The sequence below is a fragment of the Tachysurus fulvidraco genome, chromosome 11, assembly GCF_022655615.1.
Source record: "Tachysurus fulvidraco isolate hzauxx_2018 chromosome 11, HZAU_PFXX_2.0, whole genome shotgun sequence".
NCBI lineage: Eukaryota > Metazoa > Chordata > Actinopteri > Siluriformes > Bagridae > Tachysurus > Tachysurus fulvidraco.
In genome coordinates this window covers 15672216-15740588 of record NC_062528.1, presented here as the reverse complement: position 1 = coordinate 15740588, position 68373 = coordinate 15672216, and the positions used below count along the sequence as shown (strand labels likewise).

The window sequence follows — 68373 nt, the reverse complement described above, 5'->3', positions numbered from 1 at the left end:
GTGTCAAGACAAAGAACAGCAACAAGCAAAGAGGCCTTGACAGAAATGAAAATAATAATTATTAATACTTTTAAGTTTATTAAATCTATGCTGTTGTTAGTGTGGTCTTTAAACTTATGAACTGTGTATGGACTGTGAAAGGTGGTACACGAGGAAGCAATTTGACAACAATGCAGCAAATAATTTAGGTGCATCAAAAAGCGTGCTCGTTAAGATACCAGCAGACAAGCTAATCCAGCACAAATTAGTGCATAAAAGGTCACCAAAATGAAGTATTGAACCTCATAATTAAATACAAAAGGAGGAGGAAAAACTGCAAAAAGGTCCACTTTTTGAAAAAAGAACCCCACCCCCCACCCCTTCAATAGGTTGGCTACGGCCCTGGAATATTTTGTGACAAGGTTAAGAGTCTTTTTTTTTATTTGTGTGAGAGTAAGAGTCATATTTTTTTTTAATTTTCAACCTGTTTTACAAGTCTGAGATTTTCTTTATAATTAAATAATATGAGACTAGTTTATTGTCTTGTCATTATGCAGCTATAATTTACTTTGTTATATCACACTACACACAAAATACGTAAAAAGTATCGGTATCGGCAATACCAGCCTGGGTATTACTTGGTATCGGATCGAATAGGAATGAAGTGGTATCGCACATCACTATTGCGAGATCATGCGGAGCGATTTTTTTTCCCTCACTGCTGCACGAATCTGCGTGAGAAAACCACCCAATTTGGGTTATTTTTATTTTTATATATATATATATATATATATATATATATATATATATATATATATATATATATATTGTTGTGTACTTGGAGACTATATGATTTATATATATATATATATATATATATAAAAATAAAAATAACCCAAATTGGGTGGTTTTCTCACGCAGATTCGTGCAGCAGTGAGGGAAAAAAAATCGCTCCGCATGATCTCGCAATAGTGATGTATATATATATATATATTGTTGTGTACTTGGAGACTATATGATTTATATATATATATATATATATATATATATATATATATATATATATATATATATATATATATATATATATATATATATATATATATATATATATATATATATATATATATATATATACGTGAACATTGAGTCTTTATTGTTGAGTCATGTTATACAATAACATGAGGGTAGACTAGACCAGACCCTAGCTTACCCTTAGGGGATTATTCTGCCCCAAAGCAATAAGGGTAGCCCCTAACTAAGTGTAATCCGCTAAATGCCGAGGTGGACGCCGCTCCCTTACTGGATACCGATGGCCTATTTGGGTTCCATTTTCTGCCGAGGGAGATAATGGTTCGTTAGCAAAAGAATCATTTGAGGTCATCGTAGGCTCCTTTGTGGAGACTAATGAAGTTGGAGAATTTACATCTGTGGCATCTGTGACCTCAGGAACATCTATAACGGTGCTGGCTCCACCAAGCAACTGATCAGTATGTCTCCTCCAGGAAAGATTGTCAGCAGTCTTAACCTTGTATGACACTGGACCTGTCTGGGCCTCCACAGTAACTGGAATCCATTTTGGACCACTACCATAGTTCCGAGCAAGCACTGATGAGCCTGTTGCAAAGAGTCTGTCTTTGGCTCGCAGATTCCGTCGCTGTACTTGATGCTCTTGTTGCCGTTGAACAGTTTCTTTGAGTGTTGCTGGTTTAATCAGCTCAAAGCTTGTCCTGAGCTCTCTGTTGAACAGCAAATGTGCTGGCGACACTTTGGTGGTTGTATGCGGAGTACTACGATAGAAGAGCAAGAAGCTGTGCAAACGCTGATGGAATGTGCCCTGCCCGAGCGACGCTTTCAAAGCATGTTTCATGGTTTGGACAAACCTTTCTGCTAACCTGTTAGTTGCAGGATGGTACGGTGATGACGTGATATGTTGTACACCATTTGCCCGTAGAAATGTGGCCATCTAGTGAGATGTGAATTGAGGGCCGTTATCTGAGACAAGTTGCACTGGTGATCCAAATCTACTGAAAATTTCTCCCAGTTTCTCAATTGTCTTTTCGGCTGAAGTAGATTTCATAATGGCCACCTCAGGCCACTTGCTGTGTGCATCCATGACTACCAACAGCATTTTGTCCTCGACTGGCCTGCAAAATCAATATGAATGCGATGCCATGGTTTTTCAGGATATTCCCACGAGTGCAACGGTGCAAGTTGTGGTGTGTTACGTATGCACTGGCATGAGGTACAGGTCCTGGCTTTTTCCTCAATTTGGCCATCTACTCCTGGCCACCAGAAGTAGTTCCTGGCAATCTCCTTCATGCGGACCATTCCACAGTGTCCTACGTGCAGCTGTTTTAGCACTGGATTGCATAAAGCCGGGGGAATAACCACTCTCCTTCCCCACAATAAACATCCTGACTGCACTGAAAGTTCAGGACGTCGAGAGATGTAAGGTTTCAGCTCCAGGTCATCGCTCTTTCGGTACTTTCGGTACTTGATGTCATAGGTGTGAGCTGATAACAACAAAGCCCAACTTTGCATCCTACTTGCAGCAAGAGCAGGAATGCCATGGTGTGGACAAAATATTGCAGTGAGTGGACGATGATCCATCAGCAGCGTGAATTTCCTTCCAAAAATATACTGGAAAAACTTACGTACTCCAAACACAATGCTCAATGCTTCTCGTTCAATCTGAGCATAGTTTGCTTCTGCTTTGCTCAGACTTCTGGAAGCAAATGCGATTGGCCTCTCTTGACCATTGGGCATGATGTGGGACAAGACAGTTCCCACACCATATGGGGAAGCATCGCAGGCCAGCTGAATAGGAAGAGCAGGGTCAAAATGAGTGAGTGCATTTGACCTTAGAAGCGTCTCCTTTGCTTTCTTGAATGACTCCTGGCATTCAGAGTTCCACTTCCAATCATTTTCATGGCATAACAATTTGTGCAGAGGTTTCAACAGTGTACAAATATTTGGAATGAAACGGCCATAATAGTTCAGTAAGCCGAGGAAAGACCGTAACTGGCTGACGTTTTTGGGTACTGGAGCATGCACAATAGCCTTAACCTTGGATGGGGATGTATGCAGACCAGAGGCATCAATGACATGGCCTAAGTATTCAACTGCAACTTGGAAAAATTCACATTTATCCTTACGCACTCTTAATCCGTATTCTTTCAGCCTCACAAGGGTAGCATCCAGGTGTTGTAAGTGCGACTCTTCATCCGTGCCAGTCACTAGAATGTCATCTAGATAACACACAACTTCTGGAAGCCCCACTAAAATCTGATCCATCGCTCGCTGAAAAATGGACGGAGCTGACGTAATTCCGAATGGCAAACGTTTATACCGAAATAGCCCTTTGTGGGTATTAATGGTGAGAAGTTCCCTGGACTGTTCCTCAACATGCATCTGTAGGTATGCTTGGTTGAGGTTGATTTTGCTGAATCTCTGTCCTCCTGTCAACTCCGCAAAAAGATCATTAATGTGAGGCAAGGGATATTGTTCAGCTGACAACACTGGATTTACCGTAACTTTAAAATCCCCACAGATCCTTATGCTTCCATCCTTCTTTATAACTGGAACAATAGGCGTTGCACACTTACTTACACTGACTGGTTCCAGCACTCCATTCCTCACAAGTTCATTTAAGCTCGCCTCTACTTTAGGTCTGAGTGCGTATGGCAGGGGCCGGGACTTTAAAAACTTTGGCTGGCTTCCCTGTTCCACTGTCAATTTCACTGTAATTCCTTCCATGCTGCCTAACTCCTGTTTGAAAATTTCACTGTGTTTTTCAAGGACACCTTTGAGGTCCAGGGTTTTAGGTGTCATCTTATGTATGGTCTGCCAGTCCACCTTTAGTTGTTCCAGCCAGGAACGTCCCATCAACGAGGGGTAATCACCTGCAACCACATACAATGGCAGTTTTTTTGTTTGTCCATTCAACTCAATTGTAACTTGGGTGAGCCCTTTCATGGTCACTGATTCTCCAGTATAAGTTTTAAGGACAACATCAGGTGGTTTGAGTAGCAGGTGGCTGAGTATTTCACTGTATACCGCATCTGACACCAGCGATACAGCAGCACCAGTGTCGATTTCCATTTTCACTGGCTGTCCTTCCAGCAGTGCAGTGACTTTATAAGCCTTAGTTCCACCTGCTACAGTGAGCACATGCAAAGGAAATTCCTCATCAGATGTGTCGGTACACTCTTTATTTTCCTGTCCAACTGTAAATACGCGCTTCTTTTGTTTCCTTCTGAAAACTGGTTTCTGATGTATTTTTTTCTTTTCCGTTTTATTTTTACATGCCCGCTCAATGTGTCCCTTTATCTTACAGCTGCGACACTCCATATCCTTAAACCAGCATGAAACAGGTGAATGTCCAGTCTTACCACAACGAAAACATGGGCTTTTAATTTCAGTTTGTTTTTCTGTCTCCATCTTGTACACTTTACTGTTTGAGCTCAATTGCTGGGCTTCTTTAGCAGCCAATTCCATAGATATACTTAGCTCAATTGCTCTTTGTAGTGTCAGGTTGCTCTCAGTTAACAGTCTTTTCTGTATGCCCTCACAGCGTAGTCCACATACTAATCTGTCCCGAAGTGTATCATTGAGCACATCACCAAATTCACAGTGTTCAGCTAATTTTTTTAGCACTGCCACAAACACTGCTACAGATTCCCCTTCTAGCTGCTGTCGTCTGTGAAAACGAAATCGCTCTGCAATTACTAAGGGCTTTGGAGAGAAATGTGCTTTAAGAGTGTTCACTATTTGCTCATACATTTTCTCTCCGGGTTTCTCTGGATGCAGGAGGTTGCGCAGTAGTGTATATGTCTTTGGACCTATTACACTCAAAAATGTGGGTACAACTTTCTCTTCAGTAATAGCATTAGCTGCTACAAAGTACTCAAATCTTTCTGTATAAGAGCACCACTGTTCACTGCTTTCCTCAAAAGGACCCAAATTTCCAAATACTGATGCCATTTTATCCGTTCTCTGTTGTTTAACAAGCAATTCAGTCGCTTATCTGAATCGTTGTCTTCCCTCCCCGCTTAGCAGCCAAGGCGCGAATTTGCTGAAGGTCGTAATCCGCGGCTTTCCGTCCACATTTCCGCCTATTTAAAACACACACGGGATAACGAGATCCTTGTCGCCACTTTTGTTGTGTACTTGGAGACTATATGACGCATTTATTAAAGGATGACACACATACACATGGATTAAACGAGAATGTTCTTCTCTCACATGTCAGAGAGAGACAAAACCGGAAAAACATCAACAACCGGAAACAGACGCAAAAGTGCATTCTGGGAAATGTAGTTAATTAACAGCATTAACAACATTATATATATATATATATATATATATATATATATATATATATATATATATATATATATATATATATATAATGTCAATATACGGAGCTGATTTCGTCATAACATGTAAAACACTCGCATTCTATGAAAATGTATATCACAGTAAATACATCAACGACTTCAAAAAAAAAATTTACTTCCCAATAAATGTGAAATATGAAAACATTACATGTAACAGTGTACAAGTTAAAGAACACGGAATATAATGAAGCTGTCAGGTCACAGTGTTAATAATAATAAAAGTTTATTAACTATACACAGTTTAATTCATAATAATAATAAAAATAAGTTACAGTTTGTCTGCAAAAATGAATGCTGGCAGAACTCTTACTGCTGGTGTCTCCTCCCCAGGAAGTCCATACACCAAACTGCCACACCAGGGAACACTGCTTGCTGCCATCAACTAATTACATAGAAAATATTAATGCCAGTCAAAAGGCATTTTATCCAAGAATTGCTCCTAAATTATCCTAATGATCCTGGGTGTGTCACGAATAAAATGGCGGTCGAACATGTTTACTTTCAAACCTTAACTTTATTTAACCTGAGCTGACCTCAGACATTCCCGCTGGTTTCAACCTCACAGCGAAGTTAAACAAAATGTAGAAGCAGAGCGGGAAATTGGAGGTCCTAACAAAATACGTTACGTAAACTCCGCCGTCTCAAACCCGTATCTAACACAGACATCATTTATAATAAAGTAGATTTAACATGTACAAAAGTAATATATAAAAAGCATTTACCTTATTCCTTCCAAGCTCTAATGAAGATGCCACGCGCGCTCACCTGTTCACTGACCTGGGATCTGTCGTGAGTCGGAGCACGGCTCCGTTTGGTAATCTCAGTTTAACTGAAGGAAAACCTAAATTGCGCATATAACAGTAGTATACAGTAAAGCAGATTTTTTTATGGCTATGAACATCGTTAAATACATATTGAATAACTTACGTTTCAGACAGTATTTCACTCGCTTTCATCTGAAGACGCAAAGATGGCAGCTTCTCGCACAGGTGTCGTCTGATTTTCACGTTGACGTGCATGCTCTCTTTAACGTCCATGTTCCCAGGGTTTATACTGTATATACTGTATACTTATTGACTATGTATTTGATAGAATATATAAAATTAAGTGAAGAAAGTGTTATTGACTATGTTTTCTTTTTTTTTTCTTTACAGATTTTTATATAATAATTTCAATTTTAAAATGTATTAATTGATGAAAATATTAATTGATTAACATTTTTAGTAATCTCTCTTATAATTGTACTTTGTGGCTTGATGTCAAGCATACAGTACATACTCCCACTGCTGTCTAACGTATAGTATTAAACTAATACTGTAGGTGCTACCGGCACTAACAGAAATTATGTATTTGTGGCTATTAAATTTCATTCATTCATTCATTCATTCATTCATTCATTCCAGTAAGAAATATTGTATTTTAAATGTGCTGTAAATGTAAATGTAAGTTTGCCTAACACTTTTGTTTTGACTGCTTGTATTTTAAGTAAAACCTCCAGTACCTCCAATATAATATCATGTTTAATGCATGAATAATTGTGAATAGAAATCATTTGTGCTTTTTCATTTTCATGTTTAATTTGTTGCTTTGAAGAATGTTCTTAAACCTTCTGGTGGATTGTAGATATTTTGTTAATGTTTTTTTTTTTTTTTTTTTTTTTTTTTTTTTTGGAAATGAGACACTGCTTAGGTCATTTGTTCTTTGGACATAAACTAACTGAACTTCTCAAAGTTCTCGGAACTCTTAAATTAGAAGACTCCAAGTTCTCTCTTCCATGATTTCAACTTCTCTATTGGTTCTCGGTTTTCTTGAATGTCTTGTTCTTATTATTGTTGTAAAAAAAATCATCCCCCAACACAGCCTTACTGAAACTGGACACTGAAGGGATCATCAGAGTTACAGCAACTGTCCCAAATTTGCACACAGATGCACTATTTAATTTTTTATATGATTTGTAATATTTCTTGAAAAATCATGATTTTTTAAAAAAAAAAAAATAGGGAGATGTTGTTAACCTAAACAACTTCCCTGAAACCTCTCAGTATCATACCTGCAGACGCAGTTCAGTAAAACATTTTAATAATATGTGGACATATACTGGTCACTTTAATAGGAACCCATCCAATTTGCCTGTGTGTGTGTGTGTGTGTGTGTGTGTGTGTGTGTGTGTGTGTGTGTGTGTGTGTGTGTGTGTGTGTGTGTGTGTGTGTGTGTGTGTGTGTGTGTGTGTGTGTGTGTGTGTGTGTGATCTTAAAAACCTTGATCTTAAACCGTGATCTTAAATATAATTGATTGCTCAGTTTTGAGCCTGTCTTGAGCCTGTGAGGTGATTACGCACAGCTACATGCAATCAATATATATTTATACATTACAGCTGCTTTAGGAATCAGTTGTAATTTGTCTAAATTGCTTCTTATATGTTCCAGTTTTGTGTATTTAGGGGATTTACACACAGTGAGTATGAAGTTAATGACATTGTTTGCTTAACAGAGAAAGAGTAATGGGGTTGTGCTCCAAGAGACTGAGTGTATGCTGTGGCTCAGGCATTTATCTCAACATGCTAGACTTCCTGAGACTTTGAACAAGAATAAGTTCACTTATTCACTTATAGTGAATAAGTTTAAAACAGTAGCAAATCAATGGAATAAATATACAAGAGCTAACGCTTCAATTTTACTCATTCAAGGGATGCCCCATTAGTTTGCCAATCTCTGACTTTCTGCACCTGGATTTACAGCTGCACATCACTTTTGCAAATCATTTCACAGAGATGGGTGATGTAAAAATGAATGCGAAAAAACATTTGATATTTGTAGCTGCAGATTTAAGAAACTGTAGTTATTGACTTGGGTTTGTGCTAGAATTATCCAAGAAAAATGCATTTGTGAGAAAATATTCTACAGACATGAAAACCTCATTGTACATTTCTTAAACACTGTGGTTGCTTATACAACCTCCCTCTTTTTATAACCACATTGCCTGTCATGTGAGTGGGTGGGATGCAATGCTTTGTTATTAGCAGCAAAAATGGTCTTGTATTTTGTGTTTAAGCTTCTGAGCAGCAGAAGAGTTCATGTGCATTACGACTGCTATATGTGAGCTGATTGGTGTGGAATAGATTTCTAAGGAGGAACACAAGATATCCATTTGTAAGTATGTATGTATGTATGAAGGTATGTATGTTTGTATGTATGAAGGTATTAATAACTAAATTATTAAAGGATTGTAAAAATTGAAGTGTTGTTTAACATATTATGGCACATTTTAAAGTTAAACAGTGTTTTATAATGCAAAATTGTTTTAGGTTTACAAACTGTTACAGTAGCTTCCATGTATAATGATGCTTCTAGGCTTCTGTACAATTTTTTCTGTTGCTTTATCAGTACTTCATTATAAAATGCCCATCTCGATTAAAGAGGAAGTAAGGACTAAAGAGTAATATATAGTTTTACAAAACTACACGTAGGGGTTGTGCATGCATACATAATAATCAGCTGTGCTACTCTGTATGATTATACTGTTTATACTATTTTATTTCTCCTGATTATAGAATGACTCCATACTTGTTTGTTACAATTACCTTTATCTGCTCAATGAGCAGTCAGTGTTAAATTGTAAATTGAAAAAGTTTCACCCAACAGATATCTGCCTGAAAACTTAATAATATGATCCATATCAATTATAAATTTATATCTTAAAATAATTTCTTTGATGTTTAGAAGCCTAATATACTCTCACTTCTGCTTTTTTTTACTGCTAAAATAGAATCATAAATGCGTGTGAAGAGATGGTGGGGATCTTTCTTTAGTAGAATATTCATATCTGGAACATTCTCTAATGCCAGTAATTGAATAATTATATTTATTTTTAAGTTACTATGCATTGAATTTGCTACTGTATACATATTAGATTTTGCTACATTGTTTTCTTTTATGAATCCTCTCATTTTAAATACTCTATTCTCTAGTAGTGTCAGTGAAAGGACAAGAATCACATATTTTCCAGAATAATTAAATTAGCTACAAAACAAACCTAGAATTTGCTAGTTATGTACTGTATGTAACAACCAATTCAGAAAATTCTAAATAAGCACCAGAGTGTAAAGAATCACGAAGATACCCTCTTACTGTATGTACATGCATTCTGAGACCTTCCAACGTGTTGAGGTGACGTAATGTACTGTATAGCCATATTTCCCTGGAACCTAGAAACATGGTCAATAACATGGAAAATAGCATCATAACGGGGCGAGAATACAGAATTAAGAAATGGAAATATAGTTGAGTGATGGCAGTCATGCTTATATCCTTGGAAGGAAATGTTGGCATTGTCGAAATGGAGAACTTGCACAGGGAGGTCTAGGTAGCAGAATAACAGAGTTCTTAGAGTGGAACTTCTAAGGAATGGCCATGAGAAAAGACCCAAAATAGAAGTTTCATGTCATGGTAGCAGCTGCATGTTCAATCTGTTTACTGACATGAAAGTGACTAAAATTTGACTTTGTTTATCGTGTTTATCAGCTTAGCATGCCTTATAGTCTGTGCAGTCAGCACAGCTATTGTTACTGTGAGATACAAGACATTGGCTGCATACAGCAGGGCTTAAACACTTGCTACATCAGGAATAAGTTGTCTAGTAATGGAGGTAAAACCAGTTCCAGCCTCAAAGCTGTGTCTTAAATGCAATGAACTAATTTGAAAGCAGTGTGTGGTGACAATGACACACCACGCAAATTCATTAGCAGCAAATAGTCACAAGCCCACTGGTTGGTTATACAGTGCAAGATGTACAACACTGAGGCAGAACCTACAAAATGTTATCAGCTCATAATATTAGCAGCTCAGTAAAATTATTGTTTTTTATTTACAATAAAGTCTACTTTTGGCATCAAAACTCCGAGCTTCTCTGGCAGATGATTTTTCTATGAAAAACCCAAACTATCAGAGGAGGTAGAAGTGATTTCTGCATATTGAGCTACATGGATCAAGTTTACAGAGATACTGAATATCACACTGTGTGATAGCTATTAAGGCAGTGTTAAAGACTGAACTTGATAGTAAGCACCATGCAGTGTGCTAGTAGTTTTCTAGTAAAGGTTTCATGCTGGATGAAATCTACACTCATTGTGGCAGAAGAAATGAGTGGAAGCTTTACACGACACACAAACTGCTAAGCACAATGCTCCAAATGGTGTATATGTGGACTGACATTTGGTTTTAAGAAAAAAATCCATTTTTTTTTATTCTGTTAGTAAATACTGACACCCCCCACACCCACACACCCACACACACACATCTAATTAAGCTTTCACAGAACAAATGTTGTATTCCCAGATAATTGTCTTATAATCTTATTAACTTTATATCATGTCTATTCTAGATTTGCCATTTCCGTTTATCTGCATCATTTTGGCCTGAGATCATGAAACGGTTGCTGTTTCTGGATATAATACTTTACGGTATGGTGTGTTTTAAACTTGTTTATGTATGGAACAATAATAGTGAGTTATGAACATGGAAATGAACTAATATACCATATTTTGGCACACAGGCATCTTGTTCAGCAAAACCTGGGCCTGGAGTGTTAAAATGCCTTCAGTCATTCATGGCCTACACAAATCCTGCCTCGTTATACCATGTAGATTCACCTATAATTGGAGTCCTCCTAACAACCCAAATCGGATAGTGTGGTATCAGTATGTTAACCGTGGATATCCTCTAGTGTTTGATGCCTGGTACCCTACTTCAGTGATTGATAAGTACAGAGGAAAAACCAGATTATATTCGGAACAACATGGGAACTGCAGTCTAGTGATTCAGCACCTTAGTCCTTCCCATCATGGAGACAGAATATATACTTGGGTAGACCCTGAACATATTGGATGGACAACCTTCAAATTCTATCATTTTAGTACTTTAATCCATATTGATTGTAAGTGTTACATTTACTTACTTTTTTGTCCTTTTCAATCAAATTGACAGTTAAAAATTTATTTTTTGTGTCTGTGAAAATGTAACTTTGTAACATAAAATTTATCAGATGAATATAATTGTGTTTTCTGTTCATTTTGAATGAGGCAGCATATCCACAAAACCCCATTGTTGACATTTCTGGAGGTCAGAAAATTGGGAACAACATTACAGTTCAGTGCAGAACGTATCACACGTGTCCTTACAGACGACCCTCTATGAGTCTGAGTGGGATAGAGAATAAATCCAGAACAGACGAATTGAAAGATATAGACATTGGTGATGGCAAATGGGAAATCACACTGACACGTGTAGGGGTTGTTTTGGCTGAAAGTAACAACATTCAATGTTCTGTTACACACCATGGGGGTTTGTCTGCGGTCACCACAACAACACATAATGCCACATGTAAGTAATATTTTTATACTGTATATTTTTGAATAGATCATTTTGTTCATAAAACTGTCTGCATTGCTATGTGTATTCTCATACATCTGTAGGGTTCCTAGACTGATCCTGAGTGGAATCTGTGTCCTTTTTTTAAATTTCCTTGTCTTGAAGTCATTTATGAAAGACCTTACATACTTGGTGGAACTGTTAACAATTTCTGTCCTAAAATATTTTTTCCACATGATGTTTCAACATATGTATTTGTGAATGATCATCACTACAATATGCAGCAATACTTCTATGTGATCTTCAAACAGCTATATCCTCCCACTTAATAAAACATGTGCTTTCACAAAGGTTTCTAATTTTATTTTCAGGTACATATAAGGATATAACCATTAACCCTGATGTGGCTGATGTTGTAGAGGGTGTTGGAAAGAATTTCACTTGCACAGTTTTCCATTCTTGTAAGGGTCATCCTCCAGTTTTCACCTGGAACTACAAAGATTTACCAGAGACTGTGGAGACTAAAAAAGGCCTTTCATTACCCTGGGCCACCTACTCCAATATATTATATATAGCTTCACTGGAGGATGATGGCAAGAAATTGACATGTACTGCAACATTTCCGGGTGGAAAGATTACATCTTCTATTGTTTTACAGGTTCAAAGTGAGTGACTCAATGTTAATAACTGCATGATTAAAGCCGTTTACTGTTTAATTTATATAACTTCTTGTTCTTATTAAAGGTCTACAATATGTGCCCAAAGTGGTGGATCCCTTTGAGAATGACAGTATGTGTTTATTTCTATTTTATACTTTGTCAGTATAAAGATTAAAGTGTTCTTATAATCATATATTTCTTAGCAACCTTTGGCTTGCTTTATTTCAGCTCTTCACATTTTTGAGGCAAACGTGGTACCCAAGATCAGTGCTCTGACCCGCTCTTGTGTGGTGATACCCTGTACTTTCCAGACTGGTGACATGCCTATTATGCGCCTTCGAGGTTTGTGGTACACCAGTAATGGTGAATATGTTTACCACACCGGACAGTTTGATGTTATGGACAACTTTAAGGGCCGCACGCAGCTTCTGGGAAATCCGGATGAACAGAACTGCACTTTAGAGATTGATAATGTCCAAGCCCATGATAATGGGCCATTCTGTTTCCATGCAGAAAAAGGCAATGATAAGTACAGATTCAACCACAGCTGTGTGTTCATCATTATGAAAGGTGAATCAGAGGTTTAATCATGTTAAGTGCATGTTTTTAATCCATCAGCCATGAACTTGGTTGTATTCTAGCACTTCTATGACCATTAAATGATGGTTATGAACATATAGTACAAAAACATAAACCATCTTCATCTCTCTTTGAATGCAGCATCTCCAGACAAACCTGTGATATCAGCTCTTCCAGAGGAGATGGAGCCAGGCAAGCGATTCACAATAAAGTGTACTGTTACGCATACGTGTTCCTCACATCCCCCAAAAATCACATGGAATGTTCAGGCTGCCCGAGAAGTGGTGAGCCATGTGGAGAAAAGTGCAGGTAAATGGGAAACAACCTCCACAATTACTTTCATCCCAACTGGCTATGAAAAAGAAGATAATCTCATTTGTCAAGCTACTTTCTGGAGAGGAAAGAAAGAAGAAAGCTCAACATTTTTAAGTGTGAAACGTGAGTATGGCAACATCCTTCATCATATTTGTTTATTTGTTAAAATACTGCCATGATGTATTGTGACTTGTGTGTATTTTTTTAGGATATGAAGGACTGGGTATGGAGACTGTGGGACTTTATATAATTCTGCCATTGTTTTCATTTTTCCTTCTTTCTATTGTTGCTGGAATTATCATTTATAGGAGAAAAGTCCAGAAGTAAGTTTTTACATTTACACTTTCATGTTCGTTCTAAATTGTTTTTTTTTTTCTTCAAATATTTGTAATATTGAAATATTGACTCTACAATGACAGGAAAACTAGTGATGAACCAACTGAAAGAAGGCAAGAATATTTTATTTAAAATTTGTTTATATTATTATATATTATATGCAGAAATGTTTTTCACAGTAAAATAAATCTATTTTCATTTTCTTTTTAAATAGAAGATCAATTTGGACTCAAATTTCAAGGTAAGAACAAACTCTAATTCTCTTGTCTTCAGACTCAGTCTAGACACAGTGTTAACCAAAGTGTGAGAGAGACAACTATAAGAAAATGTTATATAGCTGTGTGAGAATGTTAATATTGCAGAGCTACACAGTGCAGTCTGATATAAGCAAAATAGAAAAAATAACAATTGTATTTTTATGGTGACCAAAAAGAGATCAGTTTAGACATTATTTATATTATAATTGCCTGTCAAAATTATTGGCAATCAATATTTTCTCCTTTCCAAAAAATAATCTCTTCATTTTAACTTTCATTTTAAAGGAGACATGATGGTGCTGCAAGTTGGTTAAACTCTTCTGTGGAAACCTGGTATTTACTGAAGACATTTGCTCAAATTTGTGTCTTTTTGCATTTGTTATTGACAAATATCTTGAATAGTTAAACATATAACCTTATTTATATGACCAACAGCAAACCTCCAAGGCCTCCAAAACCAGAGAAAAGGTAACCTTTGTTATAAAATAACATACTAAATAACTGAAACTGAACTGTTGTTTCTGTAACTTAAATAATATACTACAGTACTTAATGTTCAATGTACAATGTTTAATATTCATTAAACCTTATACCAACATTTTCTTAGGCGTAGCATCTGGAGCAGGTTTTCTAGGTGAGGTTTTATATAAACATATGTTTTACAAATTTCCCATAATTATCATCATTATATTTTTTTTTATTGTTTTTTTACAGGAGGGGTCCAATGGCCAGTACAGATCTGACAGTGCAGTACCATGGTGACAGGTGATACTTTTATGTAAAAAAAAAAAAAAGAAAGAAAGAAAATGAGCTACATATGATATTGTTGAGATTGAAATATTGTGAAATGATGTTACTTACCTCCCACATCTGTCCATTACTTACAGCTTACCTAAATTTTTGTCTTGTAAAAGTTTTCACTGACACATGAAAGTAAAATTGATGTGTCGCTTCAAACAGCAGCCAAAGATGCTGTATAATGGCAACAGATTCCATTACATTTAAATTTACATTTACAGCATTTGGCAGACACCCTTATCCAGAGCGACATACGGATGTGCTTAAGTCTCTATCATTGGATACATTAACTCTGGTTCACTAGGTTACATGCTTACAGTTTTTTTCAGTCGCTAACAAGTGTTTGTCCAAACAGTTGTCACATTTTCAAAACTCTAAACACAATTAGCACAGCATCAGTCTTTTGTGGCCATACCATTCACACATTTCATGTCGTTTTCACACAATATGCACAACATCCCACAATAGCAAAAACAATATTCCAAACCTTAGATACAGTATTAAAACCTCTGCTCCTGCAATGATATCAGTTCAAAAACAATGTATCTCAGCTGATAATAAACAAACAATTGAATAATTGACACACAGCTGCTTGGGTTGGGTGAATTGGGTGAATGTTGGGTGAATTGGGCCAACCACGCTGATTCCAGTCTGGCTTAGACTCAGTGGCAAGGGTTATTTTTTCTATTACTATAAAATGAGGACTTCAGAAAACAGAAACAGAAAAAGACAAACACTGTAATTTCTGGACGTGGAAGAGGAAGAGCAAGTGGCCCAGGGAGAAGACCAGCTCCAGTGAAAGATGCAGGGCCAGGGAGAGGTGCAGTGAGAGGTGCAGTGAGAGGTGCAGTAAGAGGTGCAGTAAGAGGTGCAGTGAGAGATGCAGTGAGAGGTGCAGTGAGAGGTGCAGTAAGAGGTGCAGTGAGAGGTGCAGTGAGAGGTGCAGTGAGAGGTGCAGTGAGAGGTGCAGTAGGAGGTGCAGTGAGAGGTGCAGTGAGAGGTGCAGTAGGAGGTGCAGTTAGAGGTGCAGTGAGAGGTGCAGTGAGAGGTGCAGTGAGAGGTGCAGTGAGAGGTGCAGTGAGAGGTGCAGTAGGAGGTGCAGTGAGAGGTGCAGTGAGAGGTGCAGTAGGAGGTGCAGTTAGAGGTGCAGTGAGAGGTGCAGTAGGAGGTGCAGGTGCAGTGAGAGGTGCAGGTGCAGGAAGAGGAGCAGGCCCAAGGAGAGGGCAAGGTAGAGGTGTAAGAATGCGTGGTGGTGGCATTCCAAGGGCTGCAAGAACAGTAGTCAGTGATGAAATTCGTGCCACTATCATTGACCATGTAATCAACCACGGTCTCTCACTAAGAGACAGTTCAAGATTGCCAAGGGTGCATCCGACATACTGTACCAAGAGGTTTTAACCCAGGTGCATCGCCTTGGATGATATCAGATGTGATGTTGATGAAAACATGTGGCCTAAGCCTGAAGATTGCAGGGATTAGATACATTAATTTTGTGCTGTTTATAGTTCCCCCCCTTCTTATCTGGGCTTTTTGCTGTTTTGTTTTTTGTTTTTCAGAATGCTCTTATATATGATATTTTGTTCACTGTAAGCAATACAGTAAAACTTTTTCTGATCTATTATATTGTGTTTCTACTGTACCTCCTTTAGTAAACAGTAAAGAAAAAAATAACTGATTTGCTTTTTACTGGAATGCATTTGAATGTGAACATTACTGTACATGTGGACATACTGTTCCCAACCCAGACATTTTGTGTAAAAGGTGGATTGCATGTTACCTGAAACATAAAAGTCTATGCAGTTTTTCTAATGTCAACAATAGCCAGTATTTTGAAACCTGGTGTACTTTGATTGACTGCATATACCTTGTGAAGTGAAAACAAGTGTTATTCTTTGACAGAATAATTTCATTTTGAGTCAGATTTCCAGTGTTTTGGTAAAGTTAGTGTGTGCAGAGAAAGATGTGTTCTGTTTTGAAATGGAGAGTTAGTATATATTTAACAAAATGTGTTTTTGAGAGAAACACAAAATGTGTTTTTGATTATCAATTTGGCCAATTGTGTTTTGTAGGTGTAAGTCTGTGTTAAGAGTTTAGAAAAAATATCTTAATTATAGGTAAGCGCTCGTTAGCGATTAAAAAAAACTGTAAGATACCATGAGTCTAAAACATTGTTCAAGTTTTTTTATGTACAGTGCAATCACGCAGTACACATCTTTCAAGTGTTGATTGCTGAATCCTTTCTGTTTCCTCATCAGGAGGTGAAATGCACGGTCCATTCGTTTACAGTCTGGCAATCAAAATATTTTGTGATTCTACAATCAAAAGATTTTTTGGTTCTTACATTCTAATACTTTTGGATGAGATTGTGTTTGAACTTGACCAATAAGATCAGATCAGATTTGTCAATTTACTCTAAATACAATAAATGTTAAATGTATTTAACTTATCAACATATATATATATATAGTAAATTAGTTTGCATAATATATGGAAAAAATAATGCAGGGTATTATGCAAGATGTGTTTTTGTACAAATGCAATTTTTTTAAAAAAAATCCTAAATAGAAAATGAAACTCTAATTCACAGAACAAACATTGGCAGTGCAGCAGCCACATCTGCAGGATTCTCTAAACCCCACTTTCCATCACCAAAGAGGTACAGTACTGTACAGTACATTATCTGTTATAGGCCTAAATTGAAATGCTTCCTTTCTATAATCACATAAGTCCTACAGAACATAAAAATAGACAATGCTTATTACATTTAAATAATATTAGTGTAATATTGTGATTATAATTTTAGTTGAAATATTTATAAAGCAAAGGGCTTAATAAATAACACAACTGTAGCAGTTAAAAATACATTCAACATTCTACATACAGTATCTCACTCTGCCTTCTTCTCTGTCCATATCTACTGTATGTCTTTATTTCTCTCCATTTCTAAACTATGCATTACAGTGCACCAAAATACTAAAAATATCAGGAGCTGACCACTTAGCAGTAAGTATATAATAATATATTTTTGATAGGACCAATTTTATTTAGCATTTTATAACAGCTACCACAAATATTATAATTAGTCCATTAGTAAACTGCACTCTGGTTCAGTTCAGGGTATTTTTAATGCTGTGCTTTTTCTTAATTTGTCTTTTTCCTGAAATTCTTTATAGCATTATGATAAGGATGATTACACCAACACTGGAGATTTCAAAATGCATCGAAAAATGTAATGATGACAGAAGACAGAGTCTTCTACTTCTACTATGCAAAAGTGCTGTTACTGCTGTTTAGTTTTTTTAGTTTTTGTTTTTTTTTTCCAATAAGGCTTGGCTAATTTGAATCTTATGCAGTTTTTACTTATGCTGCTTGTGTAGAATAGTCAAAAAACAGAAGTAGTTACCATAACACATAACAGGTGTTTTGTAATGCCACATAAAATAGTGATATAAGGAAAAGCAACTTGGATACTGAGAATACTGTAAACATTTTTGTTCTTCAACATTAAAAATGTCATTTCATTTTCAGATATATGTATATATGTATATGCTGGCAATATGATTCATAGACACCATGTTATAACATATTGTCTCTGACAAATTCTTTATGTATTATGTTATGGGCATGTGGAATGAGAATAAAGACTGGAACATTTGTTGGTGGCTAATATAATCCTTCACTCATTGCAAAAAAAAAAAAAAAATACATAGTATTATGATAAACTAGATATAGATATATATTTGTTTTATGATAATATTGCAACAGTTCTAACAATGCACAAATTACCACCACATCCATGTCAAACATTTAGATACTTGCAGTGCATATACAAGAGTCATGGTAATAGTTCATCCCGGAAGATTAATCAAAAACAGGAAGGGGGGGGGGGGGTTGTTAGTAAAGTAGTACATACACACAAAGAAATATTATTTTCTTTTATTAGAAAATTTGCAGACAAATGTCTGCACAAATATAAACAAAAACAGCTTATAAAATACTCATTACAACATCCAAAATGTAAAAATCTAAATGTAAATGGATGGGGTATAAGAAAATTTATCTTTCTTTAATTCTATGATTGTTTTCCACTGTCTAAATAATATGTGATCCCCCCTGTCTTCTATATAAACAAAACAATATACTTAGATGACTACAAAAACAATATATTTCAGTATGTAGTCATTTTATACAATCCAAAAGATTTAGAAAAAATAAGTACACCTTTCCTACTACCAACACTTTGGCCATGTCAAAGTCCAGACCTTAAACTTCTGTGGAAAGCTGTTAAGAGAGCTTTGCATAAATGTATGCTTTTAAACATCAAAGTTCTGAAGCAATGTGTGGGCCAAAAATCCTCAAACCAATCACAAAGAATACTTCAAATTATTGCTTCTAAAGGTCGTTCTACATACTAGTAATAATCTTTACAAATATTTTTGTCAACATTATAAAAATGAAAAAAAAAAATAGAATTTTAGGAGGGTGTACTTTCCTTTTCCCAAAAAAATCTTGAACCTTATTTGCACACATTTTGATAAGAAACTAAATTAAATGACATTAAAAACTTTCACACATTTATAACATACAATAATGTACACAGTTTGAGCAAAAAAATGTCATCACTTTAATTATCAGCAAAAATCACCAATGTAAATGTTCTCAAATATTTAATTGTCATTATTTAATTTCAAACTGAACATTCACTGTGAGTGGAAATCACAATTAGTAAGCAAGGTTTTAAACATCTTTACGTAGACTGTTTTTACCCCCACATTTGAGAAACTAGCACTTAACATTCAGTTAAATTAGAATCAGATATGGAATATTTAGCCACAGATAAATGAAAAGACTTACTCCCATAGAAGCACACAATGGTGCTCTGTATAGAATACTGGATACTTATTGCTTTATATAAACACATTCATAAATATTCTTTTAGCCTTAAATTTTGACCTCAGAGTATTCGGTTTTGTCTTCCTCATCTGAAAAGTGTTTATCCTTCTGTGGATTATGGTGTGATGTTGCAGTGAATGACACTTTTGTATAATTCACCTCATCTTCTGATTCACTGGTGTCCGAGTCCCAGTTTATGTTTGGAAATGGCTGCTTCTTAGTGCACCCACCAGACACGTTTTCATAATCTTCATGACCACCTTGTTGTTCCTGCAAGACAGACAGAATGAAGTGAAGTTCTTTTCTTTATACTTATCATGCTTTGTCTTACCAAATCCAAAAATCCATTATGTAAGTGATAGTGAAGGGTTTTTAGCTTCTGCTTTTTAAATCTACATGTCACCTGGAAAAGAAGAGTTTTTGTAAATCAATACAATCTTCAGAATGATCAACTTTCTATCCTATTAGAAAGGTTCTCTTCAAAGATGATGAAGAGAAGATGATCCTCCAATGATCTTCTACTGCCCTCACTAACCTTGACATGCCAGGTTTTCTCTCTCCCATCTGTTACCTGTCTATATATACAGACTGTTACTGTGACTCACCACACACCAGATTTAAACCCAAACTGAGCCACAAACAATACTCAAGACCAAGTGCAAAGCAAACAAAGAGGATGAACAGAAACCTCTGAGAGGAAATTAATATATAATACTAATTCTCTCACCTCAAATTATAAATGGTACACTGAAATTTCATTCTGATGGATAATTTATTCGAAAACTCAGACATTCTAAATCAATTATTTGGAGGTGACATTGTGTTTTTTAAGAAAAATAAAATAGCGTAAGTATTCAACCCAGAAAAAACAGAAAATAAAGAATCAACCTAAAGACTCAAGAGGGTGGTTAGGTTAACAAGGTAAGGCAAACAAGCCCAACAAAGTGGAAAGACAGCAGAGGAGTACTGCTCTAATTTTCAAAATATCAATACTAGCTTAGTCCTGACTTTACAGAGTGTTTGAGCAGCCTGCAAGCAGGACTTTCATAAGCCATTCACAGGTCTAACTAGTTACCTCACATTGCAGAGCAGCAGCTCTGTGTCTCACTCTGGTAGTGGAACAAGCCTAGGGCACCTGCCCCTTACAATTATAGGATTCGGATATGTTGAGACTAAATTATTCATTAGGTTCCTAAAAGAAATTGACTTTCTGAAGAAATTCTGTATGGAACATAAGCATTCTTGCCAATATTATGATCCCTTGCATGAAAATTATCTTTATGTAATTTATACAAACACAAGATCTATGATTAATATGACTTACTTTTGCTATATGTTTCTGTTTTGAAACTTGAGCATAGTCTGGCTCACCACTTTCATGGCTTGGTACACTTGGGCAACAACACAACAAAAACAACATTAGTACATTTTACTTATAATTCAATATTATTATCTTTTATAGATGTGTAACAAATTGTATTTCACATTTTTGTACCTTTTATTTGGATTGTTGTTCATGAACTGTAGCATAGCATAGTTCACAGTGGTTAAATCCTCTTCTGTATGACGATGTTTCTATAAAGCCAATGCCAAATTACTGGATACCACATTTTCCTTTTGTTTATTGGATACATTAGATTATGACTTGATTGTTTTACATATAAAGACAAACTGACTATATAGAAAATCCCTTCTACACTTGGTGGTAAGCAATAAAAGAAAAAAGAAATACTGTAATTCCTTACCAGCTTAGTTGGTGGCAACTTCAAAACATCGTAGGTTGTTTGAATGTCATAATTTGGCCTGGACAAGCAGAAACATAATGCATAAAATGCAATATAGTAATTTTTTTTTTAATCTTATTTTATACAATATATGCAAGTATAATGAGTGGTTAACCTTCCTGCTGCTGTGTTCCTGTTGGCTTGGGGATTTGAGTGAACAGCAGTGCTTGAATGATTGTCTCTGATCCCAAAGATCTCTGAAGATCCCTCCATCACCAGGTTCTCCCTAATGTTGTTACGTGAGCCCTATACAACATATAGTTTATTAACTGAAATTTATCCTTATTATTATTATTATTATTATTTAAATTTTACAATAATGCAAGAAAAAAAAAAACTAACAGATGAGCGCAAGTTTGACCATAATGGAGCTGCTGAGAAGAAAAATGACCGTTGAGGTGCCTCATTTGTTCCTTTACATCTTTTTGTCAGGACAATTCTGTAAAGTGAGAGACGTGCACAAACAAATACACACACATACACACATACAGTAATGTATTAAATTATGTAAAGTAATAAAGATTTAATGAGAGACTTCTGAACGAGTACAACACTGAATGATCACTAATAAATGCAGCTAATTACTGTAATAATCAAATAATAAAAGCTAAAAAAGTTAAAATAATTCATATTCAAAATTGGGAAATAATTGCAAAAAAAATACATGAACATGAACTACAGTAGCTTTTTTCTCTTTTTTCTGCAATGTGAATTACAATTAAAATCAAAAACTTTAAGAGAAAATCTACACCCCCTACCATTTTAAATTAATTTACACCTGCACACTTTTGCAGTTATCCAGTCATCCAGTCACAGCAGAACCATTCATGAAAACATACAGATACAGGTCGAGAGCTTTGCTTAATATTCACATCAAACACTAGAATGGGGACAATGTGATCTCTGGCATGGCTGTTGGTGCTAGATTGTCTGGTTTGATTATTTCAGAAACTGCAAATCTTCACACAACAATCTCTAGAGTTTACAAAGAATGGTACAATAAAAGTCACATTGAGAAAGCGACAGTTGGGTGGAAGGATCTTGCCCCCATTGCAGGTTTTTCGCCTACATGACCTACCCAACAAAAAGTGGTACAGCTCCCACATACTTTGACACACAGGGGTGAGCCTGGTCTCATTGGAAAGAAGAGATTCTTTAGGTTCAGATTGATTCTAGGCCCTAATGGCACAAAGTTACAGAGGCTAGAATGGAAGGTTTTCATTTCCACCTGAGCTGTTTACCTGATAAACTGATTAATCTTATTTTTCTGGAACATGTTAGGGACCAAATAACAACTGAGGGTCATAGCCACATGTCTTGGCTTTCACCAAAAAAAATTTCAAGTCAAAAGTGGCTTCAATAAAAATATTTTTCTACGGACATGGTCGTGAAAAAAGGCCTGTAACTTGACACCCTGAGCTGTGAGAGTGACAAAAGGTCAAGGATTACGCAAGAATTCTTCTGCGCAGCTTTTTCACGCAGATCCAGGCAGAGGAGGCGTGGCATGTTGCATATCGTTGGAATCGTCTGCTTATTGGCTAAAGAGCTGTAGATGTCCCGGACGATTTCATTTCTATTGGAAGGAGTAATTGTCAGTCAAAGGCGGGTTCCCAAAAATGATATGACGTCATTGGCTTCTCAGCCGTCTATCTCTGCAATACAAGCACCGATTGGCTCAAGTGAGGGCTTGTTTGATTCGTTAGGCCCTGGGCTATAAATATGACGTAAATTTAGAATTTTTGAATACCCCAATGAGAAGTTAGGGCGGAAAAACAAGATGGTGGCGCACTACTGTTTCCAGTTTTCGGAACACAAACGGAATATTTGCGGGGCGACCAAAGCGTTTTTAAAACCAAAGCGTGGATTAAAAGGCTTACAGATTCCAGTTCCTTGGACCTGTGGGGATTTTTGTGGAATATTTGTTTTGGAATATATTACCCCAGTGAAGAAAGGGAAGCGTCTAAAGGTAAGGGAAAAACTGGTCTAGCGCCACCTAGGTCAGTTTTCTCCAAAAAGAAATTTCTAATAGTATGACGGCTATGAATCATATTATGCTTTGTGTGTGGGCTTAAATATTGAGAGTATAAACTTTACTAGGTAAATAGTTTTTTTTCGTGTTTTTAGAGGATTTAATGCTTTAAATCTGAAATGAAGCTTGTTTCTGGGTCATCCCCTAGTGGTCACTTTGTCTTCCGTGACGTGCAGGGCACGGCGATCCGTAAGAGGTCAGAGAAAAAAAGCAGATTAGTTTAAGCTGACACAAATATCAACTCAAATAATCACTCTCTAACCATGTTATGCAGCAAAGCATCAACCTTGAGGCCTACATGTTATAACAGCAGAAGTCCACATTAGATTCCACTCATGTCAGGCAAGAATCTGAGGCTTTCCTAAACGCAGATTCACTGAAATTGGATAGCTGGATAAATGGGAAAAAAAATCATTTCCCCCTAAAATTTAACAGTCCTGTTTGGGTGAGCCTACTGTATATGACACTGGCTCATGTATGATGGGAATGAAAGATGTCAATCTCGTCTGCTCTATCTCACACATTTTCTTCATTCAGATGTTGTGAACATTAATTAAAGCTCTTGACCTGAATCCTTATACATGCATAAATGAGTGTGTTCCTATTAAAGTGGACAGTGAGTGTATGCCACTATGAGAGACTGGGATGAATTGTTCAAAACCCATATGGACACAAAGATTACAAGATTACAAACTGCACCATTAACATCCTGTAATGACGCATTTCTTGTAACATAGAATATAGCAGAGATGTTTCTACCTCAGAAGCAGGAACAGGACACCGATCAGAAAGAGGATGGCCAACAAGGAGATGATGATCTTAATGGCCAGTTTAATGTATTCTAAGAGAGAGGAAATTTGAGTTAGATTTGGTAATATCTCAGAGCAACACAATCATTTTATCATTTAGTGTATATTACAAATAAAAATGAAAATCCAACAATAAAAATACTACAGTAAATGTTAATAATGCAAAGTTGTTGTTTGGGGTTGCCACAGCAGATCACGTGGTCTGCATATTTGATTTGGCACAGGTTTTACACCGGATGCCCTTACTTATACAACCCTTCCATTTTATCTGCACTTGAGAACAGCACTGAGAGCTAACTCATGTGGCTGGACTTGCTCCCTAACCAGGAATCAAACCCCAGGTAATGTAATGTATCCATTATTAGATTATTTTTTCTGCTTATACATTATACTTTACATATTTCCATTGATTACTTATACAAAGTGTCAATAAAGAATAGCTTAGTAAATTGTAGTAAATTTAATTTACAGAAAAAAAACTTTAAAATTGTACATACGGTTATGATTTATTTCGAATGGGACAGATCTTGATTTCCCGATTTCATTGCTTGCTTCACAGTAGTACATTCCTGGGTTTTGTGGCTGTACTGTGTAATTCTGGTTATTTGACAAGACAGTGTCTTTTTCCTCCAGCCTGTACCATGCAAAGAAAGTGGCTGGTGGATCACACTGAACACTACAAGTTAGGTGGACTGGAACCGCCTCATCCAATAGACCCAGTGATGTCATATTATGGGTAATGGTTATGTGTGGCTGATCTAAACAAGGAAAAATGGCTCATTGAGGTATAAAAGGTAACACTATTTCTGACTTACTGGTTACAGATCTTATTCATCATCATCATCATCATCATCATCATCATCCATCAGTCCTAAACTTCTGTAATGCTTCTTTTTGAGTCTTTCACCATTTACATTTTTTCACTGTTCAGATTTAAACCTAATCTTTCTTTCTTTCTTTCTTTCTTTCTGAATAAATGAATGAATAAAGTAATGTTACTAGTAGCCAAATGTAAGCCACTGTAATCCTAACCAGGCAATTACTAAGGAAAGAATAAACACTGTAATTGCCATATTCATATTACTGTAAATTCATAGGTTTACTGTAAATGTGCTTTCTTTGGCACATGACCTTCGTCTGATTACTCGCTTCCATTTACAAGTAAAACCCACCCACCAAACACATTATTTTTAATTACATTTCATGAAAATTTGATTTAATACTCTCATTAGTTGGTCTCTTTCACACTGTGCATTTTAGCAGTTTATCTATTATGCTTCCATAGGCATTATAGAATACGCACATTTGACTCTGATATATATTGGTGGGGACTCAGCGCTTCCGATTTCATTGCTGGTGATACAAAAGTAATGGTCCGAGTCCGAGCTCTTCACTAAAGTGAGTGTTAATGTCTGTCCATTTCCTACTGTCACTGAGTGTGCTCTTGAGGATTTCTTCCATGTGTAAGCAGTCACTTGGGGCACAGAATCAGCTTTGCAGGTAAGTTTAAGTTCAGATCCTTCCTTTAGCTCGTTACCAGGAGATGCTGATGCTATAACATTTTTAGGGGCATCTGCAAAGACAACAGGGAGTAGCAGTAAACAAACTAGCTTTTTGACAATAGCTTATTTCATGGCAATATTATAAGATCTTACTGCACTAAATAGAGAAGATAGTTTTACTTACACAAAACCTCCAGGTATTGATTTGCTGAGTTTTGTCCCTCTGAGTTTTTCGCTGAGCAATTGTACACACCTGCATGTTCCATTAATGCTTTGGAAGTAAAATTGAGAAAGTTGATCTCAACTGTTTTTATTATTCTGCCATTTTCAGGGTTTGTCAGAGAGGATCTGCTAAGCATGAGTTTTGCCTGGGGTGAGCTTTCTACAGAACATGTGATAGAATAAAATTCATTTTCCTTTACAACTTGTTTCATGGTCAGATTTGGTTTTTTGGGTGGATCTGTGAATAAAAGTGAGGTCAACATATTAGAAGGAAATTATTATATGGACAAAGGTATTGAGACACACCTCCTAATTACTGACTTCATGTGTTTAAATCAGTCCCATATCAAATGGGTGTAAAGGAAAAGCAACTAGCCATGCAGGAAGTGGATTGTTTGTTCTTATGATCTTTTCGGATTAAATAAAAACTTTTACATTAACATGAATATTAACCTTCAAAGTAACATAAGCAGCTGTTGTTTGCATATATATCTGCATAAGTGGAAAAACACCTATAGCAAGCAGTCTTCTAGCTAATGTAGCAGAATTAGTATGCTGTGATATAATGCTAAACATGATATTTCACATGCTTTATACATAACACCATAAAGGTAAAAGTCACACAAAAATATACTTACAGAGCACCAGAACATTCACTTCAGAAGAGTTTCCTCCTGTACCTATAACATTCTCTGCACTACACACATACACTCCAGCATTACTAACAGCCACATTCTCAATCCGGTACACTTCGTACTTGTGTGAAAGCATGAGAAACCGTTCTTCACGTTCTGGTTTAAAATACCAGTAATATCTGTTAGGAAGAGGATTCGCCAATACAACGCATTTAAGGTTAAGGCTGAAACCCAACTTTATTTTGCTTACGCCCTGAATTGATGCATTTTGTGGAACATCTGTAGAGGCAGAAAAAGAAACCACAAAGATCATTATTAACTTTAGCATTATTTAACATATACAGAAAGCACATTTACACAAAATTTGAATTTGGACATATAGGGTGTGTGTGTGTGTGTGTGTGTGTGTGTGTGTTTTTATTTATTCTCACTCACTCACTCACTCATTTTCTACCGCTTTATCCGAACTACCGATTTGTGTAATTTTAATTTTACATTTTTTCAGATGTACTTATATTTAAATTGAAATATTTGTCTAAAAATATACTTACGAAACACAGATACTTTGGTAATGTCGACAGATTTGGTCTCTCCTACTGAATTTTTGGCCTTACATTGGTAGTCTCCTTGATCAGTTTGTTTTACACCTAACACAGTAAGTGTATCTGTTTGATAATTAATCTCTTGACCATCTTTGTACCATTTATAGGAATGCCTTTCGACTGCTGGATTGCTGTCTTGCACCAAGCATGTGAGAGTAAGCTGCTCTCCTTCGGTGAGGTTCTTGAATGCAGGACTGATATTGACACCTTTTGGTGCATCTGTGAAACAGGAAACACATTATGTGTTATGTGTTCAAATGCCTTTTTTCATGTACTTTCTTCATTCTGTTCTTATTGATGATAATTTGTTGAACAATATGCTTATTCTGAGTATAAGCCTTAAAAAATCTGGTTCATGACTTCCAAATGTGGTGAACATTTTGATTTAAAACTACACATATACTTACAAATGACATTGATTAGTATGTTCGTTGAATTGTCACGTCCATGTTCATTTTTAGCCTGACAGTAGAATCTGCCTCCATCGGCTGGTGCCTTAACATATAAACTAAGATTTTCTCCAGTCTGGGAAAAAGAGTTTTGATGTTTAAACCATGTGAAGTTAGGCTTAGGTTGGGCCTTGCTGGAGCATGATATTTTCACTTGTTCTCCTTCTTTCACATCCTTAGAAGTCTCAGACACTTTTGTTTCTTTGGGTGCATCTAGAGAAATATATACAATAAACAAATTAGCATAATAAAATAAATTAACTTGGAGATTTCATATGTTCTAGTGCTTAATTTTAAAAAATCTAGTCCTTCTTAAAGTGGAACACTGCAGACAGTCAATAACCCACTTAAATCCCATATCCAAGAATAGACAAAAACATTTTTTTCTTTTTTCTTCTTGTATATTCTTGAGATTTTCTTGAGAATTCTCAATACTGATTGTTCATAAGGTGTTGATTTATTTTTATAATCATATATATGATTTATATAGTATAGTCAGTTGCATGGCGAAGCACAGGTTTTTAATTAAGCACTTATTCTAATACATGATCATGTCTAACAGTTAGTGGCCCAGAAACACGTGAAGTTTTTGTAATTGTTGATATTGTGATTTCTGTGAGAACAGTTAAACAAAGTAAAATGGTTATCACTTTAATTGAATTCAGAGGGCTTTAAAGTTCTTCTGTCATATGACTTGCCAAGTTTTAAGAGAGATAAAAACAAGAGGTTGATGACATTGTAGATGACATACTTTGAAGTCAAGAGGAAACGTTCTACATAATTTAAGATTATTATTCTATAAATCTTCAAAACATTATCAATAAATTCAATAAATGTATATGCTGTGTTTTGTTTATCTGTACCTACATTCCACTTTAAGTGTAAAACTCCTATCCAGGCAGTCCACATAAGTGCTATCAGAAGGTTGACATATCAAAGTTCTCCCATCATCTTTCCAGTTTAAGGTCAATTTCAGCTCACTGTATTTTTCTTCAACATTACCATCCATTTTCACATCAAAATCACTTGGAACAGACGACTGCCATTGAGGATATGACTCACATTTTGCTGATGTTGCACAGTATAAACTCACAGTGTCACCTTCTTTAAGTGACCTATTCAAATGTGGTGGCTTAATGTGGACCTTGCAGGGATTTTCTACAATATAAATTGACAAATAGATGGATTATAATCTAATACATTTAACATTTAGAAAGAATTAAGAACTAGTTAATGACAGGTAGAACTTACCCATGACTGTGAGAGTAAATGCACTACTCAAATATTTGTCACTTCCTTTTATGTACCTAAACGTATAGTTTCCACTGTCGTTCACTTTAAGATCATTAATTTTTAATGAGCATGTGGCCCAATTAATGGGTTCGTGAAAAAATTTCACTCTGTTAGAGTACTCAAGGTCCTGTGGCCGCTCCTTTGTATTGCTATATACAACCGTTCCATCAAATGCATGTTTCGTTGCATTCCACTTAGGATCTTTAAGCCACAAAAGTGTCATACTTTCTTGAAACTGATAACTGCAGCTAATTGTGACACATGATCCCTCTCCTTTTGTTGCTCTCTCCTTATGGATATTTATAGGTTTTGGTTTCATTGGATTTGTCGTTGCTATTGAGCTGAACAAACACCAAAATACTGAGAAAAAAAACAGAATCATTAACACACAATTCATCATCACTTCAATAACATCTTATAAAAGCTGCTGTATTTGATTTATTAATGTAAAGGTTAATTCTTAAATAAAAAACTAATAAAATATGTTACAGTAACATGTTGAGAGGGTATAAGAAGAATACAAAACTTTGGGAAATGCTGTTGAAGGAAAATAATGAACTACGGGGTGGTTATTTTAACTCCATGTCACCTCAAGCTGCATCAAACCACTCCATTGTTGATTATTTGTCTACAGCAGCATCCAAGAGGCTTTTATTACAATGTAAAAAAGCTGTACTTTCTTTTATCTAGATTTTTAATAAACAAAAAATACACACCCCAGGGAAGGACAGAAGTCCACACTGAAGACATCTTTTTATAGGTTACAGTGTTATCTGGTTGCTTTTAAAAATCTGGTCCTTAGAAACTCTAAGACACACATTAACACAACACATGTTTATTTGTGAATGCTCTACCAACTTTGGCCTATTGCAGCTGCAAATGACTCATTGTCGAGGTGTAAGGTCAGAGATAAAAAAGTTGATGTGGAACTGAGAAATCTTCCAGAAAGTGATATTTTCTGTAACTTTATAGCATGTATTTACATTCAACATTGTAAACTAAAATCAATAAGCTGTTTCTCCTAAACAAATGATGTCTAAATTTAGCTTTTAACTATTGCTTTGAATGTAATATAGTATAAAATTAATACAGCATGGCTTTAAATCACAATATCTGCTGTTACTTGAAAATACACATCCAAATACCTGATTTATGTATATTCCACATTGTAGTGCGCCATCGTTTAAAAAATCAGAAAGCCTTACTAATACACGGTGTCATTTTCCAGAGCATTAGTTCAAATGAATGTTCAAAGTAGTACACAATTTGCTAGCTGATTAGAAAAGGAACTGTGGACTGACAAATCAATTACACTTCATGAAAACCAAATTACCTTACAATCAAATCCAGCGATCTTGGCTAAATGGCTCCAGGTACTCCGAATTAGTTTACATGAATTCTTCCAAGTAAAATAGGTCCAAATCAGATTTCACGGAAACAAAAGGAGAACTTCACAATATGCTAAATTTGCATGATCAACCATACAGAAAACAAAAAGAAAAAAAATCTTATTCTGTTTAGAGATTCAGAAAAAAAAGAAGAAGCTATTATTTACTCACCCCGTTGATCATGTGCAAACCAGGCTACTTCCTGTAGCAAAGATTTTCTCTGTGACTGTATAGTCAGACAAAATTCAGTACACTCCTTGCAACAGTGATCAGTAATTGTCAGTACTGCATCTACTGTGTGAAAACAAGAATCTTTTGTTGGAGTTACGTGTTAGAAAGTGCTTATTTTTTTGTCCTGCATATCTGCTTCCTGATAAGAAAGGCATCTGTAAAATCTGTGCCAAAAGAAATATGCATACTATCCGCTGTGGTGACCCCGAACAGGGAGCAGCTGAAACACCAACAACATATAAATTTACAGAAAGCTATCAGTTTCATTATTACAAAAAAATTCAGCAGTTTATTTAGGTAGACAACAATACTATTGTAAGGTTAAGACAGGTTGTTTACATGAGATATTTCAGTTACTATATTTCTGTTATTATGACTCACGTTTGTGCATGTATATTTATAGCTTTATATAGCAGACATGATTTCATAACATCTCAGTTTTTTCACTTTTATCTATGTGCAGGTGTATGTAGAGCTCTTTTGAGAGTTGAGCTAATACTGTATTTTCATGATGCATGGGGACAGGAAATGTTCGCATTGTTGAAGTTTATCATTCACCCACTGGAGTGCTGTGGTATTTCAGGTGGCTGATAGGGTGATGTTAACTGGTTGCTATAGTGTTCCAGATGGCTGGTGGTGGGGAAAAACACATTTCTTATCTTCAGTGTATGTCGGTTGACAAATGGTTCAAATGTACAGGAATTAGAAAGCCAGGCCTACTAAAAATAAAATAAAATGTAATACAAATGGCCATTTTTATGTGCAGTGTGCCGTCACTACTAAAACTTAATAAAAGTAATAATTTGACAATTTGTCACTTTACAGTGTTTTATTTCACTGTGTAAAACATCTACTTAATGCAAATGCAACAAAAGTGAAAATGAAAATGGCGAAGAAAGAAAATAAATGTCTGTACGACAAGACTACCGCCAAGGATAAATTCAATTATTTCATTAAATTCTGTTTAATCTTTTTTTTTAAATAAATATCTTTTATTTTGCAAAAACTCAGACTCTATTCTTGAATCCAATTTTTAGATTTACACATATTCACACCTTACAATGCCTGTTTTTTATTCACATTATCTATAAAAGATTATTTGAAATATGCTTGCCACTGTGTTTTTTATTTGTTTTGTTTTATTATAATGGTGGGGTTTTTGGGGCTTTAGATATGAGAAAACAATTGTAGAGCACTTTAATACAAAGTACATACAATGCATATAATTTATTCACATGTATTCCCACATGCATCAATTTCTAAAAGAATGAGAGAGTGAAAATTAAATGTGTACTGTATAATTATATCAGGCTGCAAATAACATGGGGGTAGTTTCCTGTAAAACCCACCCAGTTGGGCAGGAAACTATGAAAAAAAGGTGGGTTTAATTTCAATTCTGACTGCAGCCAGCATGCAAGAAAAGCAAGTCAGTCTTCAGTGTCTGAAACCTGTCTGCTTCTTTCATCAAATGCATTAAAATTATAATATGCAAGTTACTGGGACTCCCCTATTGCTAAAAGTATAATCTTCTCAGAATCAGTACTCATGTCATCAATGGCAGAGTTGATGGTTTTCAGCATGACAGTAAAGGAGTGACTCACAGCTCTGACCTGCCGTGGCATGGCCAGTTCTACCAGCCTCTTAGTGGTTGTGGTGGTGTCCTTCTCTGCTGCTGCAAGCCGCTTCTTCACTTCACTTTTGCTGACCTCCTCTGACAGGATGCACGTTCGCATTGCCTTGAGCTTGGCAGGGTCAATGCCTCGCTGCCGTGCAAGCCTTTCCACAGACTCATTGTCCAGACAAAGAGACATTTGGGCCTTTGTTAAGATCCGTTCAGCAACACTGGCATCCACCATGGATGCTAGCATGGGTACAGGAATAGCAGAAACCCCACCAGAAAGTGAGGCTGCAGCCCACCCTATAGCCTTGAATGCATCCTTTTTCTGGGCCACTATGGTAGTGGAGAAGATAGGCAAAGCCAGCAAAAGGGCATAGGCCCTTACTTCTGGAAGGTCACACAACATTACCTCTAAGAGCTTTATGAAGTCTAGCTTTTCCAAAGCAGAAGGATGTACAAGGAAGACTTTTGGCAAAGCCACTCCTTCAGCTTTCAGTGCCTCCAGACTAGCTTGTCTTTTGGCCTCCAGATTTTTCTCAGTGTCATTCTCAGATGCCAATAAAACAAAGTACATGGCTTCTTTCTGTAGTGAACGTGCCTCGCTCCAGACATCCACAGTGTTTGGACTTGGATTTTGAGTAAAGGTCATGATCACAATGTTATACCTTGGGATTTTATAACGCTCAATATAGTTCTTAGGATCAAAAGAGTCATCACTGGAGATCATTGGCAAATCCCACAGACGGAAATCTGGATGATTGGGATTAGGGAAAACAGCCAGTTCTTCTGGGGCTGCTCTGGATGGACAGACAGCTGCTCCTTCATCACCAACATTCAGCCCTCTGAGGGAGTTAATAAAAGCTGCTTTCTCTGGCCCTCTGTCCCCAGTGATTGCAATATTGATACGACTTATCAACAGATCTTCAACAGTATCTTTAATGTTTGCAATGTTGTTCTTCTCAAAAGACTCTTTCAGGGTCTCCAGTAGATTGAGACACTTCAACACATCTGCCATGTCTCCTGTTCTTGTGATCTGTCATGACATTTTTCAGTATTATTTTTAGTTTATACTCTCAGAAAAAAACTGTTCTGAATTGTTCAGGGTAAAACCTAATAACACAGGTTATGCCTTACAGATAGATATTCCAAAAAGCATTCATTCTTAAAGATACCAAAGTTTAGCTATACAAGTAAACTTCAGAAAACCTTTCATTAACAGTTAAGTATATTTAATAGCTACACGTTGGATACTCATTCAAAAAGTTCTCTCAGGAGTCTACTGGAGACCTCATACAAGTTTTCACCTGAGGGACTATTTAAGGTGCTCAATAAAACATTTGTTTCCAGAAAGCTGATATTATAAGCTTATAAGCGTATTATATTACAAACTATATATTAAGTGTGCATCATTTTAACATACAGTACTAATGCATGAATTCTGTCGGCTTTTTGCTAAAACAAACACATTGCACATTGTATATAGATCCATAATGATTCAGGTCTCACCTGGAGTTTTCCAAAAAGACATCCAAGTAACTGTGGGCAGGTTTTTGATAGAAAGATTTCAAGGTAACATACATAGATGGCTGTCACGATAGAGACAGACCTGACATTTTGTCCTACTGTACTTATTTAAATATGCTCTTCAGTATGTGGAACATTCTAATCCTATTAACAAAGATTTAATCTGCTTACCAACCTTCAGAAACACAGCAGTTTTCAATACACAGGTCAATATGAGGAGTACACATTTGGAAAAGCAAACTATAGAAGATTTAAGAAAGGTAGTATTTTTTTAGGTATCTACATGTTTGTAACAAGTGTTAATACTTGTATTTAATAGCACTTAGACAGAAAATAATCAAATCATCAAGTGTCAGCCAGTTGCATTGATTAAACATGAAAATGTTTAAGAATTTGTCATTTGCAATTTGTAATATAACACACTTTCCCTCTTATAGTTTCCACTGGTGCTTTTCCTTGTATTAAAAAGACATATTTAATTGGTGTATTGTATATAGTCACATGACCTACATTCACAGTGTATACTTATTCTAGTTTATACTCTTTTATGTTTAATAAAGGTATTTAGGTATATCTCTTCAACACATCTGCCATGACTCCTGTTCTTGTGATCTGTCATGACATTTTTCAGTATAATTTTTAGTTTATACTCTCAGAAAAAACTTCTGAATTGTTCAGGGTAAAACCTATTAACACAGGTTATGCCTTACAGATAGATATTCCAAAAAGCATTCATTCTTAAAGATACAACAGTTTAACTATACAAGTAAACAAGTTTCCACCTGAGGGACTATTTAAGGTGCTCAATAAAACATTTGTTTCCAGAAAGCTGATATTATAAACTTATAAGCATATTATATTGCAAACTATATATTAATTGTGCATCATTTTAACACACTAATGCATGAATGCTGTCGGCTTTTAGCTGAAACAGACAGTGCACATTGTATATAGATCCATAACGATAAGCCATATTTAATTGGTGTATTGTATATAGTCACATGACCTACATTCACAGTGTATACTTATTTTAGTTTATACTCTTTTATGTTTAATAAAGGTATTTAGCAGTCTATGCCTGAAGTGGGCAGTATTACATTGTGTAGCCGCAGAGAACACTTTATTAGGTGCATCTGCCTTATGCACAATCAGACACTCACAAACACAAAAATGTTTCATTCCTTACATAAAAACTCAGTTTATGAGACAAAATGTTTCTTTATTTCATCATCAGTGAATCCTTCATAAAAAGAAGAGTACTTATTTACAGTGTATGATTTTATTCAAAGCCTGCTATAGACTCGCAATGATTATATATATTTTTTAAAAATTGTGTATTCATGAGATTTTTTTTCAGGAATAAAGCGCGTCTCTCCTGGAGTTCTTAGTCGAGCCTGACACTTATCAGCCAATCAAAAAATAGGCTACACAATAGCCAATCAGAAAACTATTGTATACGGGTAGGATTTAACGCAACCAATGAAAAAAATTCATTCGAGAGGGTATTTTCGATGGTCAGTTTGAACAAAACCTCAACACGAAACAGCTTGTCTTACTGTATAATCTCTCTCTCTCTCTCTCTCTCTCTCTCTCTCTCTCTCTCTCTCTCACACACACACACACACGCACACAAATTAATAAATGGAAATTGAATAAAAATACTTTGTATTTGATTAAAATGTGGTCAGTGATCCTGATGAAAAACAGTTTTTGTTTGTTTGTTTTGTTTTGTTTTGTTTTTGGAGGAGGGGGTCGATGAGGGGTTGGAAATGTCACTCTTGCCTGTCTTCAAAACTTGAGAGCCCTGTTTTTGAAAAGAAAAAAATTATTTTGTGCTCTTTGCTATTTTTACAACAAGCTCTTGTGCTCTTTACTATGTTAGCAATCGACAAACTGTCTGTACTGTACATACGTAGCTTCAAAATAGGGGAAGTGTTTTTTTCAGTGTTCAGAAAAAGAAGAATAGAAACAAACAAACTAAAAAACATAGATGGGTTTACAAGCTAGTAATGCAAATATTTTGTACTGTTTTAGGTAAATTAAACTTGACATGCTAAGAACATAAATAGCAACAATTTCACAGAATTACTCATAGTTAAAATGCCAGAGCCATTCTTCACTGTCCTTCTTAACGATAAACCATACTGTACTGATAAACTATCCCGGTTAAACTTGGACTTCCTCTAACTCCACTTGCTTTTCACTTTCCATCCCATTTTCTAGGCCTTGATCCCCTCCATCTTGCTTTGCTCCTTCTTGAGCCACTTCATCTTTCTCCAGTTCATGCTGCACGGTCTGAACTTCCTCTCCTTCATTTGGCTTTTTTATCTGAATCTCTGCATAATCACTCTCTGCTTGTTTTGGATTTAAGTCTGTGTCTTTCTTCTTCTGTAAAAGTGAGTAGTTGATGGTGGCGTAGTCAACTTCAGACACTGCTCCTGCTCCTTCTGTATGTTCCTTTTCTAAGAGCTTCCTCTCTTCTTCAGTTCCAGATGTCTTTGTGGAGACCTCAGCTGGAGTCTGTACTTGAAGAGGGTCCTTGTCATCTACCTTGTCTTCTTCAGACTGTATCACCAGCTGGGAAAATATATTAAGTTTCAACTTTTCAGTTAGGGGCATTTAAAGTTCAAGTGTAATCAACTGACATGACTGTCACTGAGAAGCTGCATGAATCAACACTCTGGGTTAGAAATATATCAGCCCAGTCTCAATTTCAGACTATTGTGTGAAGTTGAACAATAGCAATTGGTTAAAATTAGTTGAATATTTGTCGGAAAGTGATAACATTTTACATTATATATTATTTTCATTCTTTTTCCTTGCATGACAAGGAAGATGTTTGCTCTTAGTCATTTTAGAGGTTTGCACAGGATGAAATGTCGAATGATAATGTCTTACTAGTTCATTTTCACGTTTAACATCCTTTAAGGCAATACTTTCTTCGTCTTTGTTTGCATCTGTTGCTCTGAATCTGCACAGAAAATGTGTGAAAAAACTTTGGTTCTTGCATTCCATCTATGCATGTCAACATGAAGAGAAACCCATGCACAGTCACATATGCACAATACACAAAAACAACTTTGTACATATTAGTGTTACTATCACCAGTAGGAGCATTAGATACTACAGTCTAGGCTCAAAGATTACACAACTATAAGCCACTAATAAGTGATATGTGCTACAAATGACATGGTTTCATAGTTTGAATTTAAAATGTAATGGAAATGTTCCCCCATCCCAGCATTCGGCACAAAAAAAATATCTGATACAATCTGACACCTCACAATCTCACAAAAAAAAACATCTGAAATCAGAATCTAGAATTGTAAATTAAATCTTACTGTACCTTTTGCAGATGGCTACAAAGCACAACACAGTAGAGAAAACAAGTGCTGAACAAATCACTCCCGACAAAAATGTGAGAATTGTCTTTAGGTCCAGAAACCTACATTGACTGTCTTCAGATAAAGAAAATACTGTAATGAAATGATGAAAATGATGTAAATAATAAATATTGTATAAAAATGTGCATCACAAGCTACATACAGAAAAAAAGTGAACACTTGTCACAGTAATAACAAATATTAAACAATTTTTAAACAACCTTTTAAACAACAAGTGAACAACACATATTTTTTTTCTATCTTCCTTTTTATGAAGAATGGTGAAAAGCAGAGAAGGCCTTTGTCTCCTGATCACAGATGTGTAAGAATTCACAAGCCAAATTGAAGGAAAAGTTACAGAGCATTAGCGTTAGTGTAGGTGCATTCCGTTTATTGATTCATGCAGTACTGTACAGTCTCAGTCATTTTAACTCGTAGAACGTTTGTTTTAGATTGTGTGCTCTTTGTTTTCTGTTGGGGTTTTTTTTTTTTAGCTTTTCTTAGTTCTGCTTTTTCTGGTACTTGTTTTTTCACATGTGGAATGAGGAACCTATCTCATTCTCATTTTGAGGCTAGTATGCTCTGACTATTTTAGTTCTGAATGTGGCCTCTGTTACTATGTTAAACTCTCTAAGCTTTGCTAAATCTAACCCAGTTATATGCAATCTTTAAAAGACCTACGTTTACAGTAGTAATGATGTTGCCATATGTAAATAATAAAACTTGTGAGAGCAGGCAATGAAAGTGAAGGCTTTTCTTAGTAATTGCCACTGTATATGTATATTCCCCTGTATACTTTATGTTCTAAGCAGCTTTAGTGCTATAATGAGAAGTTTATTAATACCAGAATAAATGTAGCAGAAGTCCTGGCACTAATGATATGCTGAGACTTTGATTTGAATAACATTTTGCAAATAAGACATCTTGTGCTAACTTAGCTAGATTGAAAATAGTTCTATGCATTTATTATATTTAAAAATTGATTTTAAACAAGTGCCATATCTCTAGTATTCTGCCCAGTGCTCAAGTTTCTAATCTCAGTATCATTCACATTTAACATTATTTACAACTCTGTCCCCTCTATAAATTGCTTACACTAGAGTCACTTTCCTAGAACTTGAAGGTACAAAAGATAACATGAAGTGAGAGCTTTTGAACTTGCATTCTCTAAAGGTATGAAATTTGCATTATACAGGGAAAACGGTTTGTTTATTTAGAAGAGGACAAAAAAAATCAACATCTATGAATAAATGATAATGGTTGCACATTATGCATTACGCATGCATTAAGAAGCTACATCTGTCTTCATTTACGATTTAGCTTCAGCACAGCACATTTCCTCAGTCACTCAATATGTTACTTATTTTCACTGAGATTATTTTTACTCCATTACATTTTCTCTGTATCTCTTTCTAGAACACTGAAACCTCTGTGTGTGTTTTATTGTGGGGTGACTGGAGCTTCAGGCTCACCCTCAGGTTACAGATCAGCTGATACTTGGTACAGTTAAAAACCTAAAGGTTGTTATCTGATTGCTTTTCAGAGTAGTGTATATTCCCCTTTTTCAGAATTTTTTTTTTTAATGTTTGTTTCTAAGCAGTGACTTGACAAAATAATGCAGAACACAACCAGACCTTTGAAAATGACCTCCATGGTCTACAAAAACCAAAGAGACCTCTGCATTCATGTTCACCAGCTTCCTGCTCATCAACACATGAACGTAATAACGTTATAATATCCACACAGTATATATGAACTCTCATGTCAATAGTTCAATAAGAACTATAAGCTCTGTGTTGCTTACCAGTTGATGCCACACCTTTCTAGTATCAGAGTCTTTCTGGCTTTTATCATCTAAACATTACCTTGTTAATAACATTTTTATCTAATGATTTAGATTCTTTACCTGAGCTGAAAAGTCCATTTCCACAATTTTTCTTGGCCTCAGTAGTTTCTTAATCGAACAAAGTCACATGAAAATATCAAAATAGTAAACACCAGAGATTACCACACAAAATCTAACACATGCTTGGCCTACATGACACTTATTAGTCTGTAGCCCATGTTATCATAAGGATTAATCCTTGACTGGGTGTGCGGTTAATAAATATTATTAATCAATGAAGTGGTGTTATGTCGATTCTAAATCCCCCTCCAACTCCCCACACAAACACTATACAACACCACCAACAAATCAGATTTGCTGTGGTATAAGAACAAATTAATACTTAACTCATTAGGAAATAAAGAAAAAACATATATATTAAAGCTAACTGTGCCATAAATGAGTAGATATTAAGAAAGGTAACAGTAAATATAGAACAAAGTGTTATGAATTACTTATTTGAATTCAGAAAGAAATATCAAACTCACTTTGTGATTGCACGGTACAGGCTGGGATAATGGGAGTACCATTAGTTTTTTGGAAGGAAGCGTTGGTAGAAGGTGAGATTGTGGTTTTGCTATATTGGTCATTTGTATTGCCTGTGAGAAACATCAATAGTACTGCTTAGCAACTCGATCAATGTGGTTAAAAAATAGAGAAGATATTTACCAAACATCGGAAGTTATCATCTACGCAACAGTGAATGATTAAAATATTTCCATTTAACACATCTCTAAACCTCTTTTTAACTGTGAAGCATTGCACAAAGCCACAACAACAAACAGTTTGCAGACTTTTGCACGTAACACGTGAGTTCTAATCTATTATCAGAACTATTGGTGTTTACATTTTACATTTTAATGTTGAAAAAGAATATAATTAAGAAATAAAATGGCAAGTTCAGAGTGTTTCATTTCTCTCTGATTTGCCGGCAGTTATGTTTTTTCTTTTTTTGATTAATTAAAAAAACTATTATTATTATTATTATTCCAGCTTTAATTCATTCTACATACATATTTGCAATATGAGGGAACATCATTTTGGGGAAAACACAAGAAAAAAAGCTTTTGTTAAATAATGATGCAGCATTATTTGACAAATTTAACAGTGATACCTTGAGATGTTGTTGCAATACTTTCAGTAGTCCCTTGGAAAAATATATATATAAAAAAAGAATAGAATTGTGTTACTGTCTGAAGGAAAGGGGTTTGCATGCACACAAATGAGTCATATTGTATTACTAGACAAATTAATAATTATGTAGAGTAGTATACATGCTATGGTAGAGAGCAGAACCTACCGTTACTGGCAGTTATTGTGAATGGGAAGAGCAATACAATGATTATTAGTGCATTCATGTCTCAGAATTCCTCAAACCCAAAGCCAGATCTGCACATAATTAAAAACATGCTTACACACAGCTCTCATTATATAATAACAACAAACAAGAAATCAAATTAGAAGTATATTAAAAAATAAGCTTAAACTGAAGTTTTGTCAAACCAACATAATTATGTTGTGTATCCTTGGATAGGCTGCGAGCAATTCCAGCACCACTGAAAAATTACTTTGACGCCACCATGGAAGATTCATGTGCTCTGTCCTGATATCGATAGCATTTAAACTATTTACCTTAGTGCTTGTAGAACAGAAGTAAGAGCTAAACAGCCACAGTATGCTACTGATTACTATATTAGTATATAATAGTAGTGATTACTATCTACTATCATGATTATTATATTCTTGCATTTAAAAATCAATCTAACTCACCTTTGTCTTTCCGTCACGTCGTCCTTTCTCCAGCACTTGTTAAATTTTGACCGATGAAAGAATTTGTGTGGTGTTGAAGGCTGTTCTAACCGATTTCACATCCTTCCTCAAGCTTTAAAAAGCACTTCTACTTTTTACATGCCCCTAAACATTTATTTGTACACGTCTTCTAACCACAAGTACGTTCAATCATGCATGACTGCATGACTAAAACACTTTCAAGCACTCTAGGTCTCTTCTATTGTATAATAGTTAATGGCTAATCCAAGCTTCTTCTAGAACACATGAACAATGTGTCATGCAGCAAATATATAACATCTTTAGAGACACCATCCTCCAGAGAGCAGGGTCAAATATACACTTTTAGGCTATTATCATGACCATCATGAATTCGGTATCAGAACTGAAATTCTTTTGAAGTTCACACATTGATAGAAAATATTTCAAAAATATGTGGAATTACTTCTAAAAAAAAAATTAAATAAATAAAAAATAAAAAAAAGGAACACTGCCGGTGATCTTTAACCACATAACACATTCAGACTCACTTTTCTTCCTCAAATCCAGTGGATGATGTTAAACAAAACATGAAATGATACATTTGCATTAATGCATAGCATTTTGTTTGTTTTTGTTAGTTTTATTTTTAATGTTTACATTTCAATAAAAACAAAATATACAGTCTGTGTTTTTATCCCCATCTCGTTTAATTTATTTGTTTGTTTTAAAGATGGCATTGAAGGTGAACATTTTTTTAACAGAACAAAAGAAAAAATTAGCTCTGAACAGTGTTGTTTTATTCAAGGGTTGCAAAGTCCCTGTATAAATTATTATATAACTAAAACAAAAATTCATCATTGTTATCATCTCATCACACAGTCAAACGCTTACAAATACTCTTTACAATACACAATATAGTGAATAATTAGACTGGACTACCAAAATGCTCTCCTAAATATATGCCTTTTTATAAATAAATCTGTTATTAATTGCCTGTTTTATATTTCTGTGCTGAAAATCCAATAAAAACCTTCTCCTAGGGTTTAAAGGATTGACAACATAGAATAGATGCATATTTACATATTTCATATGCCTTCATATTGGTGCTTTTTATGAAATCTTTACAAATTCAAAGTAAGTGCTTTTATGTGTTAAATATTTAGTAAACATCGAGTTGTATAGGTTAAGGTTTGATATATGTACATATATTGTACATCATGATGAATTTGATATAACCTCAATAGAGGATGTTTTAAGGATAATAAATAATACATTTCATTAAAGCACCCCTGGGTAAAGTGATAGTTTTGAATATGACACTTTTGTGTATTCATTTTAACAGACCTAACGTGACTTCCACTGTGCTTTGAATATGTATTTAGTTGTGTTGGATTGCATTTTGTTGTCTTCATGGCTGGTTCGTCGATATTCTGAATTTACCCTTAGAGTAGAGACTTTGTAAAAAAAAATATAATAATAATAATAATAATAATAATAATAATAATAATAATAATAATAATAATAATAATAATATAAAAATAAAATAAAATAGTCTGGAGATGTGTCTCCAGCCTTGAAATAAAATAAAATATAATTATATATTGGCAAGAAATGGACTTCAAGAAAGAGGGGTGTAAAGTCCACTCCATTTGCCATGTGTCTTAAATATGTGGAAAAGTAAGGTCATTGACCACTGACACACTTTCCTCTTAAAAAAAGTACTTCACTTAGCAATAGCACTGAAATTGCATCTCTATTATTTTTAATAGTCCAAAATACTGCACTTTAAAGTTTTCCAAGGCAAATAAGTGCAATAATTATCTTTTAATCACCTCTTAAGTATGTAACATTTGAAAAGGAATAAATAACTGCAAAAGTTTCTGTTTGATCTAAACATCATCATCATCATCATCATCATCATATTCATCATATTCATCATCATCATCATCACTCTGCACTATACAGATAAAATGACCAATAATTAGTCAGCCATTCCTTTAACCCTTCCTTAACACTTTAAAGAAATTCACCAGGTAAACAATATCCTTTTCCTTACTTTGTGGAGTCACACAAACTTAAAGACAATCTAACAATCACTTTAGGGCATATCATTAGAAATACAGAATGCAAACTTCACTGAGCACTTATCATGGTACACTTAGAAAGTGGCTGAGAAATCATTCTGAGATTTGAGATTTTGAGATTTGAGAAAACATTCTACTGGAGATAGTGCTAGAACTTCGAGACATGCTGCATGTCTCGTTCCCTGACGCTTCGACTTGCTGCGGACACAGTGTGAATGACCACTAGAGAAAGAGATCCTGGATACAACCAAGGCAACAACAAGTACTTAACATAGTAACATTAATATAATCCTGCAAATGGTGTAGAACACCCCTTGCCAGCTTGTTTGGACCCTACACAGCATAAATGCAGAAATGAGATTTAGAGGTATTCTATATGGTTGTACATAGGGACTGATTTTGTTTCAGAAACATTACAGTAAAATACATAAACAAAGTGCAAGCCAATAGAATTATAGATTTGTTCAATTTTGGCAAGTTAACAGGTATAGACTAAAGCAAATTGTATTTGTATTTGGAACTAGAGGCCACTGTATCCCTTTCAGTCGAAGCTTCAGGGAAGGATCGCGGTTCATTTGGCTTTGATCTCTGTGTAGTCAGTGGTATCATCCCCCCTCCCCAACCCTCCCTCTCGGCGTCGCCCGAGAAAGTTCAGCTCTTGCCTCTCCATGCCTGCAGTTGAGCCAACATGCTGGTAATCGCTGTCTTCTCCCTGCAAAATTAAAACAAGGAATTACTGCATTCAGAGTCAATTTCAGGACTTACTATCATTTATTTTTTCCCCATTGAGTATCCTGATAAAATAATGACATGAGTTGGCAATCAAAAGCAGGTTGTTAGGTTAAACGTAGCAAAGCCAAAGAAGCCAAGCATTTGCATCATGTTAGGCAATAACTAATGTAATGAATGTTTAAAGAAAATATAGTCTCAGTGTACTATGGTGATTGTTTTCTACATAGGAGTACTTGTACTCCAGCTGTTAATTTGTTAGCCTTACCGTGCTTTCTTCTAGGATGGAATTAAACCTAGAGCCCAGCAGCTCAGTCTTAAGCTGTTAAGTTAGGGAAAAGACAAAAAGACAAAGAATGCAGAAAAGCAATGAAGGAGGAAAGAATAATCAGGAAATGCTTTGAAGCAAATGCCATCATCAGGCTTGCAACTATCCACACCTAAACTCCTAAAATTACACCACTTTGTAATACTGGGAAACAACTTATTTATAGATAAATAAAACCCAGGCTGTTTCCTGTACAATATCTTTTTCCTTTTTAACATATCTTGCATATTTTACATTGCTGGCCATATGACAAAAATGAGAAGTGGCTTTTTTTTTTTTTCGTAAACATGACTAAAGCTTACAGCATGTGCATATTACTTGCATCATCTTTCAGTGTCAAGATTCTGACAAAACAACAATGGAGTGACTATATTCAGTGAAGGATGAATAAATTGGTGATTTACTTGAAATTTAGGCAAATTATTTGATTCAAGCTAAACCGAAAGGAAGCTACTGAAACTGAGTAGATCACTCAAGAAATGGCAAAGTGTGGGCACAAACAAACATAACTAAAGTGCTAAAGTGCTTCAAGGGAAAGTTCAAAATAGACAAACACTTGAATCGACATAGAGGGCATGGTTGCTTAATGTGCTTTGAACAACCTCTTTGTCTTCTGTGGAAATACGCAACAGCTCTGAGGTCAAAAAGGAACACAACCTTGAACACAACTATTACTGCATTTATTTGTTCCTTCTTCTAGGACGAAATGTCTCACCTATCTCATTTGTTTTTTTTTTTGTAGCACATTACGTGTCCATTCAGGATGTTTTGGGGGGAAATATGAAATGTCAAGAGAGACCGATCAAATTTGAGCATGCAATCAGTATTGGGCAGTGAAGCTTGTAATGTGAGCATAGCTTACGGCATCCAACAAGAGTATGAAGGAAGTGTCCTTTGATATTTTATTGAGGATGCTAAATTTATTTGTGTTAAATTTAAGCAGAATCCTACAGTCCACAATGGACTACAAAGACATAAACTATTACACATTGATGTTGAGTGTACAGAATTGAATAAATTAGATTTAATCCTATTTTTTGGTGCCATTGCAAAGCATGTAACAACCCCAAGACATCAGCAATACACCACTATAAACAACTGTACATGTAAAAATAGTGTTATAATCATAATTCATCGGCATAATATCTCACCACTTTTTTCCTGAGACTTTGTTTGTCCTTCTTGACTGCGCTGTAGTACATGGAGGGATTCTCCACTCTAGAGCCCACGTCCTGCCCAGGGTTGCCATTCTCTCTGGAGGTTGGAGTCAGAGGATCAGACTCTGTCTCACATGGAACGACGCTATTGACTAGCTCAGGGCAACACTATAGCCTGGGCATCCATTTTGAGAAAGGCAGATTACTTTTGCCCCCCTAACCAAGAGACTCTTGTGAATGGCTTTTTTTTTTGGTTTCATTGTCAAAATAGGTGGAACTGTTTATTTTTTTTACTGTTGGTTGGAGCATAATAGTGGTTGTATATTAGCTGAAACACTGAGGTTAAGTGCCTTTGCTTTGTTTAGCTTAGCTTAGTGTTTGAGTCTAGAAAGCAATGGAAGGCAAATCAAAGTCTTGTTAGTCTGGTCATCTGGAGTCCACATCATGGCCAACGCTGTCATTTTGTTTGCCAACTCGTTGCATGTACCATCTTACCATTTGATCAAATTGTTTCAGCTCTGAATGGGTCACGTATATACCAAGATCCAAAAGAAACACATTTAAGAATGGATGACTAGGCTTTGGTGTTTCCTTGCTTTGCCCCTTTTCCCAGATCTGTCCAACGGGTATGGTAAATTACTTACTTTTTATTGTTTTGTCCCACATATCTTACAGCTGCAATGATAAAAGCAATAACTGCCACTCCTCCAATGGTTCCCACTATCACAGCCATCAGGTATTTTTCTGAAACATGATACAAATGTGTTCATTGATATTCATGGAAAAAATAATATAAATGGTTGCAATCAAGCACCATAATCATAGTTATTATCATCAAAAAAGCATAACAAATTTGAACATGGCACACTTAATTTATTTTATCAAAAGTAAGGTAAAGGTCTATTTAAAGTATAGTTAATCCCTGATTAAGAAAAAATCCCACCATGGAATTAAATGGGCAAACCGCACTAAAAATGCTGCATATAACATCAAAATATTTAAAGTCAATAAATCACCTGGATTAGGTTTATTAACCTCCTAAGACCGGAGCTTTAGTTTGGACTTGCATTTTAGATGCAGTGATGTCCACGTATGTGGACACCAGGTCATAGGAGGTTAAGATTTCATTACATCTTAAGGCTGAACTCACTTTCTTGCTGTAGCTCCAGCCGAATAGACTGAGAGCCATACATGTTAGAAATGCCGCATTGTACATGAACAGCTATGTCTTCGTTGTTCTCCCGGTCACCCTTCTCCCTCAGTTTGATCATGCCAGTTGATGTATAGCCATCTGAATGCGTGTAGAAGTTGAAACGGCCATTTGTATCATTAATGGTGATGTTGCGGTCAGGCAGGTAGAATACAATGGATGGCTCAGGATTCCCTGTGGCTATGCAGACACACTGCACCCCCTCTCGCACTATGGTGCACTTGGACTCGTCCAGTAAAATAGGTGCAACTATGGGGACAGAAAGAAGGGTCAGGAACTTCTGAATTTAATTTAACTTCATTTTGTCTTATGTAAAGAAATCAGAAGCTCTACGTATTCTCATTCCCTGATGTCCTTATCTGCCTGAAAGACTCATTTAACATTTAGCTTCATTTGTTACTAACTCACACTCCACAGTGATATTTAGAGAACTGCTGGCCCGGCCATATTCATTCTCAGCCAGGCAGCGGTATGTGCCATCTGCCTGTGGGTTGATTTCTGTAAGCTCAAGTATGGACAATTCTTCAGCTTTTATGGTTCCAATCAGTGCTCCATCCTTCAGCCAGGTAAGTGTAGGGACAGGATTGCCCTTGCTACTGCAATAGAGAGCCAGAGAGGAGTCCTCCATCACCACCAAAGATTCATTCACCACTGGTTTTCTTGGGGGATCTATTAGACAAACCAACAAACAATGTATAGAGACTGACCTAGGGGCAAATGAAGATAATAATCAAAAAGACACAAAAATAATTCAGAAAATACAACAAGAGATACATAAAGACTTACATCTGACAGTCAAGTACAGGGAGGAGTTCATTGTTCCATAGACATTTTCCCCTACACAGGTATATATACCTTCCTGCTCTGCATTCAAAAAATCCAGAAAAAAAGAAGCATTTGAGGCAGTTTCTGACATCAGCAGTTCATCCCCAAAGAACCATGAAATCTGGGGTATAGGGTTGCTGTCCACATCACAGTGAAGTATCACAGAACTCCCTTCCATGACTTCCTGAGAGACATTTACCCAGACATTGCGAGGAGCATCTAGAGAGAGAAAGAACAATCTTAACCTAACATGTATTTTATTGTTTCACTCAAAAAATTTTACTGCCTCCAGTTTAATGAAACTATCTGAATTGTCCTTGACTTACACTCCCAAAGAGGAGAATGGAAGATGGAATTATATCCAAACCCACTGAACAATGCTACGTTCAACGAATTAAAAGTGTGTGCAAAATTTAGGTTTTATGCCACTTTAAACTATTTATTGCTGAACACTGTCAACAGTAATCAGGTAATGCTTTCCTTCAAAAGTCATTTAGCTTGTAAAAGAAAGCTAAAGGTTTACATACTCACACTTGACATCCAGAAAGATGATACGCTCATAGACCAAAGTGGTGTTGGGGTAATGTACATTACAGCCCACCATTTGTGCATTGTGCATAGCTTTGGGTGTAAAAGTAAGTGTGCTAGACATCACTGCTGTGTTGCCTTCTTCCACATAGTCTGCTGTAAAATGAGGTTCAGGGAGATATTCTGTGAACATCCAATGGATCTCAGGACTCATGTCAGGACAGTTGTCTGGAGCATAGCACGTCAATTCCAATGTCTTATCACTGACTATTTCTTCGGGAACATCAATTTTGGGCTGGTCTAAGAAAGAAGCAGAGATTCCAAATGCTTAAAGTTATTTAGCCATTTATTTTCATGAACCAATGGACATATCTCTGTGGCCCAGTAGTCCAAACATATTATCATTTATAATTTATAGTCTGTCATATTATACTATTATAGTGGTCTTACCCAACACCTTGAGCTCAGTGAAATCTGGGAATGTGTAGATGTTTGCTCCTCCTAGATCGGCTCTGAAGTAGTACCTCCCTGCATGCTCAGTTCCAAGGTTGCTGATTTGCAGCGTGCAGTTCTTCTGCGAGAGGTCACCCAAGAGCTTAGAACGGCCTTTGTAGCTTTCATGCACAATGTCTGTGCGAGACTTGAAAACCACTGGAGGGAAAAGTTGTGGATAGGGTTGGCCAAAATACCAGATTCCATGTGTGCCCCTATATGGCCTGACTCCTGAGGGGTACATGAATGTGCATGGGATTACCACACAGGAGTTAGTCATTGCTGACATGTCCCTGGGCATCCATACATTCCATTGAGCATGTAAATCTGTAAAATAAAATAAAAAGGGGGGGAATGGCATTTAATAATTTAAGAGGGGAAGGAAATCTTTCAAGTGGAATGTAATTTCCAGTCCATAATTGATACCAACAGAGAAGAGGTTATTACCTCTTACAAGTAGCAGTAAAGGCAGCAGCAGTTCCAAGGACTTCATAGTGTCGGTTCAATTCAGGACCATTAACCTGAAAACATTTCACATCAAATATTTAAGCATAAAACTATACCAAATGTACACTGTGAATGTTCTTGCATAAACCATAAATAAATAACAGCATGAATAGTTATGAATCTTGACTATAGTTAATCAACAGAATTTCTTTTGCCAGTTTTACAATATCCTTGTTATAAAACAAAACGCAAAAAAGTCACTTTAAAATTCAAGTAAAAATACATTCATTAAAAAAGTAAACAAAAATATGATATCATATCAGTTTTATATATTAACTAATTCAACCTTGCAGTGTGTTACAACCTGTTAGGTCATTTGGCAAAAAACACCTCTACCTCTCTAAAATTGATCTCTATTACTTTTGAATCAGCTGCCTTATTCAGTTCTCTAAACACAGCAAACACAAGATAAAGGGGACCAGAATGATCATCCATAAAATTAGGGTTCTTCGTGAACAACAAAGATTATCTTGCTCACACACAGCCCCCAAAGCAACCATATCCTTACATCAGACATGACACTCAGCACCTGATGTCTACAAAGCTGCAGTGTGTGGGAGAACAGAATAGCTCAGTGTGATTTCAGACTTTGCTTCTTCGTGATACAGATACGTGGTGATGACGCATCATTCAGAAATCATTAGACACAGTGCAATGGCATTACCAACTGCTTCAGTTTATTTAAAAGGCTGTAATGGTGTGCCACCATTGTGCATCCCCTTGTTAAGGCTACACACACATATACACACACATAATTTTATCTTTCTTTTTTCTGTCTCACACACAAAGACACATTCTCAGAAAAAAAAAATCAACACATCCATATGAACAGACGGGCACCACAGATGGGGAGATTTGGAATGGATTGTTTAAGAAATCTCCATGATGGACATGTTTGAAAATTCCCCAGACAGCTCAAGCTCATAAGCCTGACTCACTGAGAAAAACATAAAACTTCTGTTCATTTAAAAAAAAGAGATAATCAAAAAAGGTGTGTAATCAACCAAACCAAACATTTACTACACTGAAAGGATGGAACGGCTCATAATCGTACATAGCACGTTTGTGGAGATGATACATACAGTACTGTACCTTGCCAAATCTGCAAAATGCATAGAACTGTTCATAAACTTTTGGCCAAATCTTTGTTGTTCTACATAACTTTGGCAATTATCTTGACCACTTTAAACTCACTTATTGAAGCAGTGAAACATCCATGCCATCATATCTACAGCAAGATCTATGTACCAGTTGACTGTGACTATGAGTAAACATCAGTGCCTCTCCAGCACTGAAACACTGCCCAAGCAAAACAAGCAAACCATTCATAGCAAACAAACAAGACTTTCACAGAATAGCCAAAGTACTTGCCTCATACCAGCTCCAGCTCGCTGCTCTGTTCTGGCCTTCTGAAGGCTGACGCTCAGTTCTTCCTTCTCTGTTTCTGCGAAAGCGCCACTGCTTCGCTTCTCTTGGAGATCACTGAAAGTCCAGGAGACAAAGACATGGTTCGGGAAATGAGATGATAAAAGCATGCATTAGTTATGGATTTGAGTGAATGTTTGCAGTGGGCAGATCTGAATATGCAGACATTTCCCTCCATGCTCTAAACCCACACCAAACATTCCTCTTTATTGGCATCCATCAATCTAGTTCTCCTTTAGAGCCTTCACTGTGACATGCCACCAATTAAACTGTATTTACAGGATGTTATGTCTAAAAACTTTAAAATATCTAAATTAAGATTTTAATTAGATACTCTAGTTAGATACAACTTGATTTTATAGTTTAAAATATCTAAATTAGCATCATAACAATCATTTGTGAAACTGAATATTGAATGTGACATTACACTCATCAGGAGGTGTATGAAATTAATTTTTACACCTCCTGATGACCTTATGATGGCAAACACTATCATTATCTGTTTTATCTTTATCTCAGATCATAAATATCAGATGCATTTATTGAACTGGCTTCATTTATAAAAATGGTTTATTGACTATTATTAACTATAGTTGTTATATACTAAGCCTGATTCTCCAGATCTGTTTCTTTGCAGTATTCCATACAGCATAATACAGTTGGTATACAGTATGTAGTCTGAGAGCCCTTCTGATTGTTTTCTCTTTTTCTGTGAAAGATGTATGACTTCTATAAACTTTGAGGGTTAGAGAACTTCATCCACTGGACAAGGAGACAACTGTAATATAGAGTAGATTTACGTAGTAAAGATGAAAGGAAGACAGTCAGCGATGGAAGTGCAACAAAGCAGACAGTGTAAAGTTCATGTCACACAACATGCCACAGCATCCCACACACAAGGAAAAGTTGTTCCTACACACTGACTGAAACACGCTCCATTACAAAACTGTTAGTACAACGTACAACAAAGGAGCAATGTGACCTTGTTAAACAAATCATAATCATCTGTAATGGAGAGAGAGAGAGAGAGAGAGAGAGAGAGAGAGAGAGAGAGAGAGAGAGAGAGAGAGAGAGAGAGAGAGAGAGAGAGAGAGAGAGAGAGAGAAAGCATGAGAAAGAGAAACCCAAGAGGTTTAAGACATATGATGGTGCCTGCTGTTAGATGAACAGTGTGAAGTCATGAGAGGACTGCTGAGCACACTCATTCATTTCTTTAAAATTGAAAATTCAATTTCCAGGATGTAACCTTTAAATAAAATTAAAAGGAAACATTTTGTATTTAAGTTAGAAGGAATTTATCAGGAACAGGCCGATGCACAGCTTGCCTTGTGGTTAGCCCATGACGTGCACCCCATACACCAGCACAGGTGTCTACTAAAATTACCCGAGGACCAGATGGTCTCAAAACATGACTACTCCCTTGAGTTTGAGAGTAGGCCTATTGTATATTTGTGCATACTCAGTAAGCAAAGTCTTACTAAAATGGCTAATTAAGTTAGACTGCTGGGTTTTTTTGACAAAAAAATTTAAATATAAAATGATGAAAACCATCCTGTTGTAGCTGTGTGACAACTGTGTGAGGTCCAAAATGACATTTTAGAAATCAGATGCATTTCCCAGACTGTTGTCAATCAAGGTGAAACTAGTTTTAATGACTTCTTTACTTAAAACCTCCCATATTTGTACATTACATATATTATACATTTTTTTTTAGATGTTCACATATTTGGAGCCAGTCAGGCAATTGCTCAGTTGTGGCCTTGCTCTTGTTTGTTCTAGTTTTCTTGTAGATATTGAGCAACTGATTAGTCACCAAAATACATTGGCAAGTCTTATACTCTCTCAAGTCAGCTTTGCAGTGTATGTAAGCAGTGTTATTTATCTTATTTTATACCGACTTGCATCTATGGGCAGATGGTGGACTCAGTGGTCTCTCTGTGCTACACTGTAGCTTCCTGCCCACACCTCAGGGTGGAGAGACTGAGGCCTGGTTCCAATTCTGAGGAGGATTTTCTCCTTTTTTTAAAATTGCTATTCTGAATAAAATAATACAATCCATTTTCCATTTAACTGCTTTTTGTGATTCAATAGTATATAAATTCCTTTAAGGGTTGTTAAAAATAACCATATGCTGAACACAATCTAAAAATAGATAAAAATAGAAATGACCCGACGCCGAAACAAATTTAGATAATGTAAACAGACATGACAAATGCTGACCAAAATGTCATTCCCAATTAAGCAAAAGATTTCATAATTGCATACTTGCCAATGACAGGTCCTCGAGGAAAGGATTAAATTAAATTCATCTTTAAATAACTACATAAAACAACAAGGCATAAACTGGTTCTCAGTAAAGCAGTGAAACACGTCAATGCAGTAATAGCTAAATTTGTATTAATAAGAAAAATAAAGTGAGCATACATCCCAGGTTTTACACCCCCTCCTTAACCTGAGCATCTCTTGCTATTTCTCTGTCACTCGATCCATGCATTGGCTCTGTCTCAGTAACATCCTGCACACTTATGCCAGCAAATGCAATCCTCTCCAAGCCTCCCACACTCAAGCTTATCTCCAGAACAGCGTGACACCATCATAGACACGACTCCTTCTCTGACCGCCACAAATACCAATGCAAACAAGTCAAATTCATAAAAATTACAAAAAGCCAACCAGAATATTGCTATTATTTTCTAGATGGAATTGTAAACCATTAGAAAAAATATACAAGCTCACAAAAAATGGCTATAGATTTTACACAAGCACTTCAAGTTTAATTTTTAATACTCACCCACCAAATCACTCCAGGCCTCCTCTTCTGGTCAAATAGCAAGCATTAATCAGCAGAGATTGCAGCCGTACCCTGATACACACATCCCCTTGTACCACCCAACCTGAAGTCAAGTTCATTCCATCTCTCCTCCCCTTGTACCTTGCCCCAACGCTCTCTCCACTCCCTCTATGCTAGATGGAGATGTCAGGGCTGCATTGTACAGAGCATTGTTCTACTCGTGAGGCCATTCACAAACCGACCCTCGATGCTGTTCGTGGCACAATAAGCACCACTGTTCCACTGGCACAACAAAAAAAAAAAATAGTTGAGGCAGTGGAACAAATGAAGGGATGCAGAGAAAAGAATAAGAAATATGTGATTTCTATGCTGGGTGGAATGACTATGTGATTGAAAATGCAAATAGGTCAAAAGGAGTGATGATATGTTTGGCTTTTTCTCTGGATTCTCTGGAGTTAAACTTGTGATGACTCAGGAGCAGAATCACCACAGTGGCCCTCAGGCACACCACAATTTTAGCGGTTTAAATGTAGTAGCAAAAATTCATCAGTATCCCTCTACAGATAGACATTTCCTAGCAGGGAACTTATCACTTCTTGTAGATCTGTTATAAATATATTTCTTACCATTTTCAAATTATATCATATTAAATTATTTTAAAATTAAATATGATAGAATTTTAAAATGGTAAGAAATATATTTAAAATTATTTTAAAATTAAATTATTTTTAAAAAATTGCTTCATTTCTCATTGGCACAATTCTGAACAATATCTAAGAAATAACAATGGCACAGAAGACTAAAGATATTTCTTCTTGAAGAAGCTGAATTTGATTAATCTTATAGTTTTTTTATTTGTTTGTTTGTTTGTTAATCACATCGACTTGTGAGTTTTATTTCAATGCTGAAGACATGTCCTTCATTAAGTTGGATACAGGCTTTACCAAAATGTTTAAATGTAAAATGTGTATGTGTAAATGTTTGCATGCCCTTAGGACAACATGGAACGTGATTGACAAAATAGTCAAATAGTGTAGGTTAAGTTATTACTAAAGGGGAAAAAAAAAACAATAATACTGGTTTAAAAGTGTGTCCTTTTTAAATAGGATAAACCATGTATATATCGCAAAAGTAACTATATATGATGGCTTAAGTGGTTAAGGCTCTGGGTTGTAGATGGAAGGATCAGGGTTCAAGCCCCAGCACTGCCAAGCTGCCACTGTTGGGAGCTTGAGCAAGGCCCTCAACCCTCTCTGTTCCAGGGTTTCAAAAACCTCCAAAAGTTGGGATATGTGAAGAAAAATTGCACCGTGCTGTAATGTATATGTGACAAAATTATAGGCTTATATAAAGAAAAACAGTATATAAAATGGCACTTATTTTACATAAATATTAATCTCACATTTTTCCATTTTTGTCATCTAGAAATTGTAGAATTGCAAAGTTTTAGACTGCTGAAAACTTTTACACTGGTGTTAAAAATAATGTTAAAAATAGAATTGTGATTAAAAATTTAAAACAACTGAATGTAAAGGTACAAAATATATAATGGTACAAAACTTAGGAGTTTAAAAATTGGAGGATTGTGGTGTAATCCTCCAATTTTTAAACTCCTAAATTTTGTACCGTTATGTTTTCTTAACACGGCACTATGACACAGATATGATGTCATTGGTTTAGATAACACTGTACCTTACTTTTTCATGGTCTCTATCTGACAATAGTATACTTCATTCATGAAATGACAATCCAAATGTTACACTCCCAAACTCCCAATACACACACACACACACACACACACACACACACACTCACGCCTGCCTCTTGTGTCTCCAGACACAGAGTTTATTGTTCGAACAGGCCAGTTCGAGCCTGACACCACACGACACAGGGAAGTTGATGTAAACTGATAATTGTCCATCACATCCAACCCTCCCCGCCTTCTTATATTATCTGGAATGTTTGTCTCAGCTCATTTTTTCGTTCTTAGTCTCTACTGTAAATACCAAACATGCTTTTCTACGTTACATTACAGTACAGCCAAATACATGTCCCTTTACCAAACCCCCCTTGCTTGCACTCGACTTAATTTGTAAAGGTCATGATGTCAGCGCTGCGCAGGCCAGTGCTTGTGCCCTTCAGGACAGGCTCACTGCTAAAGAAAAGGGCTATTGTCTCTCTTGCTGTTTGGGGAGACAGACTAGATGGATTGGGTTTATGGAAGAATGGAAAGATGGAGGAGATTGTAGAGAGAAGAGTCATGGAACTGAGTGACTCTGACAAAAACGTGTGAAGTATTGGAATGACGACCAGCCTCAAAGGTCTGAGATAGAACACTACAGAGTGTGTAAACTACTGCTCTGAGAAAGCACTCTAATTTCACTATATTGCGATGTATTGCAATAAAACATATTTATGTATGTCTGTTTTTGGATCAAAACCTGAAATGGGTGAGGCGTAAACCCATAACTATCCCACAATAAAGACTGGAAAATACTGGGGGAAAGAAAACAGGAGGTAAACAAAGCTTAAAATATGAGCCTGACCAGGCATTTACTAATGCTGAAATTCAGGGGCTCTTATCGTTAGGACTCTTATCCACAGAGGGCTGATAAGGCTACAAGCTTTTATTCCACCCAACCAAGGTGAAGTCAGGCTTAACTTCTGACAGATTGGCATGAAGCCACCTGCAGATAACATTGTTTTGTAAATGCATTGTACAACAACAATATTAATAAATTTGGACTTCCATGAGCTTCATATCTTTGCTCATTCAGGTTTATATGAAAGTAAAAACCTCTCACTCATTGATCAGAACTCTGACGCCAATATGTGAAGTAGTGGTTTCAAAAAGAACCAGTAAGCTTTTTAAAAAAAAGAGGGAACATAGAAACTTTTGACTTAACCAGGGCTGTCAAGTGTTACACATTGAGTGTGACAGTCACGCATTTCGGTCTTTTGTCACGCTCTCCCGCCACACATCGTATTTCTCGTGCAGAAAAACTTTGTGACTATTTATCATATATTTAATAAGCCGCAGCAGCCAAAATGTATCTGTCCACACCGCTGTCTCTATGGAACCGGGCCATAGTCGAGCCTGACACTTCAGCCAATCAAAAAAAAGAGGCTACACAATAGCCAATCAGAAAATAGCACTATCTGGGTAAGATTTAACGCAACAGCCAATGAAAAAGTAACATATTTATTAGAGAGGGTATTTTCGATGGTCGGTGGACAGCTTGTCTCTGGACGGGACATTGTCCTCAATCATGACCCTAAAAATGTCTGGGCTTGAGCCAAACTGTTTTAAATGGGAGCAACATTATAAATGATAAAGGAGTCCAAAAAGGCAACAAACACTTACAATAAACAACACTAGTCATAATCTCTCTCTCTCTCTCTCTCTCTCTCTCTCTCTCTCTCTCTCTCTCTCTCTCTCTCTCTCTCTCTCTCTCTCTCTCTCTCTCTCACACACACACACACATTCTCTCTCTCTCTCACACACACACACACACACACACACACACACACACACACACACACACACACACACACACACACACAAATTAATAAATGGAAATTAAACAAATACTTTGTATTTGGTTAAAATGTGGTCAGTGATCCTTACCAAACACAACAACAGGGGTGGGGGTGGACTGTCTTGACTGTCTTTAAAACTTGAGAGCCCTGCTTAACATTACAAATAATTTGATACACTCAGCCAAGTCACCCAAGTCCATACAAAACAGACCCATGGATGGGAAGAGTTACAGCACGTATAAAGAGTTATATGTCCTGGATGGACAGCTGTTTTTTGGGTGTCACGCAAGTCCTTTAAGTTATAAAAAAAAATTCCTGATGGATCCTCCTGTCCTCAAGTAATCCATAGATACATATGCCTTCTTAGTGGAAATGCAGTAATTTAGTAATAGCTAGGCTTTAAGATCATATGCAGATCGTATTGGTTGTGGGTGGTCCTACTTCCTTCTTTGTTGCATGGGTGCAGTAGTAGTACTAATAGTATACTGTCCTTTACTGTAGGATTTGAATGGATTAAGCTCACAACCACATTTTCACTGGGTTAGGGAAGCACGCATAGTTGCTATAATTTAGCAACATGAGATAACTGGTCTCTGGGGGTGATGTAATTGTGAAAAGGAGGTTTGTGGATTCACACAGCACTTGGGCCCTGCAAGGTCCATCACAGGAAGGTATTTACTGCTGATGACCCAGTAAGAGCTTATAGCACAGGTTCTTTGTAAGAACTCTATTTGTGGTATTCACAGCCTTAACCCTCACATCCCCCTGCAACAAAAAGAGGTGTTTCTTGTTCTACAGGGAGCTTTTTGAGTGCACCTAAAGGCTTGATGACCAAAACCACCCAAGTACCAACTGTTATTATTTGACACATGACTCAAAAAAATTGGCATTTACATGGTGTCTATTAATGTCACAGTATGAACAATACACTTCCCCTCATGTTTGTCTTTGTTGTGGGTTTAACTGGAGTTTGTTGGTCTTAGGCAATAACTGCTGTCTTTTCTGAACCTAGAAGGACAATGATGGGTTTCTCAACAGGCTTCATACTTTTCTTGGGATCTCCCATTTTGCCTATGCACTTGCTCATCAACTAAACTCTCCTCTATTAAAGTGAGCTGTGTTTCAGTAAACAGGCAACATTGAAAGTGATGAGATAGTATCCATTTTATACATCACTCTTATACTCTTAAACTTCTAACACATTCTCTTAAATAAGCACTGCATACCTAACAGGCAAGTAATGCCTGTTCTCAACCATGAGGTGTTCACATGCTGACTGTGTGAATAACGACTAACATTGCAGCTCCATATTAATTGTCACAAGCCATAACAATGCACACTACATCCATGAAAAAGATTTTAGTCTACAATAAAACGATGCAATTTCTGTACAAATTAGTCCATGTAAATCCATTTAACAACCAAACCTGTATATAAATCACACAAACACTAATATATTATGCTTAATGAAAGTCAGACAATAAATATAGTATGCTTACCAACCCATAAAATAGCTTCAGTAAATAAACTTAGAACTCGGTGGTTTTTGCTACATATCGTTTTTTCTACGAGTCGTTTAGCAAGAATGATGACCAAAACTAAATTTTTAAGAGAATGAGAAGTAGTATGATATTATACACACCCAGGAAAGCAACTACACATAACATTAGGATGAAAGCTAACAGCATTTAATCATAAAACATTACTCATTCATTCATTAATTTTTAGAAACATCTTTATCCTGCCCAGGGTTGTGACGGATCCATAGCCAATCCCCAGAGAACTGGGCTTGTGGAAACTGGGCATGGAATGCTGGTCTATTGCAGGGCACCAACACACACACACACACACACACACACAGACAAACACACACAGACACACACACAATCATACACTTATTCACACCTAGGGGACAATTTAGGCTTCCTAATCACCATGCATGTTTTTGGGAGATTGGGGGAAACCAGAGAACCTGAAGAAAACTCTGAACCTAGGAGCTTGGAGTGGAGAGACAACAGCACCAGCCAGAAGACATTATTGTCTTGTGATATTTTGTGGTATAAAGTGTTAGTAATTATTTCAAGTGGCCTTTTTGACCAGTTCACATGGGGTCTTCTTTAATCTATCTTCTAACATTATTTCTAATTATACACCATGCTTACTGACAGGTGACAGGTTATAAATTGGTGCGTCAGTCGAAGCTGCATGGATCTTAACTTAGTAACTTCATTTTAAACTTTACAATTTTAATTGTATCTATATTGAATTGAATCGAATCTTTTTTAGGATCATGACTAAACATGAAACTAATATACCAAAACACTTCATGCCTGCATCACACTGAAGACTTTAAGTATGTAGTTGATTTCTGCAAGTGATCTGCTTGAACAGACATTGCTTTCGTGTACAGCAGCAACCACTCATGCTTTAATGTACGCCATTACACAAGGAACTGAGAATACATAAGCAGCATGAAATTATTATCCAAGACACACTTTACTTTTTTTTATTTATTTCATCTTTATACACCTACAGCTAGTTAATGTCAGAACATTTTAACTATTAACCAATAAAAATTGACATAATATGTAATATAACTCACTTGATAGTTGTTCGTGCTGAAAGGTAGTGACTATTTGGACAATATCACAATTAAATAGTAATTAAAATAGATATTTATATTTTCTTTTGCATTTAAAGTAACCACACTTTAGAGCAGACAATATTTTACAAAGTATTACAAAATTGCAGACCGGTAATTCATATTTTAGCATTTAATCTGACTTCTAATATTCCATTGTTCTAAACCTTGAATGATTCACAGGTAATATTACAGAAACAGCACACTTACCTCAGAGGAAGATCCTCACTCCCTAAACAGCACGACTAAAATGCCAGCAATGCCAGTGTGATGCAAATCTCCTTCCCCATGGCATCTGTGTGCCCAAGCCCTCCCTTTTCATCCCACCGTCTACCAGATCCACTCCACCCGATGAGCATGCACATGCACACAGATTTTATCACAGTCTTGAACATATTTTTTCTTTGGCCTAAGTTTATTTTAAGGTGTTTTCTCATTAGTGAGATGAAAGTTTGAACAGGTTTACTACTGTGTACCATGTATAGACTGATGTTTGGGCCATTTTGATTTATTTACAGATACACATAGCGTCGTAAGACTACAGGACACTTCCAGTATCAACACACAAGGTCATGGGAAATGCACTATTGAATGAAGTATGATTTTCTGTAAATAGTGTATTCTTATAGCTTAAAGTAAATAAATAAAAAATGATAGTTGATCTGCAATGAATTATTTTCTAAATAAAATTTCCCTGAAACAGATTTAACTATAATAATGACATTAAAATAAATAATAAATAAAAAAAGATAAACCATAACCAAAAAAAAAAAAAAAAGTAAATTAAAATAAAGCATTTGTCTGGATTTCTCCATTATTTTCACTGATAAAAGCTTTTCTGCTTTTCCAAATATTATCATTAATAAACTTCAACATGGGAAGTTAATACATCTAAATATCTACATTATGAAAATTGAAAGGTCTTTTGGCTGTCGAAACAAGAGGCCCGAATCACATTCAGCCACACAATCCAAATGTCATGAGTTTACAGGAAATATTAACACCACCTAGTGGCAGCAAAAACAGCAAACATATTTTACATAAAAAAGTTTTATTGTCCAGCGATTTATAAAACATTAAAAAAAATTATCACATGATCATGGCTAAAAATACCAGAATAACAATTTACAGATCTGGTTAATTCCGATACAAAACCAAATGCATAGATAAAGTAAAGTATTCCTAAAACTAACATACAACATTGTGGCGAGAGGCAACATCTTTTCTTTTGCAACTAGCAATACAGAGAACTTACTGCCACCGTACTGAAAACAAATCAGTGGGGAAATCTTTTTACAGTAAATACAAAGATCTGTAAAATTGTTTTTATTATAATTTGTACACATTTACAATTCGGTTTCTGAGCCATAAAATGTAAAGCTTGTTAAGTGTTCAAGTGATACAAGTGTGATAAGTGGATATTAAGTGAAATATTCAATATCAGATTAAGAGTTTTAAAATTGGATTATTCATTATAAAACAATGTGATTTAAGCTATAAAACCATCAAATACAAATAAAACTATTGAAAAAGTAACATTGAAAAAAGTCATGAGTCTCGATTCTCGGATAAAAATTGCATTCAAACATGCATATCCTCATTTAATCCCATAATAAACTTTTAGCATCTGACAATGAAAAACACAAACTTACAAAACATTATAAACACACCAAAGGGACATGTTGACTGGATTCATGCAACGTTTCACACCACCAGACTCTCACGGCTCACAGCTCCATTCTGGGGAAGAGATACAATTTTACATAAATCACACAACTTGATTTCTCAGACAATAAAAAAGACGCCACCGTGGAATTACACAGATTTATCTGTCAAGCTTGTGATTAAAATATTGCTACTAATTTTTCCGGTAAAACTTCACATTCAGTAACAAATCCAATACTTTGAACATTAACTTAACCAGATACCCAAAGAGAAAAAGAATTCTAATTCCAAGTTCATTTGTTTCCGTATTTATTAATTTGCCATAAATGCTTCAGATTGTGAAAATTACTGCTAGTGGTAGTTTTATAACAGCTCAGAAAATAATCACAGTGTGTAACACAAGTGTAGTTCTCACCTTGCGGAGATTGCTCTTCTTGGACGATGCTAAGCTGTCTGTATCCTCAGCGTAGGATGGTGGCGGTGGGAAGCCGACATTGTTGGCACGCCGCTGGTCAGGATTGCCTGCAGGCCTGCTGAGAGGGAGCGGTGGTGGCCCTGCATGCCCTCCCCTGTAGCGGTCTGAGCGCTCACTGTCACTGTCAAGACGCTCACGACTCCGTGCCCGCTGCTCTCCCAACTTCTTCTTCTCCATTGCCTCCCGCAGGAAGCTGTCATCATATGCATCCCGGCCTCCGACGCCTCGTCCACGTTCCAGGTCCATCAAGTCATCTCGGCTGCGACTACGGCGACCTTTTAAGCCAACTTCCCGAGAGTCATTACGTAAACGATTGTCAGGAGAATAGTCACGGTGTCGATCATCAGGGACACGGTCATATCTACGAGCGCTGTTGCTCCATTCGTCATCAGAACTGCAGGGAGAGCAAAATGTTTATACCATCACGTATCATTAGATTAGTTAAAAGCCACATATTTCTTAGCTCACCCTCTTCTGCCTCGACTAGGGGGGTAATCACGGTCCCTATAATTCCGGCCGATATCATCAAGGTTGTCCATGGAACGAGCACGGCCACGGCTAGGATCAGCTCCGCCCCATCTCCTGGGCTCATCTCTCCGCATATTCTGAGATACGCTGCTGATGGTGCTCATGTTCTCATCATCATATACCGTGTTCAACTGGGGAGGCCTTGACCGACCACGATTACGGGGGTCACCGCCATCATGCAGAGAACTGATCTCACTCATACCATCATCTGTGTGAGAAAGAAGAAAAAAAGAATAAAGTTTTCCAAATTTCTCCACAGCCATTCCCAAAAAATGACCACCTAAATCAATGACAGTCAGGATAAACAATTATCCCCAAGAGAACTCACTGCGACTATAATTCCCTGCAGCAACGCCAGGCTGACTGGGGTCTATATTAGCAAGCTCACGCTCCATATAATACAGCAAACGGGTAGGATTTCCATCCTGATTCGCTTGGATACGGTATCCACTACGGGCTGAAACACAAACAAATACAATGAATAGCCAATGAGTTTGAGCTAATTATCTTATACTTGTTTTTGGTATAGTCACTTAGGTTTAATATCAAAAGGTAAATGAGACATTAGATCAGATTAACACCTTTCATTTCCCCATATTTACATCCTGAGGTTTTAAATAACATGCTACCTCTTGGTGACAGAGCAGCCAATTATTTACTGGAACAGGTAGATTTAACATGAATATTTGGTTTTCTTGTAATTCCAATGCTTTAAATAGGGAATTTAATTAAAACAAAAGATAACAGCGGAGATAATGTAAAAAAAAAAAAAAAAAAAAACAAGAAAGAGAGAGAGAGAGAGAGAGAGAGAGAGAGAGAAGGTGGGGGTAGCGGTTTGGCCTGGAGGATGAGTACACAGACTCAACTAGGTTAACAACATTTAAATTTTTAACTTACTCTGGCCTGCACCACCATCATGGTCATGTAGCAGTGGTACCTGGGATCCCTGACCAACTACAATGGAAAACAACAGTGAAACATCAAACCCAAATTTCCCAGTTATTCCGATTCATCAGTGACCACAAAGCCAAACAACTGTTTTCAGCAGAACACTACAGGGAAACTATATCTGATACAATCGAGTCTATTTGTCAGTACACTATTAATATTGTTCATAACATTGCACGTTCTACCAGACCTAATCTAAAGGCCATACAGGATAATTAAAGGTAGTGATTAAGTTTTGTGAATTAAATTAAAATTGACCAATGAAAGTGAATTAAGGGAAAAAGACAACATTTTTATTATCAGAGTTGTCGCTACAAGGAAAAAAAAATAAATTAAAAAAATCATATGCCAAGAGGATCTGAAAGGTTACCCACCTGAGCTGGCTGCATCAAAGTCCCTTCCATAGCCATTAGAAGGAGGGGCGTTGACACCTTGAGGCATGGGCAGCATTGGTATGGGTGGTGATGGCCCTCCCATATATGCTGGCTGTCCATACAAACTAGGAGCGAACATACTGGCTGCATACTGACTAGGAACCCCTGCCTTCACAGCTTTACCTGCTTCATACACTGTAATTAAAAAACACAAAAAAAAACCAGCTAGTGTTAGTATAGTGTGCACACAATGCAACTCCATAGTAAGCGATCATTCTCACCTAACGTTACCATATCATACATTTCACTGCAGCAAAGTTTTTTATTTATTTATCTACAACAGGGAATTTTTAAAGAAGACAAACTAATTAGTAATTTATGCTGCCCATGCAACAATTTGTGCGCTGATTATTGAAAGAAAACAATTATGAGCAGAGGGACAACAATCATAAATAAATACAGAAATAATTGTACTTACATGCTCTTGGGCAGCAGCAGCGTTCTGGGCAACACGGGCAGCTCACATAACAGCAACATGTGTGAGGGCAACACTGACACCAACAGATCCCAAAGAGCAGCAGCAGCAAGAAGAAACCAATCACCACCAATACCACCAACAACCAATCTAAAAGAGAGAGGACAGAATTAACAAAGAAATGGTAAATAAACTGAAATACACCGTTTCTAAAACAGATTAAGCTCATCAGATATTGGGATGGGGAAAATAACATTTTAATTTCCATTTAATTTCCTTTTGCTGTCAGCGAACAACAATCAACATTAATCCAAACCTGAACAACCTGAAGCAAATCAGCTTGGAAAATCCTTTACAAACAGTGCACAAAGTTGGAAGGAACTTACCCAACAGACTTAAAGTTAAAGTGCAGCAAAAGGTTGTTCTGCATATTGGTTTGTAATGCAATTTAGTGACAATCAATCTATTTACTTGCAATCCAGAAAATATCTGATGGCTAATTTTGCAAGGGACTGTATGTACTACAACTATAAGGTCAGTGGGCATGACAGATCACATAATGAAGGACAGTTATTTCCTTTGAACCTGTGCAGCGCCAAAAAAGCGATAGTAGTAGAAAAGTGTGTAAGAATAACAGAGTGGAAGGTTTCTTTTATGAATGTAATCTGACTACTTAAATAGGAGGCTTGTTATTCATTTGTTTCAAGATTATTGGAGCAGTTGGAGGTTTTATTCATTTATTCACTTTATACACACTTATAGAATTGGATCAAGGTTAATGCTGATTAAAATTAGATCAAATATTAGTTTAATAAATCAGTTAAAAAAAATAAATAAATACTACACTGCAAACCATGTCCATAGATGGCATGCAGCTTCTCAGAGCACGTTTTCTACATCAAGTAACACAAAGTGGAAATGCATGTTTTGATAAGTGGCTTAAACAATCAAAGGTGTAGTTTTATTTTAAATACATACAAAACATTTGAATAGTATTGAAACAGTGAAAATCTGATGTCATATGGATATTCATCATGCACTGAGTTTTTCATGATGGAAAACCAATCAGATGTTCTCTGTTTTTAAAAAGAAGAGTGGAGCTAGCAGCCTCAATCAACCCGTAAACTGTCTAAATCAGATGCTGCAAAAACAGAAAAAGATAAAGGATGCTTAGTACAAATCTGCGATTGTGCCCTGGCAATCACGTATCCGTGGGGAAAGTACATGAAACATTTCTTGACAATTCATTTCATTAACTATTTTTTCTTTAATGAAAACATGGCCCTGTCTCTGTTTTTCATTGGAATGAATAGAGTACAACACAATGCTGGAGATGATTAGATGTTTTTAAAAGAAAAAGAAGTAAGAGAAACCAGCCTGACAGGTCTGTCTCACAAGTTGTACTGCCACCAAAATCATAAACATAACAACTGCACACAACATGCGTTTACACACACGCACGCACAACATTAATTACAGATTCAAGTCTGAACATTTACTCTCTCAATCCCTGAGGTTATATTATTGTTATAGCAGCATCTACTGCTGTTTCCAGTGTAAGAGCATATTCCTTCCTCCATACAGACCATTGCATTATTGAATTTTTAACATCAGTTAAGGAGATTTTCTTTCAGATATGCAAATTCTTGCATATTGAAGTGAAGGGCTAAAAGGGGGCACGCAAAACAAAGGGGCTTCTAGTACTAAAGAGGTGCACATAGTGTACCTTCCATGATCAGTAAGTCAATGCCAGGCAGCAGGTCTGTAGTATTTGACTTTCTCTCTGTGAAAGAAGGAGGACAAAGCCATGATTGAAAAAGATTTTGCGATGACTATCCAAACAGAAAAATTCTCTGCTCTTAAAATGCTCTAATCTACATTTCAACCATGAGCCTGCTCAATGCCAGCTAGTATGAAAAGCTCCACAAAAGTCTTCACTGTTTTGCCTGTTCTACAAATGCTCTAACACACCCCACCACTCATCAAGGGAAAGGAAAAACTAATGAATAGGTGGCAGAAAAATTACAGCCTAAAGTTTGGCTTTGGGTGCAGATATGAAATAATCATCAATAAATCAAATGTATCTTACCCAAAACAATGAGTTCGGTATAGTCCTCGCCATTTCCTGAGAGGTCCTGGGATGAAGCAACACTGCACACATACACACCGCTATCTCCCCATGCAGTCTGAGCAATATTGAGATCGGCATCTGAAAAAAGAAAGCCATGATTTAGTGTAACTGCATTATTATACCTCTGAATATATTTGGATAAACAGCATGTAAAGAAGCATTTATTTATTGACTTTCCTCTAAAGCTAGCTCTAACTCAATTTGTAAAGCACATTAATTTTATAATGTGTTATTTTTTGCAAATTAACTATGTAGCTTTTGTGGATTTTCTTACTTCGATTGCATTTTTTTAACTAAAGTATTTAAACAATTGTGACAATGGCTCTGTTAACAATGAAGTAGTTCCTTTGAAGTCCTAAATCACAATCATTGTCTCTTACTGTTAACGATGCTGATCTTGCGGCCCTGGTAATCATTTCCCAGTGTGACTGAGGTCTGCTTAGAAGCCACAATGCGTACAGTCCTTGCACTGTCTGAGCATTCAATATTGGGGTTGTAGTTGGGGTTGGCCTGGGACAAGGCACTGTCTGCACTGCTTGGGTTAAGGGCAGCTTGGATAGGATCTCTGCAGAAGGACTTGTACTTCCAGGTGATAAGTGGGACTGCTGTGGCTGTGGTTGTGAAATCACATCTAAGAGTGACTGGCTGAAAGAGGATGACCACATAGCGTTTGACCGGGCAGACAACATTGACTCCTGAGGTGAAGCCTGTAAGAAAAGAGGAGGTTAGTCTGTGGTCGTTCACGTGCATGGCAAATCCAAAAGTATAACCATAATTGTGTAAAAACTATTCTTGTTCTGTTGTACTAATCTGTTATGGTCTCATTGTTGCAATTATAGGAATAGGGCTTTAAGAATTAATTCTTGTTTGTACATCACAATTATCCAACATGATGCCACAACTGAATCATTTCAGGAAGCAAAAAAAAAATCCTCTCTCCTGCAATCTGAAAACACACAAACACACACAGGTGTGAAGTGCTCCTTTGGTACAGGAGGGAACTGTAAAAAGATTAAAAGGGTAAATAATCTGAAACGACCAATTATAAGAGTAAGCAGCAAGACAAACCTTTTTTTTTATTTTGATGAAGAATATTACCTGCTAAACCAAGGGTGACTTCCTTTAGATTACGTTTGCAAGTTCTAAGATGTATTAAAGCGATCAGTGATAAATTCTGCTAAATAAAGAGACTAAATTAACTTTCAAATACACTCCGACCTAAAAACGCTGTTGACGTGGTTTTGTATATATTTTGCATGCCTTCTGACTTCATTCACCAAATAGCAATTATTTAGTAGCAGTTTCCTGATTGCATACAAATAGAATCTCACATTAATGAACACAAGTCAAACATAAAAATAAAAAAAAGCAGTCTGTAACTTTCTAGAAAACAAACTAACTTGTCAAATAGTATGCAATGACAGAGTACAACAAATTATTAACAGAACTGTAAAGACACAAAACCCTTTCAAGTCTACTGCCCTTAGACAGACATCTTTATATTCATTAGACCAAAAGCAGCTTTTCTTCTAAGGCATGATGCCTTCCAGAGTAGTGTTTACTGTTCTGCCATTGCAGGAGGACTTATATAAGTATATATTTTTTTAATATTGCACCACAATTTGGGGGGGCGCGCAAACTTGTCAAGAGATTGTAGTAACTGAAACTAGCAACTATGACTCACAGAAACCACGGAGAGGGTCATGCCATAATCTTCACACACAATCTAATTTTAGGCATTTGGAATGTACATTTTAACATTTACATAATTTAAAAAAACTCTGAACACCTATATGGCAAAAAAAGTCCCATTTGAATAAGTGTGTTTATTCAAGTTTCCTATATAGTTATGATTAAGGTAAAGATAAATGACACTAATTTTAAGGCATAGAATTCAAGCAAATGAAAAATGAAAAGTTATAAAATATGCTAAGTTAAAAAAATAAGAGATAAAATAAGTTAATATGTAATTAAACAGGTAAAAACACACAAAAATACATGCTGCATAAAATAAACAATGTGCTTGATTTAGGCCTAGAAATTCACTGCATGTCAGTATGTCAACATAACCGAGGCAGTCAGATTAAGAGTTCAAAACAATATTAAAAAGATTAAAGATTAAGTAAAGTAAGAAATGTAAAATAAAAATTCGACTTGTATTCCGGGGGGAATATAAATATTGTGATACTCCCATACCTGTTACCATGAGGATTATAAGGATCACAAATGAACGCATTTTTAAAAGTAGGTTAATAAAATATTTAAATTGACTTTAAAAAAAAAATCTTAAAGCTATCGAGGTAAACACGTATATCCGTAATTCAGTCTCTTTTTCTGTCTTGACGTGTTTTCCCTCACACAGGTGAATCCGCCATTTTGTTCGTGCTATGTTGTGTAGGTGTGAGACTGCAATCTGAAACTGAACAGGTGAAGGAGGAAGGGCGACTGTACCAAGTCTGACTTTACCGAAACTCACAGGGGTTCCGTGGAAAATATTTCATATGTATCACTGACGTACTTTTATATGCGATTTTATATATCATTGTATAACGTCTTTAATTGAACTTATATAGTAAATTTTTCCTTTGTTCCGAAGTAAATTTAATATCTATTAAGTTTTATAGTTCACTGACTACGCCCGTTATTCCTCAAAATGAGTGATGAATGGTTTCGTCGTGGTTCATGAATGATAAGATCAATAATCATTGCTTAAAAACAACAGTGAGCAAAACTGATAAAATCGAAACAGGAAAAAAAAAAGTAGTATCAACTTTTTTTTACCTACATGACACAGTTCCTGCTATTAAATAAAT

At 36.2% G+C, this 68373-nt stretch overlaps 5 protein-coding genes, 1 long non-coding RNA gene and 1 pseudogene across 12 annotated transcripts; 2 read left to right on the top strand and 5 right to left on the bottom strand.

Moving 5' to 3' along the window:
• Positions 1-1136: 1136 nt before the first annotated feature.
• On the bottom strand, positions 1137-5261 carry LOC125145931 (annotated as a pseudogene).
• A 2945-nt stretch (positions 5262-8206) lies between these two features.
• LOC113643680 lies at positions 8207-18345 on the top strand. Its single transcript, XM_047820821.1, has 17 exons — positions 8207-8530; positions 10761-10839; positions 10932-11312; positions 11462-11758; positions 12118-12411; positions 12491-12535; positions 12634-12975; positions 13126-13422; positions 13508-13622; positions 13719-13748; positions 13850-13876; positions 14178-14225; positions 14328-14360; positions 14500-14526; positions 14607-14657; positions 17278-17346; positions 17864-18345. The coding sequence occupies exons 2-17, from the start codon at positions 10803-10805 to the stop codon at positions 17982-17984; spliced, it is 2214 nt and encodes a 737-aa protein (XP_047676777.1). The 5' UTR covers positions 8207-8530; positions 10761-10802; the 3' UTR covers positions 17985-18345.
• A 266-nt stretch (positions 18346-18611) lies between these two features.
• si:dkey-24p1.1 (uncharacterized protein LOC556718 homolog) lies at positions 18612-30506 on the bottom strand. Of its 3 annotated transcripts, none has more exons than XM_047820817.1 (17): positions 30242-30506; positions 29625-29715; positions 28867-29268; positions 28483-28773; positions 27574-27828; positions 27116-27385; positions 26568-26843; positions 25892-26167; positions 25509-25778; positions 24703-24963; positions 24156-24237; positions 21770-21806; positions 21483-21613; positions 21329-21386; positions 21079-21158; positions 20908-20974; positions 18612-19853 (listed from the first exon to the last, which is right to left on the bottom strand). In XM_047820817.1, exons 2-17 carry the CDS (start codon positions 29656-29658, stop codon positions 19632-19634), a joined length of 3012 nt encoding a protein of 1003 aa, XP_047676773.1. In that variant the 5' UTR covers positions 29659-29715; positions 30242-30506; the 3' UTR covers positions 18612-19631. The 3 variants fall into 3 exon arrangements, with proteins under 3 accessions (XP_047676773.1, XP_047676770.1, XP_047676772.1); XM_047820814.1 differs by having other exon boundaries at positions 21710-21806; positions 30242-30503; XM_047820816.1 differs by having other exon boundaries at positions 21710-21806; positions 30247-30503.
• LOC113643679 lies at positions 23275-25778 on the top strand. Of its 2 annotated transcripts, XR_007144411.1 has the most exons (3): positions 23275-23333; positions 24430-24546; positions 24839-25778. It is a non-coding gene; the product is annotated as an uncharacterized LOC113643679 (long non-coding RNA). The 2 variants fall into 2 exon arrangements; XR_007144410.1 differs by lacking the exon at positions 23275-23333 and having other exon boundaries at positions 23434-24546.
• Positions 30507-31693: 1187 nt separating the features above from the next.
• Positions 31694-33160, bottom strand: irgq2 (immunity-related GTPase family, q2). The gene has a single exon (XM_027145329.2). It carries the CDS (start codon positions 33158-33160, stop codon positions 32021-32023), a length of 1140 nt encoding a protein of 379 aa, XP_027001130.2. The 3' UTR covers positions 31694-32020.
• Positions 33161-36091: 2931 nt separating this feature from the next.
• On the bottom strand, positions 36092-53384 carry mag (myelin associated glycoprotein). Of its 3 annotated transcripts, XM_027144964.2 has the most exons (18): positions 52784-53384; positions 49939-50049; positions 48508-48581; positions 48019-48387; positions 47572-47868; positions 47002-47259; positions 46624-46884; positions 46156-46464; positions 45650-45749; positions 45000-45102; positions 43789-43842; positions 40708-43503; positions 40238-40326; positions 40052-40084; positions 39426-39536; positions 37016-37145; positions 36568-36640; positions 36092-36246 (listed from the first exon to the last, which is right to left on the bottom strand). In XM_027144964.2, the coding sequence occupies exons 3-12, from the start codon at positions 48551-48553 to the stop codon at positions 43363-43365; spliced, it is 1938 nt and encodes a 645-aa protein (XP_027000765.2). In that variant the 5' UTR covers positions 48554-48581; positions 49939-50049; positions 52784-53384; the 3' UTR covers positions 36092-36246; positions 36568-36640; positions 37016-37145; positions 39426-39536; positions 40052-40084; positions 40238-40326; positions 40708-43362. The 3 variants fall into 3 exon arrangements, with proteins under 3 accessions (XP_027000765.2, XP_027000833.2, XP_027000843.2); XM_027145032.2 differs by lacking the exon at positions 43789-43842; XM_027145042.2 differs by lacking the exons at positions 43789-43842; positions 45000-45102 and having other exon boundaries at positions 52784-53383.
• Positions 53385-59998: 6614 nt separating this feature from the next.
• Positions 59999-67959, bottom strand: lsr (lipolysis stimulated lipoprotein receptor). Of its 2 annotated transcripts, XM_027147979.2 has the most exons (11): positions 67757-67959; positions 65941-66267; positions 65519-65638; positions 65156-65212; positions 63433-63579; positions 62955-63149; positions 62530-62586; positions 61961-62089; positions 61573-61840; positions 61045-61498; positions 59999-60704 (listed from the first exon to the last, which is right to left on the bottom strand). In XM_027147979.2, the coding sequence occupies exons 1-11, from the start codon at positions 67794-67796 to the stop codon at positions 60669-60671; spliced, it is 1830 nt and encodes a 609-aa protein (XP_027003780.1). In that variant the 5' UTR covers positions 67797-67959; the 3' UTR covers positions 59999-60668. The 2 variants fall into 2 exon arrangements, with proteins under 2 accessions (XP_027003780.1, XP_027003781.1); XM_027147980.2 differs by lacking the exon at positions 65156-65212.
• Positions 67960-68373: the final 414 nt, after the last annotated feature.

Bases quoted from the DNA above. Each gene is read 5' to 3' on its own strand.
- LOC113643680 (XM_047820821.1), top strand. From the start codon at position 10,803: ATGAAACGGTTGCTGTTTCTGGATATAATACTTTACG. The intron at 10,840-10,931 runs GTATGGTGTGTT...TTTGGCACACAG, and splicing joins TCTGGATATAATACTTTACG to GCATCTTGTTCAGCAAAACC. The intron at 14,226-14,327 runs GTATTTACTGAA...TATGACCAACAG, and splicing joins AACTCTTCTGTGGAAACCTG to CAAACCTCCAAGGCCTCCAA.
- si:dkey-24p1.1 (XM_047820814.1), bottom strand. From the start codon at position 29,658: ATGTCTTCAGTGTGGACTTCTGTCCTTCCCTGGG. The intron at 27,386-27,573 runs GTAAGTATATGT...CCTGTTTCACAG, and splicing joins CATACTAATCAATGTCATTT to ATGCACCAAAAGGTGTCAAT. The intron at 21,159-21,328 runs GTAAGGAATTAC...TTGGCTTTATAG, and splicing joins AGTTGCCACCAACTAAGCTG to AAACATCGTCATACAGAAGA.
- irgq2 (XM_027145329.2), bottom strand. From the start codon at position 33,160: ATGGCAGATGTGTTGAAGTGTCTCAATCTACTGGAGACCCTGAAAGAG.
- mag (XM_027144964.2), bottom strand. From the start codon at position 48,553: ATGAAGTCCTTGGAACTGCTGCTGCCTTTACTGCTACTTGTAAGAG. The intron at 47,869-48,018 runs GTAAGACCACTA...CTTCTTTCTTAG, and splicing joins CACTGAGCTCAAGGTGTTGG to ACCAGCCCAAAATTGATGTT. The intron at 46,885-47,001 runs GTAAGTCTTTAT...TTTGTCTAATAG, and splicing joins CCTGTACTTGACTGTCAGAT to ATCCCCCAAGAAAACCAGTG.
- lsr (XM_027147979.2), bottom strand. From the start codon at position 67,796: ATGCGTTCATTTGTGATCCTTATAATCCTCATGGTAACAG. The intron at 65,213-65,518 runs GTAAGATACATT...CTTCTTTCACAG, and splicing joins TACCGAACTCATTGTTTTGG to AGAGAAAGTCAAATACTACA. The intron at 60,705-61,044 runs GTGAGAACTACA...TCTCTTCCCCAG, and splicing joins AGAAGAGCAATCTCCGCAAG to AATGGAGCTGTGAGCCGTGA.